Source organism: Lissotriton helveticus, chromosome 2_1, assembly GCF_964261635.1.
Source record: "Lissotriton helveticus chromosome 2_1, aLisHel1.1, whole genome shotgun sequence".
Taxonomy (NCBI): Eukaryota; Metazoa; Chordata; class Amphibia; order Caudata; family Salamandridae; genus Lissotriton; species Lissotriton helveticus.
The window spans coordinates 1,609,887,312-1,609,959,400 of record NC_136059.1 but is presented as its reverse complement, the minus strand read 5'-3'; positions in this window follow the sequence as shown (position 1 = coordinate 1,609,959,400).

Here is a 72,089-nt window from a genome sequence, read left to right as displayed (position 1 = left end):
AAGAGGGAGTATGGGATCTCAGCCTGGAGCAGCATCCGCTTGGCTGGCAGAAACTCTTTGCCGGCCGCTTGCACCAGTGGCGTGAAATCCGGATGGAAAGAAATGTTATTCCCTTTGTGCGTTATTTTCCCTTTCTCCCTTGCCAAACACAATATTAAGTCTCTATCCTGGTAGTTGAGCAGTTTCACCAGAATTGGTCTAGGTGGGGCCCCTACTGGAGGTTACTTCCCCAGTGTTCTGTGCGCTCGTTCCACCGTGAACACCGGAGACAGGCTAGGGTCAAAGATATCATGTAGACTTCCATTTTCCCCATCGCTGTGGTCTCCGGGATCCCGGTGACTCGAATATTACATCTTCGAGAGCGCGGCTCTAAATCGTCCACCTTTGCGTAGAGAGTCTCGATTTTTTTCTCCATGTTAGTAATGTGCGTTTTGGTCTCTTGCTGGAATTCACTGCACTCCGTGTGTCGGTTTTCGAAACTGTCCAGCCGAAATTCATGCGTGGCAACCTGTGAGCGCACAGTGTACAATTGGGCCCCCATGGCATCCAGTTTGGTGTCTATACTTTTGAGGCTTGAACGTACCTCAAGCAGGAGTGCGGCGACATTGATTTCTGGAGGAGCCTCCTGTGACGACCCCCCTGCAGCCATGAGTTCTTGTTCCGCTTGTTTGGATTGTCGTTTTTGTTCTAATGTGAGCTTCGGCTGGCGGGGGTCACCTTTACCCATGACGCGGCAATCAGGCCAAATCCTCAGCAAGTTCGACCACACAGTGTCGTATGGCCTAAGGATGTGGAGTGGGCACGGCGCAGTACAGGCGCCACAAGGCGGGCAGACACCTCCCTGCATTCACCGGCGGCGCCCTCTCGTGTGCTAAAGGGCACCCAACTAGGAGGTGAGCTGGATAGCGTCAGATCCCCTGGATGTCCCCACAGATCATGCAACAGTTGGGCCTTGTAGGAGGAGGATTACTGCGCATGGGAAAGCTCCGAGGCCATGGGCGCGCACCCGGTGAATTTATTGCCGCTTGCGTTAGCGAGGCTCTGGGCACCGGTCCGACTGGGTGCATGCACCGCGGCGTGGATGCCGGCGACTCCGAGTCGCACGAGGCAAGAGTCACGTGGTAGAAACAGGTATTGCCCCACTTTGCTAGGGCAGAGGTGGACGCCGTCAGTAGCTCCAACACCCAGTCACCACGACAGCCCGACCAGGTGCAACGCAAATGTCCCCCCGACCTCACACGCACGATGCGGGTCATAGGTGCCCACTGCTACCTTTTCTGCTCAGCGGCAGGACTATTCTGCTCTCGATGCAGTCTCTTAATGGTCAATAGCCGCAGCCTGGCCGCTCGTGTTTTGGCGATCGTAGCGAGACAGCCCAATTGAAGATGGCGGCTCGTCCCACTGCCGAGTTCACCGGGCCAGCCGTTTAATCTAAAAGGGGATGAAATAATGCCACATGGAGGATTGTTGCAGAGGAGGCAACCCCAGTATAAGCAGCGACCTTACCCCACCTCCTTGCGTGTGGGCCCAGGGTTGTTTCCTGTTTCTCCACCTCACAATCGGCCAGGCCTGTGCGTCCCTGATCTCAGTTGATTCTAGGCACCCGGGCGTGCCCTCCGGCGCCTCCGGACCCCAATACGTCTTTGCCTCGGTCCAGTCAGCCGGAGTCTGTAGATTCTGCAGCACTCGTGTCTGGGCTATAAAACTTGGGCCTATTGTGCCTCAGTCCATGCGGAGTTAGTAGAGATCTTAATCGGGCATGTGGCACACAAAACAGCTAGGACTATTTCAGGATTTATGAAGCAGCCGGCGGAGCTCGCAAGTTAGGTGGCCATTTCGCAGCTCGTTTGGCCATGCCCCCCGTCTAGTGCGGGAACCTTAATGACCTTCTTTATTGATTCAAGCCACTATATTGTATCTTTTTTCCTCTTTGCCTGACTAGTAAAAACAAAGACATTTATCTTTGTGAGCACTTCTTCAACTGCAAGACAAAACGTGAGAACGAAAAAATTCCACAGCACACAAGAAACAAGGGTAAGTGGTGATATTGGATGCCCTCCTCGACTGAAGCAGGCAATTGCAGACGTACCTAACAATCTCTCACTTCCATACTATCAACATACTCATACAACAAATAAGCACACGCATTCACTGTATAATCCCCTTTGGACAAATCTACATACATAAAGTGACTATGTTGTTCTATTGACCCTTTTCAGATCCTAATGTACCCTCTTTGAAAGAAGCAGTGGTGGGTGTGGATGTCCCATGTACCCCCACTCCATGTTCCTCAACCTAATGTGACTTACAATTGACTCAATGATGACTACAGGAATTACTATGATTACCCCTGCAATGAGTGTACCTATAATACATTTGTGCCTATGATTCAAATTTCCAGACTCCATTTTCAAAAGTAAAGTTTAATTACAGTTTGTAAGAGGATCAACACACAGGGTCTCTTTCCTCCACTTCTTATTCATGAGTAGCAAAGTCTCTCAAACAACTTTCGTTTGAAACCTGGGTAGACCCTTTTCACAGTCTCTTGTGCACTTTATACACAGCTTGGAAGACTTCCCCAGTCCTCCTTTTTCTTCTGGATGAAAATCTCTATATTTATTCTTCTTCCACTCCGGCCTAGGTTATCTTCTTTCAAGCAAATAATTTGCAGTTCAGAGTTCAATTTTCATCCCTTATAAGATCAAAGCCACTCTCCTCAATGACTAGTTGTAACAGTTCAGCTCTCAATGCTGCAATCTCTTTAAGAGACTGTGGTGCTCCAAAGCTTGAACATTCGATGTATTACACAATCGGAGTCTGTAAGCCACTCAACCTGGGTGGGAAATGTACAGTTAATGACAGAAGTGCATTAGCTTTGATTCCAGGAACTAATCTCAGCAAGATCTCGATAATCAGTATTGAAGTCTCAGACCTCGCTCTCTCTGTCATTGGTAGAGAGGAATATCTACGGCACAGCACACAAACTCACCTGGATCATCTCACACCTTCTGTGCTCTGTTCTGGCGCACTCAAATCAGACTCCAAAGATTCGCCTGTTGGTGCAAGCTTTCTTTCAGATGAAAGTTTCAGATTCCTCCTCCTCTGTCTTGCAGGTCATATTTCGTCTGTGGCATCCTTCTTCCTCAATTGCATGCGACCAACTATCAAACCAGTCTCTTTTGCTGAGTCATACTCTATACCACTTGCAATGTTACCATCTCCCTCAGAGTGTTTACCTGGGTCTTGTGTAGCTTGAACCCCCTCAGATCGACCTGGTGTGCTTCCAGTCTCTTCAGGTACTTCTACACCTTGGCTTCTCCCCTCCAGTGACCCCTCGCACATGGCTGGAAGGACATCTGGGAGAGGAGCTGCTTCACCAGAAGGACCTGTGACTCTTCGGGTATGAGAGGCAGTTCGGTACTCAGCCTCACTTCAGAGCAATTTTAGTCACCAGTATCACTTGGTACGGTCCCCGCCACTGAGAGTCAAGACAGTTTTTCCTCATGTGTTTTTTTAGGAGAACGCAATCCCTGGGTTCAGGTAGTGGCAAAGATCTTTTGAGGCCTTTGCAGTTGCTGCTTCAACCTGATGAGAATCAGAACAAACTAGTAGTGGAGGACCAAATCATCTGTGATATTTATTAATGCAGTATCAGGCACAACAGGCAAATGCTTTGCTCTTCCCATTAGTGTCTCATGAGGAGAAAACCCAGTTCTCCTGTCAGGAATGCTGTGCAGACTCATAAACACCAAAGGCAACACATAAGGCCATTTTAACGATGTCAAAGCACAAACTTTAGCCAACCTTGCTTTCAAAGTCCGGTTGACCTGCTCCACCATTCCAGATGCTCTGGTCTGTAACTACAATGCAGTCTTTGGTCTACAGTCAAGGCGGTGCACAGCAATTTCATGATCTCGTTCTGAAAGTGTATACCTCTATGTAGTTGGAAATCCGAATCTAGGAATGAGTTCTCTGAGCAACAACTTCGCTATTGTGAGACTATCACACCTTCTAGTCGGGCACGCTTCAACCCATCGAGAAAAGATGCACACAACTAGGATGTATCTCAATCCATTACACACAGGCATCTTGACAAAAGCCATTTGGATCCGATAAAAGGGATCTCCAGATCTGCCAATGTGACTCAAAGCAACAACAGTCTTCACAGCATTCATTTGTTGACATGTGATGCACCAATGACACACAGCATCCGCAATAACGCTAAACCTCAAATTGAACCATGTCTGTCTGAAAAATCTCACCATTACATCCATAGCTAAATGAGCAGCTCCATGAATCTGCCTTGCCGTTGGGTTTAACAAACAGTCTGGTAATAATGCCCTGCCATCAACTGACACTGAAAGATCATTTTCTCATATCTCACAACCTGGTCTGATCCAACCTGCTTGCTCCTTGTCTAAGGTCTCCATTTTCAAACGTCTCATTTCATCCCATGTGTCAGCAACAGCTAGCATTATGCTGAGTTCGGTCAGCTCCCTACTCTCGCCAGTATATTCCTAATCGAAAACACATGCATGAATAGCACAAATATGCGCAATTTAATCTGCGTACCTGTTTCCTATTGTGACAAAATCATTTACCCTTCCATGGGCTAAGTACTTAACAACAGCCACTTCCCTTTGCAATTGCAAAGCTTCCAGCAGTTGTCTTATATATATTCCCCATTCCTAACCGGGGATCCTGATGATGTTAGGAACCCTCTCTGCGACCATAGCTGTCCAAAGTCATGGACCAAACCAAAACCATTCTGGCTATTGGTATAGATGGTGACTTGGATCTCCTCTGAAACTCGACATACACTTGCACTGGTCAGGGCAATGATTTTGGCCACTTGTGTGGAGTGTACTCCCTGTAAACAATCAGCTTCCACCACTCTCGAAATGGTACAGACAGCAAACTCTGCTCTCATATTTCCTTCATCGTCTCTTAGGCATGAAGCATCAACAAAATGGACTTCATTGGAATCAGACAATGGCTCATCGACAATGTCAGGTCTTGGTTTTGTGCAGAGCTAAGTGACATCTAGACAGTAATGGTCTTCACAATCTTCTCCATCAGCATTTGGAATAGTTAACAGGGTAGCAGGATTTAACAAAGAACATCTCTTCAGGGTAACAATTTCAGCAGCGAGTAATACCTGCACATATCTTGCCAACCTGTTATTTGTCAAATGCTGTGTTTTGGTTCTCCTCATCAGGAGCTCAAATGAATGTGGTAAATATCCTGTAAGAGGATAACCCATCATAATGCTTTCACATCGTTCAATTCTGGCACTGGTTGCATTAACGGATTTGAGACATCTGGGCAACGCTGAAGCTACAGGACCTAATGTAGCTGAGAAGAAGCCCAATGGTCTACAGGTACCTCCATGTGTCTGGGGGAGTACAGATAGAGAGCAACCATCTTGTTCATGGCAAAACAATGAGAATGCTTTGCCCTAATCAAGCATTCCTAAAACTGGAGTGTGGCACAGGCACTCTCTCAACTCCAGGAAGGCAAGCAAACAGTTGATATCCCAAGGTACCAGATCACACACATCCTTGTGGGTCAGCAGTTGCAATGGCTTCGCCATGAAGGAGAAGTTAGGAATCCACTGTCAGCAGTAGCCAATCATGCCAAAGAACATTCTGACCACTTTCTGTGTATTGGGGTGATTCATATTCATAATTGCCCCCACTCTCTCCAGCGACACATTTCGCTTGCCTTTTTCAATTCAATGACCCAAATACTGCACTTCATTAAGGCAATACTGAAGCTTACTCAGCGACACTTTATGCCCATTGTCAGCTAGATGATTCAGTAAGGCGATAGTATCATCCGTGCAAGTGTCCCACATCTCAGACGCAATGAGGAGTTCATCAATGTACTAGAGTAGCACTGAATTCTGGGGCACTATCAAGCTCTCAAGGTTCTCTTTCAAGACCTGGTTAAATATGGATGGACTATCAGTATGCCCTTGTGGGATACCGCACCACGTTAAGACACGATTCTCCAGACGGAAAGCAAATAAAAATTGGCTTTGCTCATGCAATGGGATGGAGTAAAATGCCTGGCAGTGGTCAATCACTGTGAACCACTCTGCTTTATAAGGAATTTGGAACAAGATCACAGATGGAGTTGGTACCACGGGACAACATGGAATCACGATGTTATTGACCTTTCTCAGGTCCTGGGCAATGCAATATTTCCCACTCTGCTTCGCAAACCCCATGATAGAAGAATTACATTGACTTTCCATGATTTCCTTATGGATGCCCTGCACAATCATAGACTTATTACAGGTGTAATTCCTGCTACCGTTTCTGGGGTCAGGTTGTACTGAGACGTTCTCTGGATCTCTGCATTCAGCTTATCCTATATGCGAACTGGCTCGACTCCTTGAATCAGTCTGATTTCTTCCCCTGAGAAGCCCCATACCACTGGAGATACTGTGTCTCTGAGATCCAGGGACATGTTTTCCACTATCAGTAAAGTGAACAAAGTAGCAAAAAAATTCTGATTTGCCAGTTTAAAGGCACAATCCTTATTATATGCATTTATCACTTTTGTAGCATCCCTGGCATATGCCATGCAGCGCCAATCTGACAACCCGTTAGAGGTGTGCAGAATTCCTTAATTATTTCTCACAAACTTTGGAAAATTCCATGGAAGTTTCACAATATTATTCTCTTGTGGCAAAATGTGGGTTAGCAGTATCTTTGGAGACTTATTTTAAACCACTACACAATGTGAAACAGTCATGTATGATACTAGCAGGAGTCTGGTTTGAGCACAAAAAGGTCTCTAGATCTTTCTTTCTTTCCGGATATCAACGCTGATATCTGTCATGTCATTCTTCGGCAAGGTGCCCTGTGGAATTGCATGATGGGAAATGTTGGGAAATTTCGTGTAATGTGAAATTCTGTTAATTGCTGCATGTCGCTGACTTAATTAAATTTCACCCTGGCTCAATAAGTAAACAAATTACTCATGTATTCTTTATTTCTTGTTTTTTCTCCCAATGGAAAACGATTTCCAGGTAAAGAAATCCAAAAGAAATCCAAATGCCTATACACCAGAGGAACTAGGATGATTGAGGCGCTTTCCCAAAGTCTCTGAACAACTTTTGTCGCTTTCAATTAACCCGGAAACTGTGGATGTGCACTACATTGGCAATAGAATGTTCCACAAATGTTGCTACCCGCGAGCATGGCAGAGAATCTTGCATCTGGCGAATTTTGGGCAACCAAAAAGTTCTATCTGCGCCCTTTCAAAAAAGGATTTAAATATCACTGCCAAAATGCAAGACAAATATGTCTGTATCACAAAAAAGTGGTACCTTTTCACAGCAACGTTAAACAAACATTTTACTTTTGACTGGGAACGTAGCAGCACTTGTATCTAAAGTAAGCAAAATAATGTAACACACTAACATACACAAAGCAACATAAAGCTATTAAAATGTAATCAGCGTGCTTAATTTGAGCTGGTAGTTAAAGGTGGAGCCCATCAGCACCCATGTTTGGGGACAGACACATATTTTCAATAATCAGACTTTAATGCACAGCAAAAGGGAGAAAAACAAAAAAGAGGAAAGAAGGAAGAAGACGAAGAAGGAAATTAAGTGACATAGAAAGAAAGCAGAGATAAAAAGGACCTGCAAGAGTGAGATATGGGGGAAGGAAGCGTGTAGTGGTGGATGAAAGGTGTATGAGGTTGAATTAAAACTACTAAGACTTGGTATTTGGCATCTTGAACTTTTAAAGTGCTGGCCATGGGCTTGTCAGCAAAACATTGGGCCCCAGCACTTTTTCTTTCACAAATTAAGAACTGAGAACAGCACAACAATACAGTCAAAATAGAACCTAGTACAACAACCATAGTACGAGACATCACATTGCACTAATGTAATAAAGCAGCAAAAAAAACACAGGTGCTCAATAATCAACAGAACGAATCCCTACAACAACAAAATGCCACACAAGAAATTTGCACAAACATTTTTGCCACACTCTATACCTCAAGAAACCATCTTTCAATGTGAGGTAGTAAATGTTGTGCAACAAGCACTTACTACCTTTACTTACCATCAAGGACATGAAAGACCGCCAATATTTAAATAGTCTACCCCAGTGTTCTGAGGCTCGTGCAGGCACTATGTGTAGTATACAGGGCCACACCGCCTCCATATCGGAATAGCTCTTGAAGTATTATTCTTGGCACATTCATGAAACTAAAGCGCAATAGACCCAACTCAGTCTCTAATGCTGACTGTAAGTGACATGCCTGGAAGGAGGGATGGGTGGGGGGTAGTTTTGAAGGGTTAGAATTGGTTCAATGTCAGTGCCAGTACCGAACTGACCATCAACAACTCTAGCACCTAATGAGATCACTGGGTGGGGAGAGGAGCAGGGCAACCATATGTATGGGTTAGTTTGTATAATTGTGTTATCCAGGATGGCAATCTTGCTCATTTCATTGTATGTATTTTACTATGAATCTATTGCAGAATACATGTATACAGGCCTGTAAACTTCAATACATTTTGTTTTAAAAAAGAAAAAAATGAAAGACTGCCTGTAAACAATATTTTGTGATCTGACTCAAGGAACTCATATTAGGTTTATTAAACTATTCTGAATGAGTTGTTAACTATAGCAGTATATGTAAATCTTCTAGATCTATGTGTAATTATTAGATTGTGCACTCACTTGATAAGCTTTAAAATGCATTGAGATAGATGGATTGTAGCTAAAGTTATGCATGAGCAAACGCACTTCCTTCTTGACAGTTATAAAGACACTTTTGATTATTCATTATTGCTTGCAAACTTCATATTTCTCAGATTATAGATTATTCACAGTTACATATCTATTTTATTTAGTGTGTCTTCTTAAAACGGTTAATCTCCTTTACCACTCCTGAGTATGGATTTTTTATAATCTCCTCAACAATCTCCTCATAATGCGGGGTGATGGAGATAAAAAGAAAATCATGTTGATTTTAAGGCACTCGCTTTTTGAGCAAAAATGCATTTACAAGAAATTTCTGTTGATTGTTAAATTCAATCTTCTTCGCTTTTTTGATGATCTAGCTGCTACAGTTTCAAGACCTGAAGAAGTAATTAGCATGGGATAATTTAAAGTATGCAAATGCGTGTTTAGGTATTTGAAGGTAAATCACAAGCAGTAATTAGACAGTGTATAGAGCTGGAAAAAAAGCAAAGTCTGCCTTGTTTACCTTTTGCCAAAGCAACAAAAAAGCAATGCCAATTAAAGTAATTGACAAAAAGAGTGTCACTTCTAAAGGTAGAACGGCATTTACGCTTGTCTTAAATTTACGACTTTCTGAGTGGTCTAAAAAGCATTTTTGAGATTTGCCATGTGTACAGCTGCTTTTAAACCTTACACTTAGAAGAGATTCTATGTATACTCTCTCTCAATGTAAGAGTAAGCAAAGATAGTGATTTGCAGTTTATTGTTGTATCCCTTTCACAAACTCAGAAAAAGTGATTTTCTTTGTGGTGAAACCAATTCCAAAACACCCTCAAAAACATTGAGGCCCCGATTCACAAAGGTAACTTACACTTTTGAGTAAATTACACTTTTGTGTATGTTTACTACTTTTTGGCTATTCACAAAATCCGAGTGTAACTTTATTCCAAAAGTGTAACTCACATGCTTCTATCAAACTGAAGGAACTTGGGAGCTATACCCTTTTGAATAAGTTAGACTTTTGAGTAAGTTTACTACCTATTGGCTATTCAGAAAATTGTACTGTAAATTTACGCCAATAGTGAAGCTTACACTCGGATTGTTTGAACAGCTTAAATTAGTAATTGAACTCAAAAGTGTAAATTGCTCAAAAGTGAATGTTACCTTTGTGAATCCGGCTATGAGAGTGATGTCTTTCCCACCCTCTAAATATACTTAAGTCAACATTTTGATGGGTTGAAAGTACAAGTGTTTGCAAGGCAAGAAACTAACTCAAAAATCATTGGGATTTCCACTATGTTCCAACATCGAGCCCTGAGTGAATCTAAGGTAAATGGGAAATCATTGTGCCCGTTATCCATGGATCCAAGGGTCCTTGTGCTACTGTACACTTCAGGGTTATGACAATGGTCTCTTATTTAATGTTTACCTCTCATGGGGTAGCCATGCTGAGCAGAGAAGGCATACTTAGGAATCTGCTGTAGGTTTAGAATGTCAAACACACTTAAGATGCATTAACTTGAATGTCAAGTCATTGTTCATGTTTTAACAAAAATAAATTGAATGATGGCTTTATTATGGGATTTAATAGTTCATTATAAAGTGCAATTTCATAACTAAATATTTTCATCCAAAAGGGGGACGACCTGTCTCTATGTAGGAAATAACAAACCATACTTGCATGTGCATGCTCAAAGCACTGCAAAAAGGGAGTATCAACATCTGCATTTTCTACATGCAGGTCGGGGTGAGCAGGTCAAAATTGTCTGAGAGCCATCTTAGTTCGGTTTTAATTGATTGTTGGTGTGAATTTAAGCAGCACCAGAACAGATGGAGTGCCACCTGGGCAATAATTCTTACGGTTGGCTGATGTTTGGAGTCTGAGCACCTGACAACAATTTACTGCCAATGTAGCATTTATGACCCTTGATTGTGTAGCGGCATCTGTGAGTATACCACAACCTAAATTGACTTCACAAGCCAGTGGAAAGAGTCTGCACAAATACAGCATTCAGTCCAGCAAGAGTGAAAGTCTCAGATCGTGGTGCACATGATGAAATCTTTGGGGTTCAAATGGTACATCAAGGTCTAAGTAGGGGGTTATAGGGACACCTAAACAAGTGACATGGTCACAGGGACAAAATAGATCATATTAGGAAGGAGAGAGAGAGAGAGGGAGTAGACTGTGGTTTGCCCTGCACATTTCATGATCTCACCCTACTGTGCTCACACTCTTTTTTTTGTTTGCATGTCTTTTATTGCAAATTTTGTGTGAGATTACAATACAAAACAGTATTCCTACACAGGATAATTATATATTGTCCCGTTCCCTTCCATTGTACATAATAAAGAAAAGTATATGATTGTAAAAACAGGAATCATTGATGCATAAATACATATGTTCAACAACCGTTCGCCGAGATAACAGTGTCTTCCATACAATGTCTGAAAACCAAAAATTCGGTATTAGGGTACATTTTCCAGAGGAAAAAGAAGGTTCAGGAATGAGCGAGGTCCATTTGAAACCAAAGAGGATTATATCTAGCAATCCGATGGAGGTATGCACTAGTTGGTAGGCGCCACCTCAATCAGGAAGAACCGCACATCATAAAGGGGGTGGTCTGAACAGAGTGCTGCAGTACGTCCGGTCATGTGCGTCACCCGTCAATGTCCCCATTCCTAAGGTGCATCACCCCTTCCGTTCCCAGAAGTAGCGCACCCATCCCTCGGGATTGCCACATCAGTGTGTTTAAGTCTGTGCCCACAAACGCTGGGAGTGTCCCAGGAGAATTTGTATGTCATATGATATTCAATACCTTATGTGTGATGAATTGAACGTGAAACGTTAACTTTTGAAACAGGAACTGAGAACACAAGGGAAAGAAAAAAAACTTGCAAATCAAATAATAACTAAAATAGACTAGGATGGGCACGTGTGGCAGTCTTTCCTCGGTGTGAGTCGTTGTGAGTGAGGTGCACTGGCGCCGGGGGGGGGGGGAGGCAGCCGGAGAGAAGGGAAGTTCCACAAAGTTCCAGCCTCAGTGAGGGCATAGGAGGGAAGTACGCGTGCAAGGGGAGGAAGGAATGAGGGGGGTAGAGGGATGGGGAGAGTGGGAGGGGGGAGGGGCCCACTTAGGGGGGGTCAGAGGGGACAGCCATGTTCTCCGTTCTGGTGCCACAGAGGTCTAGTTCCATCAGGACACGGCCGATGCACACTCCAGGCATGCTGCGACAGCGCACCTTCTCTCTTTAAGGTGCATATGTAGGAGTTCTATTCGGGTAAGCCTCCAAAGGAGGCGTCAGTGTCAAAGTAGTAAGCAAAGGGGGAATGTGCCTACGTAATACCACCTTGCAGGCACGCTTGGTGAAAAGGGGTCAGTACGTCATCCCAGGCCCGGGCTACGGGGTACGCCCGGAGCCCCGCCGTTTCTTCCCTGTGTAAAGCTACACTCTCCGCTCGCGCCCAATTATCAAAGGAGTGACGCCAGTGTATTGCTTGAGGGGGCTTACTGTTCTTCCGTCGCTTAGTGATAAGCCTTTTCGCTGTAATTAAACCAAGATCCCAAAATCTGGCCGGAACTTAAGTCTGTTTCGTTCGTTTGTAAAGGCCCAATAGGCATGTCTCCCATGTGTGTTGTAAACCACCCCCGTCCCTGCAGCCAGGGAGGTCGTTACCGCTATCCAGTAGCCCTGTAAGTGAGAGCAAGACCAGAGCATATGTAGCAAGTCGGCATCCACCAGACCGCATCTAGGGCATGCCGTCGTCGTCAGTCCGAAATATCGGTTTATCTTGTCTGGGGAAAAGTACGCGCGGTGTGTAATATAGTATTGTATGATTTTGAAACGGGAATTACGTGGGATCTGGAGTGCTGCTGCCAATACCGCCGCCCACTCCTTGTCAGACCACTCCCGCCCCCTATCCTCTGACCACTTGTCTCGTAGACGTTGGGAGGAAAACTGCGTATGTATGTGCAAGGCTTGCGCCAGCCAATGTACCACGTGAGATCCGTTCCCCATAACATGTAAATACTGAATCAATAGATGGGTCGGCAATTCCACTGTCAGATCGCCCCAGGCTCGTGTTAGAGTGTGTATGAGCGCTGGATGTGTCAGGAACTGTCCCGCCGGCAGCCCCGCATCCGTAGCCAGCGCCTCGAACGGAAGTAAGGCACCCTCCGCAAATAGGTCCCCCAGTGTTTCCAGATCTGCCTGTGTCCAGCTGCTCAAAGACGCTTCCGCAAGCACTCCGTCCTCCCAGGGAGTCCCCAGCAATGGCAGGTTTGGAGCGTACGGTTTTGTGGAGCTCGTGAGTTTCAAACTTCTAATTTAACACTTCCGCGCCACCGCCAGGTGTAACTGCTCTGGGCAGCGGGTTTTAGCCAATGGATTAAAATGGGCATGTATCTGAGCTGTTGACATGATCGTGGTGTCCGTGGCCGTGTCCCCCAGATTTTTCCCACTTAACCAGTAGGTCACCCACTGCAGCTGCGCGGCTGAATAATAAAGTTCGTGGTTGGGGACTGCCAGTCCCCCAGCTTCTGTAGAGCGTCTTCAGCGCAACCCTGGGCCGTCCTGCGTTCCATATCAATTTTCTGATCAACGTCTCCAATTCGCGGAATATTCGGGCTGGGACGTAAACAGGAAGATTAGCGTAAAAATACAGCAGTCTGGGCAGTATTATCAATTTTGTTAGAGCGATTCGGCTTGGAACATTAAGCAGAAGTGAGTTCCAGAAGGCTACCTGCGCCCTAAGGGAGGAGATTGCCTTTACCAGGTTACCTTCTAAAACGTCAGTGGGGTTTCGGTACATGTAGATCCCGAGATAGCGGAAAGTTGCCGTATACCATACAAGCCGTTCCTCTACGACCGTAATAGCGCACTCCGGCGTGGCAGCGTCGAAGGAGTAAACCCCAGACTTCGCCCAATTTACCTTAAGTCCCGACATCTCTCCAAATGTACGGAAAATGCCCGTGAGCGCCGGGGGAAAGCAAGTCAGGTCTCTGATGTAAAGTAATAAATCATCTATGAACTATGAACGTCCTGTTTGATCTGGGGATTGTATATTTGTCCAACCTGTATTTTTAAAATATTTGTAACCTTGTTTTTGTTTTATGAATCATGTTAATATGTATTTTATATGTGTTGGCTTTATGGCAAAAATGTCGAATAAAAGCTTTACAAACAAACATAATAAATCATCAGCATATAGCAACACCGCATGAGTTCCATCGGCTAAGGGAATGCCCCAGTCGGCCCCGGAGGCTCGAAGTTGGGCTGCCAAAGGCTCCATCACGAGAGCAAAGATCAGAGGGGAGAGGGGGCACCCCTGCCTGGTTCCCCTGCACACACTAATAAGGTTGGAGAGAAGCCCACCTGTACGAACTCGGACTGTGGGTCTCTGGTACAGGAGTTCCACCATCTGGAGGAAGTCGTCGCCCAAATCATACTTCCGCAGCACCGATATCAGGTAGAGCCACTCCACAGTGTCTAACGCCTTCTCGAGATCGAGCATCAGGCATCCCGAGCAAGGCCATCGATGTGCGGCTAGTCTCTGCACCCTAAACAGCCGTCTAATGTTATACGACGTGCTGCGAGTCGGCACGAAGCCGTTTTGGTCAGCGTGAACAAGGGTGGACAACAAGGGCGCCAATCGCTGGACCAGCGCAGATGCCAAGATCTTGTAGTCAGTGTTAAGGAGAGCCAATGGTCTATACGAGCCCATATTGGTCTCGTCTCTGCCCGGCTTCAGGAGTGACACCAAGGTCGCCTCGTTTAGGGTAGGAGGGAGAGCAGAGTCAGCAATTGCCGCCCCAAACATACGCAGCAGTTCAGGTATTATTATAATAGAGTAGGTTTTATAGAACTCCGCAGGCAGCCCGTCTGGCCCTGGGGATTTACCATTGGAAAGGGAAAAGATAACCGTATGGAGTTCCTCCGACGTGAGCGGCGCTCCAAGCTCATCGCTCTGCGCGTCATTTATTTCCTGCAGGGGTAGGTTTAACAAATACACAGTTATGTCAGCCATGGGGACCCACAGGCGAGAACTGTAGAGACCCTCGTAATGTGTTGTGAAGGCTTCATGTATGGCCCTTTGTGTGTTTACAGTAGCGCCTTGAGTAGTGCAGATGGATGTCACTGGGGGGGTCTGGGTGTCACGCCTGATTAATCACGAAAGTAATTTACCTGGCTTATCCCCAAATTGGTGGGTGCGTGCCGAATGGGCAGCATAGTTTAGATTCTTCAGCCTTTCGAGCAATTGCGTGTGCCGTTCCCTAGCTGCTAATAATGCCTCATCATTTCCCTCTATCGCCTCGTGCTCCCCCTCCAGCATTTCAGATTCGACTCGCGTGAGTTCTCCCTCTATTTGCTTCCGCATGCCCGCTTGTGTGCCCAAACAGTGTCCTCTCGTGACCACTTTAAATGCGTCCCACTCTATCTGTGGAGTGGAGGCAGTATGATTGTTGTCCTCAAAGTATTGCAGAAGGCGTGTCGACAGTGCATTCTGAATGAGGCATCCAGTAGCATGTCAGGTTGGAGTCTCCATGTGGGCACAGGTGGATGTGGCCTCTCCCAGGCTAAGTCTAGGATGTGGGGGTTATGGTCGGAATGGGTACGGCCCAAATAGTGAGTGTCCGTTACATGAGGGAGCAGGTCGCTTGTCAGCATGTATCTGTCTAACCTGACATGTAACGTATGGGCGCCCGAATAATAAGAATATACCCTTGTATGTGGGTTGCGGCCGCTCCAGGCGTCATGTAAATCCCATTGTGTCGCCCAGTCCGTGAGCGCCTTCCTAGCTCCGTGTGCAGGCGCACTGGCCAGGGGGGGAATGACCGGTCCATGTCAGTGTCTAAAACACAATTGTAGTCACCTGCCAGTAACAATGGGACACCATGCCAGGGAGCCAATTCCTTTGACAGTCGTGTGAAAAAGTGGCTCTGTTTGGTATTGGGGGCGTAGAGGGAAGCAAGGACTACCAACTGCCCATTGTGAGTGCAAAGGGGACCCCTGGGCGTAACCAGATCAGTGTCCCTCGGGCATAGGCTGAAAACCCTGTAGCATACAACTACCCTCTCCATCTACGGTGTAATGTTTGCGTCTCCGGACCAGTGAAGTGGGTCTCCTGCAATAATGCTATATGTATACCGTGTCGTCTGAGATATGAATATATTTGGTAACGGTGGGATGGAGTGTGCATTCCGCGCACGTTCCATGTGCAGAATTTAATCACAGCCATGGTAAAATCAGTCTGACCTCACCCCTCCCGCCCACCTCCCACCAGCAGCCAGCACACCCTCTCGGCGAGTCAAACATCCACACTCATCTTCAAAAGATCGTCGCACACAAATGCTATATTGAAGGAGAATATAGGGGGGAAAAGATGGGTTAAACAACACTAAAAATAAAGCAAGCAAGAATACAATGCCAAAAGGACAACAGCAGAACATGTTATCGTCCAAACGCTCAAATGAGCTTAAGAAACCATACATTCAGGGGGGGTCGCTGAGTGTTTGGCTTGTCTGTAACAGGTACATTGTCCGGACAGGTGAAGGGTGCCTCCCCCACACAGGCACACCATATCGATCGGCCCCGCTGCAGCAAATGTTCTCCCAACGTGAAGTCCCAAGTCCCCCACGGTCGGCGTGTCGCAGCGTGACAGTTCCCTCTGAGAAAATCCCAGCGCGTCACTCACCTCCGGGGATCGAGCCACCCCCGTATTGCCGCACCACAGCCAGCTGGCAAAGCTGGTATTTGCGCGTTGACTGGACTCGTCCCGTGGCAGTTGCAGTGTCATGCCGGCTACACCCGGCCACCTCTCATGATCAGGGAAGTCTCACCAGCATCCCTGCGGCTCCCTGGGAGAACAGGGTCCCAGGGGAATCATAAGAGGCCACTGCAACCATCTGAGGGGGTAGTTGCGTTAGGATGACGTCAATGAATAAGGTCAGCAGTTTGTGGGGTGACATCCGGTAAGTCCATTGATACTTGCGAGTCTGGTAGGCCATATATATGGTCATCATCACTTGTGAGGCCGCGGGGACTGGCCTCCAGAGCGGGGTCCGCTTCCAAGGAGCGCGCTGATTTCTGCCACCATCCGGAGGGCTTCCTGTTGCTCAGTGTGTATGAGCGGAGCTGGAGGGCTTACGTCTGTCTCTGTGCCCTTCCATCTTGCCGGTGAGGATCTTTCCCAGCGGCGGCGCCGAGGCCCCCGAGCACGCCGCATGGTTGATGTTGATGACATCACACGGGCTTGCGTGTCAATACCCGAGTCCAACCAGGCCTCAACCCCCTCTGGAGTGTCGAAAAAATTTGTTTTGTCTCAAGCTACCACACGCAGGCGGGCCGGGTAAAGAAGGGAGTATTTCAGCGCTAGCTGGCGGAGTCGCTGCTTCACTGCCAAGCTACTGTGATCACACTCTTGATTTAACAAAATGTGAAACATTGTTTGACAAGTAAATCAAAGAGAGAGTCAGAGAAGCGATCTCAGTATTGATGCAGTTCACTCGGAATGGGCTGGTCATGGTATCAGTACTGGTTCTTGGCACAGGCTATTCTCACAGGTAGCAGGTTCTGAAGACAGCCTCACGAAGTTAGCTCTTTGCATTTCTCAAAATTAGTGCAGGTAGGCTTATCCCCAGTATTTTCTATAACTTTCTTTTATAATCAGAACAAGCTTCTTCCTTCCTCCTAGAATTTTTCTCAAGCTCAGTAGGTTGGCAGAAACAGCGGTCCGTCCCTGGTTCAATTATTTCATTATACTTGTAAAATGTGATCAGATGTTCCATCCAATACTGGCAGCTTGCATTCCAAAGAAATAGTTGTTGATTCCTCGTCATATTCAGACTCAGATCTTGAACTGTAATTAAAAAATTTGAAGGAGCCAACCAAATTCAAGTGTCACTTCACTTCTTGAAGGGCACAGATTAAACTACTGGATCTTGCTCATACAGGTGAAGTAAATGCAAACGCCCCAGCCTATTTTTTTGTAAAACCTATGATTTCAAATCAGAACACACAAACAAGAGCTAAAACATACTTTTAGGGAACACAGAGCATGAGATGAACAGTGCTGGGACTGCCAGAGGACAAAAAGGAGACATTTGCCATCAAGGTTCACTGTCTTATGCGGGTGCTCACCTTATTGGTGTAATACACACACAAACGCACACTCACACATACAAACACATGCACAAGTGCACACACACATGCACCCACGAAAAACACACATACACAGGCACATACAAATACACACAGATTGGGTACCAAGGCAGGAGTACTCCAACGCTTAATGTGGTGACAACATGCTTAGAGCATTCTGGAGGAAGTGAGGGATCATAGTCACAACAGGCTGAATTTTATCGGGAAGCCGCAATGGGCAGACTGGATACAAATAACCTGGTTTCTAGGAACTCCTCTAGGACAACACGCCTTATGCCTACGATCCCTTGCAGAAATTCCTCCACCCATGGTCTCTACTCTTGCTACCAGTATGGGGACCATAAGTGGATACCATCACAGATAGTCAAACTGGACCATTGTTCCTCCACACCCAGACTCCATCTCCCATTCTTTTCATCATCCAAAATATGATTACTGAACTATCATCAATCTACAAGTTATGAGGCCTGTGCCATGCCTGATTGCTTCTCTCACGTCCCGCTGCATACTGCAGGACATGCGTTGTACTCATCCACATGGCAGCAGTGAGATGGGTGGGCCACATCATTTCCCTATAAACATCTCCTAATATTGCCTGGCCCACCAGTGTAGTCCCGGGCAATCCTCTCCCCAGGGGCCATGCTAGGGGAACACCATAGATCTTCTCTTGTCAATCCATGAATTCTTTGGAAGTGTTAATTGGGTTTTCTGCAAACCAATCAAAGATAGCAGCCATTCCATTTATGTTCCCGGAGGCTCCCCAATTCATGAAGGCAACAATAATCCTTCCTGTACTAGTGGTATACAAGGGGTAGAAGGCTCCTCCTCATTTCAATGCAAACACTTCTTTGCTTCTGTTGGTGTATTTCCTTGCTCCAGATGGGAATCCTCACTCCTTTTAAGATTCCTAATTCTTGTTAACATTCCTCTTTCCTGTTGAGTGTTATTGCTCCTGTTGGTGGTTCTCCTTTCCTCTTTTAAGGTTCTGTACCCTGTTCTTGTGGGCATAACTTCTCTGCCAAGTCACCTTCGAGCCTTGCTGACTTTGTTGGAGTTTTTCTCCCTATGGGGGTTTTTGCCTCCTCTGGGGCTCGTTCTAGAGGGGACAATCTGCTTAGGCGCTCAGAAGTATTTGCGGCTTAGTGGCTACTAGAAATTGTCGCCCTTGCCGCTTACAGACAAAAACTGTAAACAAGCATTGGAAATGCAATAGGTCTCGCACCATTAGAGTTAGTGTTTTTAGAATTGTTTATGGGTTTTTTTTGTAAATGTTTAGCATTTTTGTTTCCTGTAGCCAATGCTAAAGTATTACAAATAAAAAAAGCCATAAACATTTCTAAAAGCTCTAACTGAAATAGTCTGAGAACTATTGCACTGTGTGAGGGTGAGGGTGAGTGAGGGTGAGGGTGAGTGAGGGTGAGTGAGGGTGAGGGTGAGTGAGGGTGAGGGGTTGAGGGTGAGTGAGGGTGAGTGAGGGTGAGTGAGGGTGAGTGAGGGTGAGGGTGAGGGGTTGAGGGTGAGGGTGAGGTGTTGAGGGTGAGTGAAGGTGAGTGAGGGTGAGGGTGAGTGAGGTGTTGAGGGTGAGTGAGGGTGAGGGTGAGTGAGGGTGAGGGGTTTTGGGTGAGTGAGGGTGAGGGGGAGTAGTTGAGGCTGAGTGAGGGTGAGTGAGAGTGAGGGTGAGTGAGGGGTTGAGGGTGAGGGTGAGGGGTTGAGGGTGAGGGGTTGAGGGTGAGGGGTTGAGGGTGAGTGAGTGAGGGTGAGGGGTTGAGGGTGAGTGAGGGTGAGGGTGAGGGGTTGAGGGTGAGTGAGGGGTTGAGGGTGAGGGGTTGAGGGTGAGTGAGGGTTTGAGGGTGAGGGGTTGAGGGTGAGGGAGGGTGAGGGTGAGGGGTTGAGGGGGAGGGGTCGAGGGTGAGTGAGGGTGAGTGAGTGAGGGTGAGGGGTTGAGGGTGAGTGAGGGTGAGGGGTTGAGGGTGGGTGAGTGAGGGTGAGGGTTTGAGGGTGAGGGGTTGAGGGTGAGTGAGTGAGGGTGAGGGGTTGAGGGTGAGTGAGTGTGAGGGGTTGAGGGTGAGTGAGGTTGAGGGTGGTTGAGTGAGGATGAGTGAGAGTGAGGGTGAGTGAGGGGGTGAGGGTGAGGGGTTGAGGGTGAGTGAGTGAGGGTGAGGGGTTGAGGGTGAGTGAGGGTGAGGGTGAGTGAGGGTGAGTGAGGGTGAGGGGTTGAGGGTGAGTGAGGATGAGTGAGAGTGAGGAAGTTAACCTGCCAATGTGAGCCCAGCATTCACTCGAAAACTGAACTCCAGTTGTCTTACAGGAAGTATGCAGCGGGCGTAGATAAATGGGTGAATAGTTGCGACAGTCAGAGAAAGTGTATCAGGCCCTGCGAAGATTATATTTCTATAAAGCGTACTGGAGCTTTACAAGGCCCCTTACTATGTCAAACTCAACCCTACTTGTTGGGCCCTCCGAAGGAGGTGAGGCTGGGTTGGAACAGAGGGAATCGAATCAGTAATTCGAAATAGTGCTCCCAGACATGTCACATTGGCGCTAGGCAGGAGTAAGTACGCCATCTCTGCAAAGAATGCTCATCAAACCAGAAGGCAAAATGAATATAGTTTCTACCCTGGGAGTCATCCATTAATTCTATTTTAAAGTGCCCCAGAAGTAAGGCAATGCAAGAACTCAGTTAAAGACGGTGCGAGATAACTGTATTCTAAACTTTTTTTTTCCAAACAAAAGGGGGCAAGAATTGTTCAGTTACAAAACAGCTGAACGAACTAAGTAGTGCAAAACATACAAAATATCAGGCAATAACTTTGGAGCCACGGTGGCTTGCACTTGAAATCTAGTAAAGCAAGCTTTGCCAAACAATGTCCACAATAATGTCACTCAATGGTCAGTTTGTGGCATTGTTTTAGAACAGTCGACGTTTCGATCCCTAGCTCCTAGATAAGGGGGATCATCATCAGGACTAATTTAAATACAATTGCCTGGTGTCTATCGTTGGAGCCTGTTGGGATAAGGAACAGGAAAAAGGGGGGAGGAAAAACAGACAACAGCGACCTGTCAGAATTACTGTAATAGTTGCATTTCAATATGTCAACAACTGGTGTAGGGATCAAGTGCCACCATATTTGTAGACAACATAAGTTAAAACAATGTTGGAGTCGGGTACTCGTGCCACCTGTGAGATGTGTGCTCCTAGATAGCACTTGTGCATGTCAGGAAAACTGCTAGCTTTGTGTTATTCGTGGCGAGGTATACTGTGCAAGTGTTTTCACAAGTGTTCAAGAAGGTGATACTTATGTTCTAATGGATTTATGGGGGTGATCGAGTGTATGCGGAGGGTCAATTAATTTAGTGGCGAGACGTGGGAAGAGAAGTTTGCAAGGCGGCAGGGTAAAGTGAACGAATGGGCGGAACTTCGTAAATGGACTGCCTTACCCTAGTTCAAGCGAAATATTGCTTGAATCCGAATGATTAAGGTGTATAGAGCGCTGCGTCATTCCTTTTGAAAGAAAGTGATGAATGTCAGGGCTGGTTGCCGGGCATATGGCGTCAGAAAAGAATGTGAATAGCCAAGGGTTGAGCATTACCTTTTCTTCGCTCAGTGCGGTCCTTGGAAGTGGTTCCATGGTTCGTATTTGCTCGGAGTGGCTGGTAGGGCAGCTTAACCTCGCTGATTAGCGGTTTCTTGCTGTTGGAGCTGGGGAGTGGGAAAGGGTGTAGGTTGTGTCAGCGGTGCCATCCTTTACCATTGAAAGGTAGAAGGCATGGGGAGCACAAGGGTGCGCTCAGCATGATGATAAGGGCTTACCTCTTAGGAGTCTCGTGGAGGTTGCAACGGTGTGCGGCTCCGGTCCTCGGCACAATGGCAGGAACCTCGATAGTCTGAACTAGGCTTCGAATAAAAAAAAATGCGACACGGCGGGCAGGGGAGGGGGCGGAGCGGGTAAAATAAACAAACGAGACGGAGGGAAGAGAGGGGAGGGGGGAGGAGAAATGCGACACGGCGGGAAGGGGAGGGGGCGGAGCGGGTTAAATTAAACAAACGAGACGGAGGGAAGAGAGGGGAGGGGGAGGAGAAATGCGACACGGCGGGAAGGGGAGGGGGCGGAGCGGGTTAAATTAAACAAACAAGACGGACGGAGGAGAGGGGAGGGGGGAGGAGAAATGGTACACAGCGGGAAGGGGAGGGGGCGGAGCGGGTAAAACAAGACGGACGTGCACGCGCTTTTAAGCTCAATGCGCATGCGCATTGAGCTTAAAAGTCACGGGCACTGCAAGGAATCGCCACGATTCCTTGCAGTGGATAAAGAGTGGATAAGCCCCCATAGTCTCGCTTGCTCGATGCGCATGCGCATCGACAGGCGAGACCTAAAAAAATGGGCTAGAAGATTCTCTCTAGTTAAAAAACAAAATTCCATATGGAACAGCAGATTCTTTACAACAAAGATAGCTTTTCAAACATCCAGTGTCATACAAATCCACCCATCATTATGATCAAATGGAACCACTCTGCTCATATTGCGAAAGTACTTATGCACAAATTGTAATACGTCAATTATAAAAAAATACATCAAGTCAAGAAAACTTCATAATAAAATAGAATATACATTTTATGACATCATACAAGAACATTTCAATAAAAACCGTTGAAAACTCTTGACTACCTCAGTGAGTACAAAGTACCTCTAATAAATACACCCCCTGGAAAGGAAACTACAGAAGACAATGATATTTGCTTTTCGGACGTTAATTTGATCTATATTATGACAAAGTCTGGCAGAGTTGAACTTCCCCTGTCTTGTTAGCTACTGTCACATATCAAATTTAACAATAATCACTGCGTCAACGCGTTTCGGTGGTCAGAAATGGATAAGGCCACCTTCTTCAGGACAATTTTTTTTCTTTCCTCCTCCTCAATTCATTTAATAGAACTAACATGAAAAAATAAAATACATTTTTTTTTATCAATTAACATTCAAAGAAAAACATCATGTTGTTCTCATTATGTATCGGTTTAGCAAGTAGAGTAACCCTACTGTAATTCCATACATCTATAAAGCAATTTATTCCATGCACATAGATCCATTTGTACTCTAGAGAAAAAACCTTTTGTCACCCACTAATTTATACATGATTGGTTCAGAAATTGATAAGTACTCACACATCCTTTGAGAGAATTCCGTAAAGAAAGAATAAATGTATTAAACCTCCACTCATACAGAACAGACATGCATTCCTCTGTTAGGAAACGTTTTACCAACACTCAGCAGTGCAACTGCACTCCGGTTGGTATAGCTCCCATTTATATGTGGAGATTAATATCAATTTTGTATTAGTCTGTCGCTGAAAGATAAACATCTAATGTTAGACAACAATATTATTTATTATTCAATACAGCAAGCTTATTGTGTGTAGCCAATACCTTTCTTCGCTTCTAAGTTGCGTTCAGAAGGCAAACATCAATTTCTTGGGTGGTTGGTATTCTGATTAAAAAACCTCCCTGTATGTATAGTAGATAGGAAATTACAAGAATCCTTAGTACAAACACTAAAGGAAAACCACGCTTAGTATTCATAAGTCACCATATAGTGTCTTTAGACCTCACCTCGAGTTGGTTACAAGTATGCAAAGGTGCCTGTCTATTGCAATGTACGGGGCTGGATTTGGGGCTTTGAAGCAGCAAATTCATTTTTGATAGTTTAAAACAACTTCCTAAGAGGCTATTTACAGTCCCCAAGGAGTGTTCTACTTTTATTTGTCATAGTGAGATAGGCTTATTCTATCTTGAGGACTATATAAAAATCTCCCCTCTTTTACTGTGGGTTTCTGTGTGGCGAAAGCCCAATCTGAGTCTTACTCAACCGATTATAAAAGATACAATCTGGATTGAGTCTTCTCCATACCCTGGCTAATGTATATTAAAAAAACACTTTGCAGTATTTAGGGGTCCCAGAGCTTTTTAGTGATGCAGAAAAGCTGCATTGATAAGCAAGATAGTAGTGAAGCAAATGTATGCTGGTATACTTGAGGTTCGTAGACTAGTTCAGAAAGCAAGTAAACTGCTAGTGCAGTATCGTGTGGATGTATTGCTGGAGAGCGGATAAACAGTTTATCTTTGAGGATTAATATCCCACAGTATAGATTATACCTATTGCGCTTCAGTTTAAATACTGTACACTTTCTGGTTGCGTTTCCCAAAGGTGCCACCTCGTTTGAGAATCTGCCCGTATGTCCCTTGGATCAAAGTACCACCCAGAGCACCTTAAACTTTCCTATTTTTTGTAAATATTTACACGTTGCCTAGGAAACAATACATTCTGCCTACACTGGTGACCTGAAGATACTAAGAGCTAGACAAGCATTACTGGTACTACAGGAACTAGCTTCTGTAAAGATTTGCTTTGCTATAACTCGTTTTTTAGATTGTGTCTTGAGATTATGGAACCAACTTGGTCAATCTGTTTACATTTTTATTGTCTTGCTGTGTACAGAAAGCTGAGGGTAATGTGTGTTTTGTAAGTCTTCAAGTCGTTTATGATTGTTTTCTTTTTAATAAATATGGAGGTTGTTTTTTTATTAGGCTTATTGTCATTGTAATTGTATGCCTAAAATTAATTGTGTGCCATATTTTTAAGAAATTGTCCTGTGGTACTTTCAATTTGGCTTAATATATTAAACAGTTTTATGATGTTTTTTATGATGTTTTTGTTTTTCTTTTAGCTATTTGAATATGTTTTTGTTAGGTTGTGTCTGTTAAATAATCTTAATGTAATCATGTTTTTCTGTTTCTGCTTTTATGGCTGTTTTTTTGTCCAAATAAAGATATTTGACCTGAACAACCTCCCAACTCATAATGGGGACTATTAGAACAAACATTTTATTTCATATACCTAAGCTTGCTCCGCAGATCTCCAGCCCATTCTGGCCCAACCACATGCTCATTTATTTGTTTGTGACTGTCAGTGTCAACATGAAGGTTCCAGCCCTACAACTGTATGGAACAGTCTCCTGGGATGGAAGTTTTGTATAACTATAAGCTAATGACTTCCTCCCTGCCTGTCATTATACAAATGCATTTGCACCACAAGACCCAAGAGGTTTTCCTAAACATCTGTACTATGCCACTTATGAAAAGGAATCTTATTGTTTCAAAATGCTTAAAATACAATGGACCAGTTTCCTATTGTTTCACGCAACACAGCAATGCACCTTGTTGCTCTACATTGCATGAGAGGGAGAGAGCAGAAATTTACATTTTCTACTAAGATAAGATGCATTTCTGCTCTCTCCCTGTGCTGGGGCGCTGCGCACTATATATGAAGAGCACTATCTCTGTTTGCACCACAGTGCACCTTTCAAAAGGTGTGCCTGGTGCAGGACGGGACAGTGCACACTATCAAGATCAATGCACTGCCCCTAGAGCAGCAGCAAACTGATGCTTTCCCGAAGGCAGTGCATTCCATGAAAGATGGAGCAACTGATGACAAGCTGCTCCTTAATTTTCTTTGCATGGTGCAAGCCACCTGCACTTTTAAGAGGAGTGAGAGCTCTGCAAGCCACCTGCACTTTTAAGAGGAGCGAGAGCTGCAAGCCACCTGCACTTTTAAGAGGAGCGAGAGCTCACCCTGCAAGCGAATGCAATGAGTTTCTGCACCCGTCTGCAGGGGAATGTCTGGCGTGGTCTAAGGGACCCTCGTTCACCTTTACTGAGGGCTGCCTAGTGTGCCACTTTTTTGTTGGGCACTGTAAATGTACCCCTTAAGGGCATCACAGCCTCTGCGCCAGCTTCCATAGTATGGTGCAGGTGCAAAGGCAAAGTGATGCCCTCATTTGGACGGAGGCAGGCCCCCATGCAAATGAGAGAACACCCTATGAGGAAAGTGCTGGTGCTATATGTGATCCAGCACTATTAGTATTACAGAAGCGGCTGCATAAGCGTCTGTGGCCCCTTCAGTATTACCATTGTGCCCCAGTGAGGCAAAAACCTAGCCCAGGCGCGCGTTTAACCCCGGTTCACTTTGTTTATTAAGGCTCCTGATGTTTGTTTTTCAGCAACTTTATTGCCTTGCTCTGGGAAAAGGTTTCTCATATCACTACTCCTCAACAGACCCTTAATGCCCACAATGCCAAACTGAACCATCCTAAACAGCTTGCTCTTCAGTCTCAGAGGATACTGTCCTCAATGTCATCAACAGCCTTAAATTCGCTCTGACTCTAGATTCCTATAATGCTAAAATGATTAAACTATGTCGTGGACTATCACCAACTTCATGTGAAGGTTAGTTAAAAGTTCTCTCATCTCAAGTCGAGTGCCTTAAAACTAACATATCATCATAACCCTGCTACTAAAAATTGTCTGTGATCCAGATATCCTGGCACATTATAGGCCAATCTTCAGCCACTTAGCACGCTTCAAAATCTCTTATTGATTAATTGATTGACCCACCATTTAAGCTCAAAACATATTCCAACAGGTATTAGCAGGTCTGGCGCCGGGCAACAGGTTCTCCTGTGTTGACATAGGGCACTGTGTGGTGATCTTGTAACATGATATTGTGCTGTGTGTGTAACCTTAGCGGTCGACAGTTGGAAGGTGACAGCTCTGCTAGGAACAGCTCACTGCAACATGTCATGAATAAAGGATACTTTGACTTACCTGAAGCCTACGTCTTCTCTGGATCACTACACACTGCTCTAAAGCATCACCACAGTACTCTGAGTCAGGTTCCTTTCATAGCCACATGCATTAATGCCACCTTGAAAGTTGTCTTGTTTATTTTTCCTACTGATTTACAGTGGTAGAGCTCATTCTTTTTCAGATCACGGTTTACATTTCGTAGTAGCAGATAGGGCATTTGGTAAATAACTGTGCTGTTTCCTTAGGAACCAGAATTGGGGGCATCTGTGGAAGAAGTAGAAGCAGAAAATTAATTTGGGAAGCACCAACAAAAACATCTGTCTATTGCAATATATTGTTAGAGAAATTAAGGAGAAATGAAAATAAAAAAGAGGTAAAAATGAAGAGAGAGAAAGAGATATAGGTAGAAAAGAGATGGTAAAAGCAGTAGCAGCTGCCACAGGGTGGGGGTAGAGGGGTGGCGGGGGTGGGAGGTAGGGGATGAAAATAAATTTACCTGGAGCAGCCGGCCGCTGCCTCTCCTCCATCCACATCCTCTTCCTGTCTTCCGTCTGGCCGGCAGCAAGAAGCACCAGGCACACAGGCTCCCCTGAGCCAATCACAATGCTGCAATGCAGCATTGTGATTGGTCTGCGTGCCATGGTTCAGCACTCAGACGGGAACAGGGAGCCCGTGCATGTTCCCATCAGGCTGTGTAAATCAGCCTGGTGGGGAACAAGCAAAGTGCCCAAGACTGGTTGACCGACCCAAGAGGGCCAGCCAAACAATTATGAGCAAAAAGGGAGTGCAAACCACTCCTCCACCTGCACTGGCCAGAGCTGCCCCACCACTGACTGCAATAGGAAAAATAAAATGATTATAGACTTACATTATTATCATTTTATTTTTTCTTTAGAGTAGTGGAGCAATGCTCCTCCCCCTTAGTGGAGGAGCACCTACTGGGGAAAAGGCAGAAAGAGAATCAGAGGGAGAGAACAAATGAGAGACATACTGAAAGAGACACAGAGACAAAGAGAGAGAGAGAGATAGCATGATGGAGCAGTAGTGAACAAGCAAGAGAAAGAATGACAACAAGAGAGCGAGCAAAACAGGACAAAGAGAAAATTGTTAGAATGAAAGAGAGCGAAAGAGAAATTAGAAAGAGAGAGATTCAAGTTGGAGACCTGAAAGACAGATGTCCGTATTCCTTATGTATTGTCCCAGAATGTCTGCCACAAGTATGAACGCCATAAGCACAAGAATAAAGGATCACTAGTATCAACAAACCAGATGTATATCATTGTTATAAGGCATCCTCATTTTTTTATGAAAGGAAGGAATTAGCTCATTTGCCAAAATCAGCTGCTTTTTAGATAGTGCTTGGTGCCACAGTTTTGCTTCATCATAGCACTATATCTCAAACCAATAGCAGCATTTTATTGAGCTCAGAATAATGAAAAGCAGGGTTGGCTCCTCCGAGAATTAACCTGTGAATGACAAAATGCTGACAGAATTTTACATTACATTTTGAGCTAGGTATTTGTTAGAAAGTACAATAGGGAGTATCAGAGCAAACCTTCCCCCCCCCCAACACACTTTCTGACATGGTTTCCATGTCGGACGGACCGGCATGGAAACCATGTTGGAAACCATGTTGGAAACCATGATCGTAATCTCAAGGGTTGAAAAAGCCACCCTGGATATTACAAGCTGGCTTACGACTGGCTGACAGGCTCTCCGAGCCCATCGGAAGCCGGCCGTAATGACCAGCCGGTCTCCTTTCTGACCACCTCCATCATAATAAGACGGTCAGAAAGGAGACCGACCGGCCCTACCGAAGGTCGGAGCCTTTATGGGCCATATCGTACTCTGCCCCAAGGTGTTTGTAAAAGAACGCACACTCACCTACCTAGAAGGTGACATACTTCATCATCGGGTTCTCACCCTGGTCGTCCAGTGCGTCCGGGGTGTTCTGTGATGCTTCATTACAGCAGAGCTGTTTTTTGTGATGCAGTGATCTTGTGGCTGCGTGTTTGTCAGTGTGAGGTGAAAATGAAATTGTCTCTAGACTCCTTTCCACAAGTTGTGATTTTGTTTTCAGGTCTCTCGGTCAATATTAACAACCGAGGCTGATAGTTGTGGAATATTTAAATTGCTCTCACCTATCCTTAACGTGGTTGAAATGGTGGCCTTGACCCTGTCTTCAGGTCAGGTTGACCCCACGCTGCACGACACCTCCTGTGTGCCGTGACTCTGCCCCACTGCTGCCGCTGACGGGAGCTCGCCGCTGGTGTGGCCCGCGGTCTGGTGACTGCTCTCTCTGTACTGTGCTGATAAATCATTTTTTGGCACCTCTATTCTGAACTTGTATTCTGTTTTCTTGGCATTTGTGTTCTGTTTCCTTTTTAGTCTCGCATTTTTTCACGCTCCTTGCCCTCTGTGCCCCCCTCGCTCCCCGCTTCCCGCCGCTGCTCCCCTGCGGCCCGCCCCCTTTTCCTTCTGTGTCCCATCCCCTTGCCCATTGGCCACCCCGCTCCCGCCTCCCAGCTGCTCCTCCCTCCCACTTGGCCTCTTATGGAAGACGCCGCGCGGCAGTGAGTGTGGCCTTGACCCTGTCTTCAGGTCAGGTCACCCCCCACGCTGCACGGCTCCTCCTGTGCGTCGTGACTCTGCCCCACTGCTGCTGCTGACGGGAGATCGCCACTGGTGTGCCCTGCAGTCTGGTGACTGCTCTCTCTGTAGTGTGGTGATAATTCGTTTTTGGCACCTGTATTCGGAACTTGTATTCTGTTTTCTTGGCATGTGTGTTCTGTTTCCTTTTTAGTCTCGCATTGTTTCGCGCCCCTTGTCCTCTGTGCCCCCCCTGCTACCCGCTCCCCGCCGCTGCTCCCCTGCGGCCTCACCCCCTTTTTCTTCTGTGTCCCGTCCCCTCGCCCATTGGCCACCCCGCTCCCACCTCCCAGCTGCTCCTCCCTCCCACTTCGCCTCTTATGGAGGACGCTGCGCAGAAGCACAGCGGAAGCGCGCAGCGGGCGCGCCGCTGGTGCCAAGCCCGTCTGCACCCATCCGCGCCTGGACCGCGCCCAGCGCCAGGACCCCTGGAACCCGCGCCCCCGCAACGCCAGATTGCACTACGACTACAGCACCCTCCACGCACTCAACACCAGACGAGACCTCCCCTGCTACTGGGCCAGCCCGAAGCACACCCAAGGACCTTTCGCCTGCCGAAACTGCAGATTCACAAGCATCCAGCCCACCAAACCACCAACAAGAGAACCCAACCACCTCCGATGCATCCTCCTCAACACCCGCTCTGCTCGCAAGCACGCCATCGAACTATGGGACCTCCTAGACTCTACCGCCCCCGACATCGCCTTCCTGACAGAGACCTGGCTGAACGCCACCTCAGCACCAGACATCGCCATAGCCATCCCACAGGGCTACAAGATCTCCCGCAGAGACCGCACCAACTAAGTTGAAGGGGGAATCGCCATCATCCACAAGAACACCCTCAGAGTCTCGACCAACACCGACGACACCCTCACCACTGCCGAACACATGCACTTCCAGATCCACACCGACCCCAACACGACCCTCAGAGGAACACTCGTCTACAAACCACCCGGACCACGGACACAGTTCAACGACACCATCGCCGACCTCATCAGCACCCACGCCCTCGACTCCACGGACTACATCCTCCTCGGGGACCTGAACTTCCACCTCGAGAACAACAACGACGCCAACTCCACCACCCTGATCAACTATCTCACCAACCGCAGACTCAAACAGCTCGTGACGACCCCCACCCACACTGCCGGACACACGCTGGACCCCATATGCTCCGCAAGCCCCCATGTCTCCTTCAACCACACCACCGAACCCCACTGGACCAACCACAGATGCATCCACTTCACCTTCAAGAAACCCACCACACACCACCGCACCCAACAGTTGCCACGCCGCTACTGGGGCAAGGTCACCAAGGACCAACTGACAACCACCCTCGCCCAGAGTCCACCCGCCAACCCCATCGACCCCGACACCACCACTACCAACCTCAAACAGTGGATCAACGACTGCGCCAACGCCCTCGCCCCTCTCAAGATCTCCACAACCAACCACACCAACAAGAAAGCCGCCTGGTTCACCGAAGACCTCCGGACATCCAAGCGCACCTGCTGGAAGCTGGAGAAGAAATGGCTCCACGACCGAACACCAGACAGCCACACAGCCCACAAGAACGCCACCCGCAGACACCACCAACTCATCAGGACCACCAAGAGGACCACCTTCAAGGACCACCTAGACAACAACGCACACAACACGAAAGAGCTCTTCAGCATCATGAATGAACTCTCTAACCCCAGCTCCAACACCAACAGCATTCCACCATCACAGGACCTGTGCGACTCCCTGGCCACCTTCTTTCATCGCAAGATCACCGACATCCATGACAGCTTCAACTCCGACACCCCCGCACCCACCACTGAGACCACCACCCCCTGCGACTTCTACCCGCACCAGCCGCCTGACCGCCTGGTCCACCGTCAGCGACGAAGACACCATCAAAACCATGTACTCCATCCACTCCGGATCCCCATCTGACCCCTGCCCTCACCACGTTTTCAACAAAGCCAGCACAACCATCGCGCCCCACCTCCTGAAAGTAATCAACATCTCCGTCGAGACAGCAACCTTCCCGGAAAGCTGGAAGCAGGCCGAGATCAACACCCTACTGAAGAAACCCAAGGCGGACCCCAAGGACCTCAAAAACTTCCGGCCCATCTCCCTGCTCCCGCCAAAAGTGACAGAGAAGATTGTCAACAAACAGCTAACCCGCTACCTCGAAGACAGCAACATCCTGGACCCCTCCCAATCCGACTTTCGCAGCAACCACAGCACCGAGACCGCCCTCATCGCCGCCACCGACGGTGTCACAGAGTCAGGGAGATTGACTAACCTTAAGCATCAGGTACACCAGGAGCGATGTAGTTGCTAGTTTCTCTCCTCCCTAGGAACGGCACCTCAAGGAAGTCGTATACATAAACACTCCCCTATGAGGACCTCACCCAGGAAAGGGGAAAAGTGGAGAAATAAAACATAAAGGACTGGCAGCCAGAAACCATCTACAGGGCGCGACGACAGGAGAGACACCATCCGTTAAATCTGTGTTCTGGTTCCTGCATAGAGACACAAGGACACAAATAAATGCACTCCTCCTCGGACTACTATATCAGTTATACATAATTGAGTGGGACTTCACTTACTTAATAAAGCTGCCACATTCATCTAAGTAGAAAAAGGGCAAAAATGGAAAAATAAAGCAAATGCAAACAAAACAGGAGCTGCCCAAGAACCACTGTTCTGGAAAGCTAAAGGTTCTTGGTAATGGTACACAGTCATATATATGAAAAGCTACTTAGCTTCATGAATGTAGTCTCTTCCTGCTCAGCTGCGTAAAACACGAAAGGCAATGATTCTTGCTTCCGTTAATTTCCAAAGTACAAATCCGAGCTTCTCACCAGCTCTGAGGTAAGCCAAAATGTTCAGCAGAATGCCGTGCCCCCAAAAAAGAAGTAAAAATAAACATAAGATAAAAGCGCCGAGGGCATGCACTACATGCAAGCGCTCCGTTATCATATGTCCGCTACTTCAGCGAGTAATCGCGGTAAAGTTACCAAGTTCAAGGTGAGTACGTCCGCGGTAGCAGAGAGCCTCTCACTCGGCTCTCACAGCGTGGCTCCCAGATGGGGTTAGAGGTCACCAAACACCGCGGAAACAAAAAACGAAGACTCAATTCTCTATCGCTGCTTCACAGCACGGATCCAAGTGATTAAGTAACATCCCAAAGAAGAGAAAAAACAGAACTCCGGTAACAAGTTTCCAGGTCAGATCAGCACTAGCGAAGGGCAACACCACAGGTGACAAGCACCGAGGGCTTACTGAAAGAGGCAGATATAGAAAGCAGGAGCAGGAGTCAGAAGGAAAGAGAGGACAGACTACACAGCAGGCATTCTGGGAGATGTAGTCCATAGCTGAGCTCCTAAAACGTGACAGACGGCATCAGGATCCTGATGGACAAAGGAGAAACAGCCGCCCTCATCCTCCTGGACCTATCAGCAGCCTTCGACACGGTCTGCCACCGCACCTTATCAGCACACCTCCATGACGCCGGAATCCAAGAGAAGGCCCTGTCCTGGACCACATCCTTCCTCTCCGGCGGAACCCAGAGCGTCCGCCTACCACCCTTCGGCTCAAAAACCACCGAGATCATCTGCGGCGTCCCTCAGGGATCCTCCCTCAGTCCGACACTGTTAAATATCTACATGGCACCGCTCGCCCATGTCGCATGACAACATAACCTCATCTCCTATGCTGATGACACCCAGCTGATCATATCCCACACCGCCAAAGCCAATCTCCACAGAGGAATGAAGGCCGTCGCCGACTGGATGAAGGACAGCAGACTGAAGCTGAATTCAGACAAGATGGAGGTCCTCATCCTCGGACCCACCCCATCGGCCTGGGACGACCCCTGGTGGCCCACATCGCTAGGCTCAGCCCCGAACCCACCGACCACACACCCAACCTGGGGGTCATCCTCGACTCCGCCCTCTCCATGGCCAAGCAAGTCAACGCCTTCTCCGCGTCTTGCTTCAACACCCTCCGAATGCTCGGCAGGATCTTCTAATGGATCCCTCCCCACACGAGAAAAACCGTCACCCAGGCCCTCGTCACCAGCAGACTCGACTACGGGAACGCCCTCCACTCAGGAACAACAACCAAGCTCCTGAGATGACTACAACGAATCCAGAACGCCTCAGCATGACTGATCCTCGACGTCCCCCGACGCAGCCACATCACACCCCATCTGAGAGGCCTACACTGGCTCCTCGTCAACGAGAGGATCACCTTCAAACTCCTCATCCACGCACACAAAGTGCTACACAACACCGGACCTACATACCTCAACGACCGACTTAGCTTCCACACCCCCACCCGCAGCCTCCGCTCTGCCAGACTCGCCCTCGCCTCAGTTCCTCGTATTGGGAAAACCACCGCCGGCGGCAGATCCTTCTCCTACCTCGCCGCCAAGAACTGGAACGCTCTACCTACCAGCCTACGACAGACCCAGGACCTGCTGGCCTTCAGAAGACTCCTCAAGACCTGGCTCTTCGATCAGTAGCAGCCCCCCCCAGCACTTTGAGACCCTCACGGGTATGTAGCGCGCTTTAGAAATGCAGTGATTGATTGATTGATTGATTGATTGATTGAAATGTTTCAGCCATATTTTTTGCCTCTCAGGGTCTGATTGGCTTTCTTCAGGACCAAAGAATATGTTAGACTCGCATACGTACTAAAACATGCAAGTGCGGGTGTTGTGCAGTCCGTACTTACAGATCCCCGATTCTAGTGCACAGTATTTCTTGAATCCTGTCCCGTAAAATAAAATGTTATGGAGAGAGCAGCAATTGAAAGACATTTTAGGTAAATACTTTTCCTAGAGCTCCTCGATATCCGGAACCTTCTTGCCTTTGAAGCTGCTTATAATTTTTAATTTTTGTGGTATCAGTGCATGCGATACCTTTAATATTCGCAATGTAGGTGAGCATTCTATATGTTTTGGTATCAGATCACATAGGTTTTGCGATAGGTCAACAGTTAAAAGAGAACAATTCTAGTAGACAGTTCGGTCACATGTACTCTTAATGTTTTGTGCTCACAATGAGTGTTGCCCATCGGGCACATTAGTCCTGCATCTATTGCAGTGGTGATACGCCGCAGGTATTTATGTAACATGTGAGCATACCTTCATTTTGAAACTATTATGGCGGCGGATTTACAAGAAAGTGACTCATCTGTAAAGATGCGTCACTTTCCCTGCGTCACCATGCAAAACCCTTGCATCACCATGGATGCGCCCTATTGTAAATACGGCGCACCAAGGCACAAGGATTGACAGATGCGTCAGAAATTCTGTTGCATCTGTTGACGGAAAAGTCACCCATTGCTGGAGTCGTGTCACAAGCATGACGCAACTCCAGCAATGCGAGTTGCGGCCTATCCCCAATACACTGCGTCACTCCTTACACCTGCTTCAAGCAGGCATAAGGTTTTGACTCAGTGGTGTCCTAAAGGTCACGCAGTGAAATCTTGTAGATTTCACAGTGACACTTTTACCAGGCTTTCCTGCAAGGGAACACCTACCCTGTAAACAATATATCTGACGCAGGTATAATGTAACCCAGGGCTTTACAACGTGACGCATCTCCCTAGATGCGTCACGTTGTAAATGGGCTGCAACTTTTACGCTGCTGCTGCAACACAAAAGTGACACAACTATGGCACAAAAGTGGCGCAAGGGTCTTGTACATCTGCCCCTATGTATTCAGGAATGCTGATCATATGTGCAGATAGTCGTATTGTCTATGTGTACTCGGTGGTTGTCGTGACATTCTCTCCTCGGACAGGCATATCGTGGAGGGAAGGGAATTACTTTTGATCATATTCGTGCAGACTAAACAGAGGGCGTTATACCCTAGTTCATACGCATTATTTTCTGTTTGTGTATGCTATAGTTACGCTATTAATGTTTTAAGGATGGGATCATTGTATCCACACTTTAATGTAATCATTAAAAAAAAGTAGAATTTACTGACTTAATTAGAGGTAGCTCGTTGCTCCTTGGAATACTGTGGGGACGTGAGCCCTGTAGTCAAACCCTGAAATGGGTTAAAAGTAAGATTTATGCAGTGCACTTTAACCTCCATTTTAATAAAATCCAAGACTCGATCGTTCAGAATCTGCTGGCGGATCTGGCTGCCCTACAGCTCGAACAACTTATACTAGAGGCTACTCATATTGCCGGACATATACTCGACCCGGTTTTTTCCAATATACCGGCTGTGAGTTTAACTCCGCCTAAGCCCATGGGATGGACAGACCATTATTTAATTGAATTTAAATTTGACACCATTGAGCCTTTTAGGCCAGGTAGGGAGAACCTGGTCCTTAAGAGACCCTGGCACAAATTGAAATTAGAAGATCTTGGTCCTGGGCGCCTTCCCCTTACGTAATTTGGCTGATCCGGAGTTGGCATATAGTGCCTTTTGTAAATGGATTTTAGGAGGACTGGACACTCTCATACCAGCCAAATGGTCAAAGGGGCGTATGTCTAATTCTAGCACATGGTATAGTGAGTCATTGAGAGCTATGAGGAAGGAATGTAAGAGGGCAGAGCGGATATGGAGACGGGAGTACAATGGCGAAGACAAAATTAAATACTTGATTAAAATAAAGCAGTATCATAAAGCCATTTGCTCTGCACGTGCTGCATTTTATGCGGAAGAGATTAAAAACAGCTCGAACCCCACTAAATGTATTTTTAAAATTGTATATGACCTTAAGAGTGACAGAGTCACTTCTTCTACTATTACATCTGCTCAGCAATGCGAGGAACTTGCTACCTTTTTCATTGAAAAAGTACAAAAAATGTATCAATCTTTCCCGCAGTATCATCAATCTTCATTTGCCCCTGCTAGGGAAAAGGCTGAGGGCCGTACTCTGGCTCTAATACCAGAGATGTCCAGTAAAGACCTCACTAGGCTATGCGGCAAAATCAAATCTGGGTCCCCGCTAGATCCTATGAAACCAGCACAATTTCTCGAATCACTAGTGCTTTTCCAACAGCCGCTAGGCGAGATAATTAACCTGTCCTTCTCCATGGCCGTTGTTCCGGAGACCTGGAAGCAGGCCTGGATCTCTCCTATCATTAAGAAACCCATGCTGGACCCCTCAAAACCAGAGAATTTTAGACCTATTTCTCTCCTCCCGTGGGTGGCGAAGATTGCTGAGGCCCATGTAAATAATGTATTATCTCAATACATGAGCCTCCATAATATTCTGGATCCACCTCAGAATGGCTTTAGACCTGGCCATAGTACAGAATCCGCCCTATTAGCCACACCTGAACATCTGCGATTGATTTTGGATGCCGGTCAGAGTGCAGCGCTGATCCTGTTGGATCTTAGCGCTGCCTTTGATACGGTATCACATGCCATTCTCTTACATCGCCTAGAGGCAATTGGGATCACCGGATCTGCATTGGAATGGTTCAGGTCATTTCTGAGGGACAGATCCTTTCGGGTATCGGCTCCGCCATTTCTCTCTCAAATACATCCCATAGGCCAGGGGGTTCCGCAAGGCTCAGCGCTAAGCCTGTCTCTGTTCAATCTGTATGTCCAGCCACTGTCGGCTGTGGCAAAGAACTGGGACCTAACGATGGTATCATATGCCGACGATACCCAGCTTGTGATCTCTCTAGCTGAGGGACCATCTACATCGGCCACTAGGTTCAAAGACGGGCTGACAGCTGTGGCCCAATGGATGGCAGATAACTGCCTTCAGTTTAATGCGACCGAGGTCCTGCTGTTGGGTAAAACACCGCCCTCTGGAATGCGCATTGGTGGCCGGACTCCTTAGGGATTATGCCTATACCTAAGACCTTAGTTAAGAACTTAGGAGTTGGATGGACTCCTCGCTTAGCTTTCAAATCCACACTAAGCGAGTGGCTGCCACTTGTATGGGCTTTTAAGAGGCCTTAATCCTCTTTTGAAGTTCTTTGAACCAGCAGTGCGACAGCTTATTGTTCAATCTACTATCTTGTCTCGATTGGACTACGCTAGTGTGCTACTCCTAGGGGCCAATAAAGCTGAGATTTAACGACTCTGAGTCCAAAATCTGGCAGCAAGGATTTTGGTGGGACTTCCCCGCCGATGTTCGGTCAGATCTACCACCAGGGGATTACATTGGCTTCCAATTTCTGCCCGGATTCAGTTTAAAGCTCTATGTCTGGTGTTTAAGATCGTCAAACTTGAGAGCCCAGAACTTCTATGTACCCTTCTGACCTCATATGTCCCTCACCGTAACCTTCGCTCACTAGGACAACACCTGGTGATGGTACCACGGATTAAACTCTGCCGCATCGGTGGTCGTTCATTCAGATACATGGCGGCCAAGTTATGGAACTCCTTGCCGGCTCATATCCGGGGAATGGAGGATGTGTTAGACTTCAGGAAAGCAATTAAAACCCTGCTCTTCCCTTCAACATAGCCTTTGGATGTTGTTTGGTGAGCTCTCAGGGGATTCTGTTCCAGTTAGATTTGTCAGCGCCGGGACGCCTCTTTGCTGGGGCAGCTGTGCGCTTTAAATAAACATGTAACATAACATAACATAACTTGTGTGGGCTATTTACTCTGAAATCAGGCTCCCCGTTCTAATTACTTCCTCAAGGTGCCTCACCCGCATGCAAACCTACTGCATCCGCGACAGTCCTGTAAATTAAGGACTGTGATCGGGTAGCTCCTTTTTAAAAGGCACGCATCCACCTTTTTCTAGTGCCATGAGAGGCGCGATAACCGGTGTTTGACCTCACGTAGGACGAAACTACGTCCTGGCGTGCTAGATTTGTAAAGATGTTCCATTACGTGTGTTGCTGTAGTTCTGCTGGACCCACTCTGTCTATCATTGGATTCTTGTGTTATGTAATGATACATGAAGGTTTTTATTTACCCAAAAGCCTATTTATATTTAATAGGTATGATATTGTCTAGAGGAATACCCATATGTGTATATGCGCTGCGATGACAACGTATGTTGTTATCCTTCATTTGTATGGAATTCATTTGTTGTTGCTAATCGTATGTATTTATGATGGTTCCTGCATATTAAAACATTCATCTTGGAGGAGCAGGACACTCAGGGTTAAAAAAAAAAAAATTAGAATAAAAAATTTAAATTTGCGGTTTGCTCGTGTTAAAAACTACTCACTGAAGTTGTCATATAGTGTCACGCAGAACACCCACGGGTTTGTGCACTTTGATGGTAAGGTGCACATTTTAATTTCCACGAGTATTTCATCTGTATGATGTCGAATTGTGTGTATTTTTATGATGCCTCCTAGAGTTGGAAACAATGGGGCATATTACCAACAAGGAGCAATATTTATCGCTAAGTAGGCTTAGCGGCTATTTTTTTATCGCCGCGCATCACTGTATTTTATTGCTGAGATAACGTGCTATTAGCAACGTTTATCTCAAAAGCGATAAAATTCCCAGCGATAGCGTCAAAATGCGTGAATATTGCTGAGAATACAGCGATATTCACGCATTATCGCTAATAGGGTCTTAGCCATTATATCCACCTCCCATTGGATATAATGGCTAAGAACTGGCCTGAGCAGGTGTTAGTTATTGGGGATATTCGCGCTTAGCGCGAATATTTCCATCGCTACGCCTGTGTTGGTAATAGGCGATAGCGATGTTAGCGACTGTTTCAGGCGCTAACAGGTTGGGTATGCCCACTTTGCATGTAATTAGCGATAAATATCGCTGACATGCAAAGCGGGCCCAAACCGCTCGCTATCATCTACAAGCTGTCGCTAACTGCTGTTAGCGACAGCCTGCTAATAGGGCAATAGAATTATCGCCGTTTAGTGGCCGAAAACGGCGCTAAAGCGGCGATAATTCCCTATTGCCCCCCTTGATATTATGCCCCAATCTTCTTTAACGAACGGGATACTCGAGGCTCCCAAATTGAAATGTGAGCAGTTGCTCATCTTAAAAAATGTCCATCCGAAGTTGGGATAGAATGTTCATAATGATGATAAGGAGCGGTCTTCATTTATGTTGTTTGTTTCTTTTGTGCCTGTTTAATTCATAGGACATTGCTCCAAGGTATATTGTCATTCAGGCCTGTCTTATGACTTGACATTAGGTTAAATACAATGTTGTTCTTTTTCAAAGTGGTGGCTTTCTATCCTTCCTGAAGAGTTATCCAATTGTTCTATAATTACCCAAGTCATGTCATTGGGAGTGTGTCCCTGTTGGATGAAGTGTTCAGTCATTTTTGTTGTGTTTCTGTTACTCCTCTGTTCATTTATTTGTGTCTTGATTATTTTGGTGATCATGCCCACGTATTATAAGTCACACGTGCATGTGATCAAATAGGTTACGTTTGTGGAATTGCAATTTGTGTGTTTTTGAAATGTGCAGGTTTTCCCTGTTTCAATGGGAAGGGTGTTTGTTTTATTTGCTAGGTATCAGACACTGCAGTTTCCACAGGCATGGTGTCCAGTCACCTTCGGGAGGCCCCATAAGCCTCTAACGGTGCTTCTTACACCAGTGGTTCCAGGGTTTTAGGGTCTTGTTCTTACCAGACTGTCTTTTAAGCTCTTTTCTTTTTTGAAAGTGAAGAGCGTTTTTTTCCCATTTTAGGTTTCCAGACTGGATAATACGGCAGTTCGTGTTTACAATTTTTCTGATATCATTCAAGACGGTATTATACATAGTTACACATGTTAGCGGGATCGTATTTTCATTTCTGACTGGAGGATCAAAAAGGGCCTCCCTGTTTTGAATAGTTGTTCTTTTGAAAGATTTTCTAATGATCTTTTCTGGTAAATTGTAGTCTCACAACTTTCCTTTGAGTTCTTTGGCTTGGATGATGAAATCGTTTTCTTTGCGCAGTTCCTCCTTCGTCTGGGAAATTGCCCATGGGGAAGGTTTCTTCAGGAGGTCCTCGGTGGAAGCTGTCAAATTTGAGCAGGTTGGCTATGAATCTATACTTCTCCCTCTCCCTTTGATTCATTGATAATTATTAAAAACGTTCATGTGAACATTAGCCAATGCAACGTTAAAGAAAAATCCACACTTGCTTATGCACTAGCTTTGCAACTCTAAGGTTTATATTTTAGTGAAAATTACATCAGTGCATGAGATGACCAATTTGGAAATAAGTGCCCCTCTCAATATGAAATGATCAGCTCAGTCCTCAGTTCACAAAGAGGTTACTGCACCATACTCCTATAGTACTCCATGAATAAATCAAAAGTACTGCTGGTTCACTTTTGGAATTCAGATGTAAAAATCAAAAAAGTGCAACAAAAGTAAATTACACCAACACACAATGACGTATTTGTGACTAAGGCACAAAGTGTGTAGGGTTCACTTACATGGTACAAAGATATTGTAAAGTGAAGGGTAGATCCCAGTGCATTTAGGTCTATCTCTAAATAAATTAGGAATGATCACATGCAACCAACACAAATGTGGTAAAGGAAACTGTATTTACCTTAAGTGTGAAAACACATCTTGTTTTTACAACTTTAGGTTCTTGTAAGTTCTTCCATCATAGTGTTTGGAGATATATGATTAATGAACCAGATGCAATTGAAAAGTGATCTTGCTTATGTTCTCCTAAACTAATATTAAAAAGTACACAAATTGCTTTGGTCACAAATGTAATTCATTCTTGCATGCAATAAAGCAGACAGACTCTATGTTTGCATTTCTCTGTGTAGTGATCTTCAAAGATATCCTTAAAACTATTATTATGTATGGAAGCCTTGAGCCCAGACAACCATATACAATTCTGAATTTTTACTGCTAGTGACAAAAGAGCAAAACAAAAGTTGTTTCACACTGTTGTAACTTCACCAGGTGAAGTGCTTGCTTCCTACATCAGCTCTCCTGGGTCATATGAGACCTGAGCAAATTGGTAAAACGGTGACTGTCAGGCTCACCTGCCTTCTACTATCTCCCCTGAGTATCTAAGACCCTAGGGAGGAGAGTAAGTGTCAGTATCAACTTCCACATTTCCTTGCCGGTGAAGGTATCATAGAAACACTGTCAGTGCTGTAACAACTCTCTGTAGTCTTAATTTGAGAGCTTAGAGTGGGTCTTTTAGCAGGAACAGGGGGGTACCACCTAAGATGGTGAGAGCTGATAGCAGCATACTGATTATTTAAAAACAAAATTGGGATAGCTGTGTAAATGTGGAGGGTACTTGTTGAGGACATTAGGGGTGGGTGCCAGGAGGCCCGGTATTTTTCTTACATATTTAAGCAGGGCGAAGGTAAATACAGAGTGCAGTGGTCGTAGGTGGCAAGAGGCCAGGTATTTTCTTTTGTTACCGTTGGCCTGGATGGAATCAATGTTAAGTCTTACTGACCTATTAATCCTCTGCCCCAATGTAAATGTTGAAAGCAGAAATAGATTATTTGCGAGGTTAAACATAACTTAAAGTTATAGAAGATTAATAAGCCAATAAGAGGATGCTTTTCACTTTGGGGTTCTGAATGACATCATAGACAACTAAAGATTTGCTCTTATGTTTATTTGCTGTCACTCAGTGTTGCGCCTATCTTATGGTGGTCTTCCCCCAAACATTTCTGTGTCCAGCCTTCATTATATGCTGAAATAAATTTTTTGTTTGTTCTAGGACTCTGTGCACTTTACCACTGCTAACCAATGCTAATGTGTTTGTGCTCTCTCTCTTTTAAACATAGTAGAATTAGCTTGCACCTGATTGCTAAATTTACTTTTACTTATAAGCCCCTTGTAGAGTGGTATATTATATACCCAGGGCTGGTAAACTAATCGCTACTAGTGTTCTTGCAGCACGTATTTTGCCACCCACTTACGTAGCCCCTTAAAACATGTCTTCGGTCTGCCATTACAGCATAAATGCAGTTTTAAACTGTCAATTCAACTTGCAATAAAACCCCTTGCCAAGCCATAGACTCCCCTTTTTTTGCAAACCATATGTCAACCGTAAGGTAGGCCTTAGCTAGGGCACAGGGCAGGGTTCATTGTAATTGAAAGGTTGAGCATATACTTTTTATTTTACATGTCCATGTAGCGAAAAACTCCTAAACTCGTTTTTCACTACTGGGAGGCCTACCTCTCCCATAAGATAACATTTGGTTGCATTATTACTAACTTTTCATTGAGGACAGGTCAACATTCCATGTTTGATGTCTGAGAAGTTGTAATTAAAAATCCTCTTAAATTGTAAAGTAAGAATTCAAGTTCCAATTTCAAAAATGTCACTTTTAGAAAGTTTAAAAAGAACAATTGATGGACAGAATGCAGGAGAATGTCATGCATTCACCCCAGTACAGAGATCTGGGCCTAAATCCATCGTTTTTTGCTCACCATGCCATTCCAGTTTGAACCCAGCCATATGAATCAGTCTTGACCCTGCACCTAAAGGGAACAGTCCAGCCGAACTGCCAAGCCAGGTCCTCCCTGGACTGGAAACAAGCATCATAGGACTGGTTTCGGGCTTTCAGCCCTCATCAGCCAGGATAGCTTGACTCCAGTGGCATGGAGAGCATGGACCCACATCTGGGCATACCCGACCCACTCGGGGAGACAAATGCAAAAAGCACAATTGATGGACAGAATGCAGGACAATGTCATACATTCACCCCAGTACAGAGATCTAGGCCTAAATCCATAATTTTTTTGCTCACCATGCCATTCCAGTTTGGACCCAGCCATATGCAAATCAGTCTTGACCCTGCACCCAAAGGGAACAGTCCAGCCCGAACTGCCAGGCCAGGTCCTCCCTGGACTGGAAACAACCATCCTAGTACTGGTTTCAGGTTTTCAGCCCTCATCAGCCAGGATAGCTTGACTCCAATGGCATGGAGAGCACTGGACCCACGTTTGGACATACCCGTCCCACTCGGGGTGACAAATGCAAAAAGCACAATTGATGGACAGAATGCAGGACAATGTCATACATTCACCCCAGTACAGAGATATGGACCTAAATCCATCGTTGTTTTGCTCACCATGCCATTCCAGTATGGACCCAGACATTTGCAAATCAGTATTGACCCTGCTCCCAAAGGAACCAGTCCAGTCCGAACTGGTAGGCCAGGTCCTCCCTGGACTGGAAACAAGCATCCTAGGACTGGTTTCGGGCGTTTCAGCCCTCATCAGCCAGGTTAGCTTGACTCCATGAGGAACAGGGTCAGACTGATTTGCATGAGCCATGCCTGAACTGGAGTGGCGGAGTAAGCTAGAGAATGATGATGAATTAAGCCCAGATCAGTTGACTGGGGGTGAGTGCTTGCAATGCTCAACACTCCGTCCATCATCCTCTTTGGTATTGCTTTGTTTGCCATACGTTGGCAGGGTATGCCCAGAGGGGGGTCCCTTGCTCACTTTGCCACTGGATTCAAGCTAGCCTGGCTGATGACGGCTGATTATCCAGATACCGGTCCTTGGATGTTTGTTTCCGGTCCAGGGAAGACATGGCTTGGCAGTTTGGGCCTGACTGTTCCCATGAGGCGCAGGGTCAGACTGATTTGCATATGGCCATGTTTGAACTGGGGTGGCGGGGTGAGCTAAAGAATGATGATGGATTAAACCCAGGTCTGTTGACTGGGGGTGAGTGCTTGCAATGTTCAACACTCCGTCCATCATCTCCTTTGGTTTTATTTTTAGAAAGTTGCCATTTTCCTGCCCTATCTGGTGCCTGCAGCATGTTACTGGGTCAAAAGACTGGATGTAGTTCCCAGATGGACTCTATTTATTCCTCCCAGAGAGCCACACAATAGAGGGATCAGATGTGGCTGTATGGGCTAACAAGTGGCAGCATGAGGGGCGGAGTTGGGCACAGCCAAACTTGCAACTGAATACACTTCATGCTCTGCCTTCACAAAAAGGTCTTGTCACCCCTGCATTGTTCATGCATATCGCCAGGTCAGTGAAAAAAGGAAACTTCAAGCACTTCAAAGGGAATTCCATAGAAATATCTCCTATTTCTAAGACGGCACAAGGTACCACTCTTCAGTTCACTTTCTGGACCTGTGGAAGGACTTTCAGAGGGCTGCCTGCTGCTGTAGCCTGCTGTGTACTCCACAAGACTGCTTTTCTGCAGCTGGAAGGACTGCTTTACTACCTGGAGCCGGCCTTTAACCATCAGATGCCTGCCCTGCTACTTGAGCCTTGTTTCATCACTTGAATGCAGTGACTCCAAGGTCTAGTTGGATGGCCTCCTGACATAGTCTCAGAGACAGAAAAGGCTCCAAACATATGGAAACCACACCTGGACCCAGCTTGAGTGAGGAGTCCTAACCCCCCAAGTGGTGCCAGACCTGGACCCTTGATGATGCTACTAAAGGTGCCCAGATAACCATGGATCTTTTAGACACTAGTTTTTACTTTAAACTTTATAAATTCATACCCTGGTTCTGCTAATTAGATTGCTCTCAAATCATTTATGAAAATGTAATATTCTAAAGTGGTGTGGGATTTTTCTTGTTTAGTGTCTTCACTTTATTACTGTTATTGTGCTGCATAAATATGTTACATATTGCCTTTGAATTAAGCCTGACAGCTTTTGTGCCTAGCTACCAGAGGATTAAGTACAGGTTGAATTAGTAACTATAATGGTACACCCTGGCAGGGATTATGGTTGTTGCTTCAGCAGTGTTCACCCCTATTGAACCAACTACCCTCAGAAAATCGCAGTAATTCTATATGCTGTTTTACTTACAAAGTCCTTGTATTAAAAAAAAGTCTATCAGTGAGCAGTGCAGATCTGTACATCTAATTACACAGAACTGCATTTCTCATTTTCAATGAGATCATGCAATAAGGTGTGATTTATTTTAAGCACAATTTCCCCGATGACCACCTCGTGACCTAATATCCATCATTCATGACCTGCCTACTACTCAGAAAGGTAGAGTTAACACATTCAATAAATCAATCAGCCAACAGCCCATGCTGAGTCTTCCAGGAAAGTCAGCGGCACTGTCAGAAAATCATTTAAAACTTCAGTTCATCTTTAATGCTTCAATCCATGAATGGGTGGAAAATATTCACAAAAAAACAGGATTGTTTAAGAGTTTTGTTCAATAATTCAATGATCACAAATAAATCACAAGCACACCTATTACTCAAGACTGTTAAAAAGCCATTTATGCGCACACATGCCCACACATACACACATTCATGTTCAACAGGCATTCACACACACACAAACATAACGTGAATTTCTGTCACTTTTTCAGTGGCTACACCTTAGAACATGGGAATGATTAACTGATTATTAGAAAATACACAAAATGAAAACATTAACATCAGATTTATAAGCAATAAGGCACTAGGAATGTACCTGCTGGAAACCAGCATGTGGACAAATTGCCTTATAACCTATTGGCATGCAATTTAGCTCAGGTAGCTGTGACAGGACCCCTGCTAGTGCTTACAAAATACAGGCAATTTTGCACACTGTCTCTGGCATTACAAGATAGCAAATGTGAGGTATCCGTTATGTAGGCATGCCCTGCGCCAATTTATTCTGCAATTACATTAAAATTCAGACCCACTGTTGTTCTTTTGCCATTGAGTGAACTTATGTCAGGCTGCTATTACTGTAATGTGGAATATCCTCATTGTTTATTGAGATACTGTGCATGGGAAAGCACTGTTATTGACCTTTCTAAAACAATTCAATACATACACATTGTCTAGCAACGACATGTTTCAGAAAATGCTCAGGTTGCTGGAGAGGCGAAATAATTACGCTCTTGCAATGTTTTTGTAGCGATGAACCAGGTGAAATGTGTCTCATACACCAGGAATTTCAACCACAGATAAGTACAAATTAAGGGGCATATTTATTTAAAAAAACACGCAGCGCAGCAACCCATTTTGCTGCACTGCGTCATTGGGAAAGGGCAGGAATGCACTGTAGTTAACATTACATGGTGCACTTCTGTCCTTTCCCAGTGCTGGCCCCCAATGAGCTGCCTAGCGCCAATGCAGATACACTTGCACTATCGTGCAATGGTGCCTGCATTATAATCAGGATTGTTTTTTAGTACAAAAACAATCCCCTGAGGCATTTTCCTCTTTCTATGTGTGCTGAGGAAAAGACAAGGAGATATTTCTCCTCATTGCGTCTCCCCTTGGGAAGCGTAGTATTTTGATGCATTCCAAGATCTACCACTAATGGTGAATCTGGAGATGTGCTAAAATCCACCCATGGACTGCTTACCTCTGGCAGAGCAATGCAACACAGTCATTTGTGCTTTGTTGCATCACTCTAGATTTATCATGGTACGCAAGGTGGCCTTGCATGGCTTGATAAATCTAACTTAAGAGTTGTTTCACTCTTGTACCCCGATGCGTGGTGCAAGGGCAACACATCTCTTTAATCAATATGCCCCTAAGTTCACAAAATTTGTGAAACGTTTGAGCCTTTCTAAAAATTTGCAGTTTCTGCTCCAGTTTCCAACATTATTGATAGCTCTTCCTTTCACGTTAATGGAGTGTATTTGTTTTTAAGTGAGCAGTATCCCTGTCTCTAAAAATGGCTACTGCTCATGGTAACAGTACCCATTTTCCCAATCAGAAAGAAATGTTGCAGTCCATGTTACAGCTCCTTCTCCTCTCATCCTACCAGTGCTCGGTTTTCTGCTGAGAACAGGTTTGTTCTTTCCTTTCCCACGTATGAGGCAATGAACTACACACAGTTATCATGAAGTGTGAAACTCTGTTAATTTCTATAGCTATATATAAGGATTTTCGTTTTTGGATCTCCTTTCCCACAGGCATGAATACATTTCTAACCTTTTAATAAAATAAATAGTATGTTAGCTAAATGATGAATGTGTGTAAAATTGAAACATCAACTGCAATGAGAAATATTTAGCACTGCATTTTTCATTATATCATACGGGAGAAAACATTTAACATAACATACATAGCACGTGTATTTGTAAAGCGCAAGTTCACCCAGAAGGATATTTTGGCCCTAAATAACAGATGTTTATTGTTACCCAACTCAGTGGCACTCATTTAAAAGTTCAAAATCTCTATATAAATATTACTTTATTATGTGATTATTTTCAAATTTCATCTAACTATAACATTTCTCAGCAGTCATTTCAAAGTGTTAGTATTATTAATCAGACACATTTTGCTAAATTAAGTGTAGCTTTTCATTAAAGGCATAGTCATGAAAAGGTCAACTTTTAAACATGTTATGTTTGTTTCAGCACATCTTAGTAAAGCTACTTGCAGAGCAAACCTGCTTTAGACTTTTTTTTAGGCCTAGTGCGAATAAGTATAACTATTTAGAACAAATTGCATAGTATTAAACATATTTTCAGTTCAATATAAGTTGCATGTTACTACCACACATATGATTTTAACAATATTATTGTTCTTTTTAATAAAACTCCTTATCAATTGACAGTGATGATATATTGGCACACACCATGTCCCAGGGATAACATCATTTGAAACTGCCAGATGACCTCAACAGGATCAAGTAAAATGTGCTAACTTTACAATACAACAAATTCAAAGTTGGAACCAGAGTTCTTCAGATACCACATTACAGATGCTTGTGTTGCATTTGATATTATGGAGGTTTGTAATATTAAAACTGCTCCATCTACCCATACTGTTTTAGAGATCTAAAGATTTCTTGACGGTAAAATGTATTGTGGATGCTTTAGTCAGAACTTGATATCTCTCATCAAACCTGTAATAGAGTGATACAAGAAGATAAAAAATCGATGTCCTCTGACAAACAAGAATATGCTCTACAAAAACTAAAGCTTAATTGTCAGAAGAAACTACAACAAACTTCTATGACCTCTCAAGGCCAAGAAACCTGCTGAGGAATTCCAGCCTCCCTAGTATGTGTGCATACTTCTCTTGCAGCAAGAGTATGATAGGTGACCATCTGTTTGCCATGTACATTTTTCACTGACTGTGAAAGAACAACAATATTATTATTTTGAAATAAAGACTATTGCAAATTTATTGGAAGTATTGTAATTTCCATTTATATCGGGCCCATTCACAAACTGCATTTTGTAGTACATACTGCAGTACTGCAAAATATTCTACATAGAACTATTCCTAAACTTAGATGAGGAGTGTATGCCTCCACCTCTCCTATACCTATATGTAGAGACCACCGCCACGATTGTGAAGCGTCTACGTGCAGACGTATACGTTTTAGTAGTAAATGTGAGAGAGACACAGGAGAGTTGCTGGAAAATGGTGAATCCTTATGAATTAAGAAGGGGGTCAAAAGAGGGTAGTGGTGTAGCAAGGGACATCAACCCACAAAAAACAACCCCTATGACAATTCCACAACTGCAAGTCTATAGTTACTACAGCTAAAAAGAGTGCCAAAACAGTGGTTAAATACTCCAGCTTAGAGCTGAAGTAAGTTGACCACCACACATGGCCAACCTCTGCTAGTGCAACACTCTCCAATAGAAATATTGGCGATAGCAACTTAAAGTAAAATCCCATAGGAAGACATGTTTTTAAAGAGTTAAAAAAGTAAATAAATATAATTTAATATAAACAAATGTTGTGAACAAGTGCTAATTTTGAATTTAATTACAAATTATTTTAATAACTATATTTGCATTAAAAAATTAATGTAACAATAGTTTAACATATAATTCTATTCATTTTAATACATTCTATAGATCACATTTTTAAATTAGTAGGTCATTTTGAAAAAAATATTTTGCTTGAGGTGAGAATTACATTTTTTATTTAAACATTTCAAAATTAATTTAAATTATTATAGTTACATAAATTAAATGTTATATTCAAAATTAAGGGAATATTGTAGCATTTTTATGTAGGTCTATGTTTGAAATAAATATATACAATTAATATACATTTATATTTATCATCAAAACAGATTTAATATTTTATTGAGTTTAACAGCTTTTTTACGCTATATTTTACCAGACAGAGGATTGGGCGGGGTAGCTCCAGGAGAACATCCCCATCAGCGAAGAAGCTAAGGTCGCTATTGAGCAGCAACCACACACTGAAATGCAGGGTTTTGTTTTTGTTTTGTTAAGAAAGCAGCCTTTTTCCAATGAAGGAATAAAGCTGCATTGAAAAAAGTGAAAACCAGAGACATGCATTTAGGTAACAAGCTGTGCCGATCGGACCCTGTCTTCTTCCCTGCTCACAGAGACAGCTTTCATTTTGTGAATAGATACCTCTTGATTTTACAGTTCAGTATCTGATCAAAGGCTTGCAACCACAGTTACAATCACATACCATTCTTAAATTCCATACATAATCATAAACTAGAAGGACTCACTCTTAACACGTCACCTTTAATTTTCAATTCTGTATCATTGTAAAGTGCACATTGCAAGCAGGAAAGGCTTATATGACTTTTAATGTCACATTTGCACACTGCGACAAACTTTTTTGGCCTAACAAATCCAGTGGTTTTTTAAATCACAGACTATGAGACTGCAAAATAGTACACTGGGCACTTCATTCACATAGAATACAGCCTAAAGGCCAATTGTAATGTTCCTACTGGCATGGATTGAGATTGTAAAGCCAGTAAGCAATGTTATTTCTACAGCTGTGGATTTTTCTTCATAAATGTGAATGTGAAGCATTTTCTACATTAACTGATAATGTGATGCATCATGTGTGTGTTTTAAAAAAGAAAGCGCTTCTTGCACAAATTGATCAAATGGTTTTTGGCACACATACAGCACAAAGGATGTCTCTTTGAAATGTTAGCACGATTCAGCTCTAGGTTCACAGTAGTTCTTTCATTGTGTAAACCCAAATGAGGGTGCAGGGAAGAGCTTTTGACTACAGCAAGTGACAAAAACCTAAAGCTCTTAAATGCAGTTCAAACAGCGTAGAACTAGTAATTGCTTTTTTATCATGAAAATCTTTTTTTTCATGCAGCTCACACAGGTAATACAGATGGCACGCAGGTCCTTATCTAGAGTTTGGTGGATGGTTGTGCACACCTCTTTTTTTTCCTCCTTTCTAAGTTGTAATTCCATATCATAGAAGTCAAAAGAGCCTGGACAGTGGGACTCTTTAGACCTCAGCACCTAACTTGCTATCCCTAATGTGAGCGTATATACTTTGGGACTACCCAGAAACGTATGTGCACACTGACAAACACCCACTGTCACAGTGTGATTCCAATACAGGAATATAACAATTTTACCACAACAGCACAGGTGCGCCACACAGCAATTTAGACTAAGAATTGTATAAAATCCATGTCAACAAATAATCTTCCAAGTTTCTTCCTTTATTTTCAATGGAGTCTTTTAAAAACATGTTCAAGGTGATTGAGACACTACCGACGCATTTCGTCCTTTTCAAAAGGACTTCTTCAGGGCTGTTAATTCAACAGACTAAATACATACATAAATATATATACATAGACATAGGACCGAACGTTTAAAACATCACAAACTGTATACAACCATATTTAAAAAAAATGCAGATTAGTTCAATTATACTATTTGTCTCATTTATATCTTTAAGCTGTTAATTTCAGCATCTTCATGTTCATTATAAATGCCTAACGGATTCGTGCGAAAAAAAGAAAGGTTAAAAACAGATGATGAAAGACGGGGGGTCAATAGTGAGAAGAAGAATGCAAAGATCATGCAACTCCAGGTGAGGAAAGACACCCCAGGGTTGTGAAGTATCAAAAGGTAAAGTTCTAAAAAACACATGAATAGTGATGGTAACCATTTCAGTTTGACTGCATGCTATATGTCAAGCAATACCCACCTAATTGATCTTTAGTGTTGCTTCCTTTACGGGAATGGGCCACCTAGTTGGTCAAATATAGACTACTAAGATGCCTCCGGCCTAGGGAACATGCGCCTCCCCCAATAATATCAAGAGAAGCCAGAAGTTTAACTGCATTAGGGCAGAGGACGACCGTTGACATCCACTGTATTACTTTTTAACAGTGCAGTGGACTTGACTCAGTCATTCAAAGTACTGTAAAGGAAGTATTTCTAGTAAGAAAACACAGAAACACTTCTAAAATCAACGTTTGAATGCATGGGAAATGCTTTCCATGAGTCCCAAGTTTAATTAATTTTTTTTGCAGTATTGAGCGGCACGCTGTGTGGACTGACATTACAGAGCAAAACAAAAGTGAAAGCAGACCATGCTGATTGAATTTGCAAGGATCCACAAATATCCTACCTCACAGTGTTCCTACACTTCTTCCAATATCAATAGTATCCCACTTGTGTGACTGAGCTATCTCCTGTGAATGGAACAGCTCCATAAGCTCTCTAAGACACAAGGAAAAATTAAAATTTTGCCTTGCAAATTGACCAGTTCTTGCAATATTGGTAGCTGAAGTATTCAGGCCATGGATCGGTCAGCACCTAGGTAAACCTGCAAGGCCGAGTCATTTCTGAAAACAAGGTACCTGGGGAAGTCTGGGGTGGTGTAGCTTGGGTGGATCCCAATATCATTCTTACCAAGAATGTCTGTAAAGATCAAACCTTGGCTACATCACAGCTTTTCCTCATATTTCTGTGAAGGAAAATGCTAGAATCCGTCAGGACCCATAAAATTCCTGCAACCCAGCTTGTCCACACTTCTCCCATTAAACATGCGATCCAAATGTTCACCAAATATTATGTATTTAGTACAAACATTACTTAGCACCTCATAACACTTTATTTGCTATAACCATAAATTAGGTAAAGCAGAATTTCGAAGGAGTCAATTCATTTAAAAAACAGATTCATACTACACAGATCTTACATTAAAATATTAAAAAATCATAAAATATTAGTTGATGTTGTGTGAAGATGTCTAGAGACCTCAAATATATTAGAAATGCTTTCAGCCTCACATGTCCTGGTTATGGTTTACACAATATTTGTTTCAATGAATTAAATCCTCAGTGTGTTGACCCTGGCAGGATTATCTAGTAATAAAACCCTTTCTGAAAGGTCGTCTGCTATAGCAGCTCTTTTTGACATGGCACAGTATACTGGGTCATTTCAGATTTCCACTACTACTAGTCACAGTATTTTCATCCATCTGTAGCAGGCATATTAACCTAACAAACCATTTGGCACCTGCAAACACAATAACAATCTGTCGAACAGATACATTATCTCACCAGGCCATATTTTACAACAGGCAAGTATAGGCTGGAAAAATGGCAGTCAAATGTAAGTCCTAGCTGACTTGTGATGACTCTGCCCCAGCATAATTGTCTAATCAAAGCTCCATGCCATATTGGAATTTGGAGTTTTCTGATTGAACATTGCTTCTGAATGACTGGTAGGTTTGAGTATTGACAGCCACTTATTTATCAGTAATAGGAAATGTTATGAAAGTTGTTGGCTTAAACACAGCATGACTCAATGTCCTGTACAGTTGTGTAATCTCTTCACATCTCAAATTCTTGTTTGACATACCGTATGTGAAAGGTGAGAAGGGAATTGAGCTAATGCCCAAGGATTTCTTGGCCTCTAATCTGTGACAGTGAACTTGTGTTGGCACCACATTTGATACCAGCTACTCAAACACAACACTGTGGTATTCCACAGGAGTCTATCATATCCCCTCTATTATTCAACATCTACCTAACTCTCTTAACCTGATTAAATCATTCAACCTCTCCCATTAAAGCTATGTAAATGAAACCATATATTATTTTTAAATGGAAGTCCAGGAAGACCTCTGCAGTTTATACGTTGATGACTGCATTCAGGCCATAACCACGTGGATGATGAAAAACCATCTAAAGGTAAATGTCCACAAAGGCAGAGTTTGTGACCTGCGGACAATGAAAAAAATACCAACCCACTACCAGATAGCCTAGGAAACATGCGGCTCCCCAATAATATCAAGAGAAGGCAGATTCCTTGGGTTAACCATGCATTCAGACCTATATGTGATACCACGTGTTAACAACTTACAACTGATTGCCTATTTCACAATGAAAACACTATGTTGCATCTTTTCAAACCTTTGATACCATCAGAAACTGTAAACCATCCTCACACTCGCAATCTCCAAGCTTGGCTATGCATACAGCCTATATTATGGCAGGCATACCCATACTCATTATATGTAAAATACAACTCATCTAACATGCTGATGCAAGCATTCTCTGCTTTCACCCAAGAGAACACACCACTCCAGTCTTGCAATTACCCCACTGGCTAACTATAGCAAGATGGGTAATATTTAAGGCACTTTGCATTGTTCAGAGAGCCTCGAAGGAAAAGCACCACTATACCTACAAGCTTAATTAAAGCAATACACACAAATCAGGACACTGCGCTCCAGGATTGCACTACTTATCATCATACCACCTTAGCATAAGAATTCTGTAGAAGCCCCTAAGCTATGAAACACACTACCAGCTAGCATTCAAAGCATCCAGGAGCATATACACTTCAGAAGGAAGAAAACATGGCTATTTCCAAGACAACTACACCACCACAAATCCCAGCAACAGAACCTGAAAAGACAGTCGCACCCTCAAGCTCAATCTTTAGGTTACAATCCACTGAATGGAAACATCCCACCAGCAAACTACTTTTAATGAGCAGATATGATAAGAGAGATGATCTGTGTTTTGCAGGGTTATTACATAATTATGTAAGAACATTCATACCATTTCTTATACAATAACAATCAGCAGTCCGCAGCCAACAGTCATTTATACATCTTACATTCCATTAAGGCATATATGCTGTAACGGTTGTCCATCACCAGTATTGTGAAGCCAATAAGCAAGGAATCAGTAAATGAACAGGCATGGAATAACTGAAGAGGTCTGTCACATGCTTCAGGTCAATTGGAGGATTTAAATCGCGTCCATAGCTGCGGGTCCCAAATATCAAAATACTATGGCGGCTTTTTCTCATCTCACAATGGCTTCCGGATATGAAATGATAGCAACAATGAACTTTCCAGCAGATCTCTTCACCTCTTTCTCTCCCCAATAATGCCAGCTCTGGCCCAGAACTGTGCACTAGGGGACAGATTTACTAAGATTTTGGATAAGTGTTGTCACACTTTTGTGGCTCAGTCTAACACAAAATCATTTTTGGTATTTACTAAGCCATGCAAAGCCACTTTGTGTGACTATGCATAGTTTAGTAAATACAAAGTTATGCAAGGCGTTGCACTGGGAAGGCGTTCCATGGGTGGATCATGGGAGTTCCCATGCATCCCCCTTGGATTCTGGCACATTCACAGATTTTCTAAAGATAGTAAACATCGGAATGCACCAAAATGCTACTCCTTCCCCAGTGAGGAGTAACTAGGAGAAATATTTGTATATCTCCTTGTTAATTCCTCATTCTGTGTGTTGCATTCTAGGCACACATAGAAAGAGGAATATGCCTCTAAAGATTGTTTTCATACAGGAAGGTGTCCCTTCTTGCTCAAAAACATTACTGCCTGTAACGTAGGCACTTTTGCACCGTGGTGCAAGGGTGCTTGCATTGGCACTAGGCAGCACACAGTGTGCCAGTACTATGTAACAGCTGGAATTGCACCATATGTTTGTAAATAGGGGGGATTTCTGCTGTCTGCCTTTCACAGAATGCTTTACAACAAGGGGTGGTGATGGACAGAGTCTCTGAATTAAGCAGAGTACTCTCACCCAGTCAAGAGATCAGGGCTAGATCCAACACCGTTTTTTAGCTCATTGCACCATCCCAGTTTCAGAACCTGGCTGTATGCAAATTAGTCTGTCCCTGGCCCAGTGGATCATGGGAACAGGGCAGACCAGACTACAAAAGCCAATTCTTACACTGGGAAGGAAACAAGCTTCCGGGGACCGGTTTCTGCCATTTCAGGCGTCTTCGGCCTGGCTTGCTTGAATCCTGATGGTGCAATGAGCAAGGGACTCACATCTGAGTATACCCTTCCACGCTTAGGGTGGACAAAATTATTTACAACAAGGGGTGGTGATGGACAGAGTCTCTGAATTAAGCAGAGTACTCTCACCCAGTCAAGAGATCAGGGCTAGATCCAACACCGTTTTTTAGCTCATTGCACCATCCCAGTTTCAGAACCTGGCTGTATGCAAATTAGTCTGTCCCTGGCCCAGTGGATCATGGGAACAGGGCAGACCAGACTACAAAAGCCAATTCTTACACTGGGAAGGAAACAAGCTTCCGGGGACCGGTTTCTGCCATTTCAGGCGTCTTCGGCCCGGCTTGCTTGAATCCTGATGGTGCAATGAGCAAGGGACTCACATCTGAGACCCTTTTCTGTATCGTTTTTGGCCACTATAGGTGTGGCAGGGTATACTCAGACATGAGTCCCTTTCTCACTGCTCCATCAGGATTCAAGCAAGCCGGGCCGAAGAGGCTGAAATGCCAGAAACCGGTCCCCGGTAGCTTGTCTCCTTTCTGGTGAAGAATTGGCTTGGTAGTTTGGTCTGCCCTGTTCCCATGATGCACTGGGCCAGGGACAGACTAATTTGCATATAGCCAGGTTCTGAGCTGGGATGGGGCAGTGAGATAAAGAACGGTGATGGATCAAGCCCTGATCTTTGGACTGGGTAAGAGTGGTCTGCTTAATTCAGACACTCTGTTCATCACCACCCCCTTTTCTGTATCGTTTTTGGCCACTATAGGTGTGGCAGGGTATACTCAGACATGAGTCCCTTTCTCACTGCTCCATCAGGATTCAAGCAAGCCGGGCCGAAGAGGCTGAAATGCCAGAAACCGGTCCCCGGTAGCTTGTCTCCTTTCTGGTGAAGAATTGGCTTGGTAGTTTGGTCTGCCCTGTTCCCATGATGCACTGGGCCAGGGACAGACTAATTTGCATATAGCCAGGTTCTGAGCTGGGATGGGGCAGTGAGATAAAGAACGGTGATGGATCAAGCTCTGATCTTTGGACTGGGTAAGAGTGGTCTGCTTAATTCAGACACTCTGTTCATCACCACCCCCTTTTCTGTATCGTTTTTGGCCACTATAGGTGTGGCAGGGTATACTCAGACATGAGTCCCTTTCTCACTGCTCCATCAGGATTCAAGCAAGCCGGGCCGAAGAGGCTGAAATGCCAGAAACCGGTCCCCGGTAGCTTGTCTCCTTTCTGGTGAAGAATTGGCTTGGTAGTTTGGTCTGCCCTGTTCCCATGATGCACTGGGCCAGGGACAGACTAATTTGCATATAGCCAGGTTCTGAGCTGAGATGGGGCAGTGAGATAAAGAACGGTGATGGATCAAGCCCTGATCTTTGGACTGGGTAAGAGTGGTCTGCTTAATTCAGACACTCTGTTCATCACCACCCCCTTTTCTGTATCGTTTCACAGAATGCAGCACAGAAAGTTGCTTTGCTGCGTTTGAGAAATGTGAGTAAATCTGCCCTAAATTTCTGATTGAACAGCCCAGTGCAGTATCAAGCCAAACAGGCTGTAATCATAAGAAATACCATAAAGGGACCTGTAGAGCTGTTTAATGCTGCCAGCATACTTAAAAAACATAACTTACGCATCTGTGTCTCTATCACTTCATCATCCACCACGCTGCTTTATGCTGCATTGCATGACACTGTAACCTCACTGCAGTGGTCATCACACACGACATGGAAATACTTCCCACATAGGATCACAAAACAAGGAAAACACCCTTCCAACCAACCCGACCCTTCATGGCGTAGCTTGCTGCCCACGTAGGAAAGCACTTCAGTGTCACACATAGGACCAGAAAGCATATACGAGTGTGCAATTCAACACAATAGAATAGTTATATTTCGTGTATCATCAAGATTTGTGCTGATCCAATTAAAATCCTTGTTTCCATCACACTTGAGAATTATAAAACAAAATGTGATTCATTTGGGCTTTGATAACTGCTGGGATATGTTGAAATATGTGTACAGTTCAATTACAGGTAGTTAGATTTTGTTGAGCTAAAAACAAATGGCATCCTACAGTTTTTCTTTTTGCCCTTCCTGCATGTGAGACCACTGAAATAATGTGATTCTGTGGTGCTTTCTACATAACTAATAATCTGCCACATAATCCATGATCTGCTGCATAATCTGCAGATTTTAACGAAAAAACACATTTTGCTTCTACTTCACACTGGTCATACATTACTAGAAATGCCGCAACATGTGCTGCTGTGCAGTAAAAGGTCCTTTGCAAAGGTTGACTGCTCATCTTTCAGTTACTTACAGCTGTATTTAGATGTGTAACTGGTACTAATTAAGTGAAACCTTTGCTCAGATAGTGCTAACATGTAAAAGCAAGCATTTGCAATGCAATCGGTCTTCTAGTTGGGACCTTATATGTATTTAGCTATGCAGCACATTAGCCTGGGTGCTGAAACATCTACTGTCCTTTAACATGGAGAGAAAATAAGCACCATACTGCGTGACACGTCAGGTATGGGAACACATGGGGAGAAATATTGCCTTTCAGCGGGAAATGGTTTAGTCCAAAGCTTCATTTTCAATATAAAATACAAGATTTGAAAAAAATATTGTCTACGGGTGCTCATGGAAGATATTTTCTATGGGATGGAATCTAGAGAATGCTAAAGTGATTCTGGTAATTTACTGACCTCTCCTGGTCGTTTTCTATTAAGAAAGATGAATAGATGCAGTTGCCAGAAAAAATAAAAAAATAAATTCCCTAAGCCGAAAGCAATTCTGGTATTTTAATGACCTCTGCTGGTCGTTTTCTATCAAGACAATTAAATATAGGCAGTTGAACAGAAAAAAATTCCCTAAGCGGAAGCAGACAAGTTCTAGGGCTGATGTCCAGAGCCCACAAAGTGCATTCACTTATAAGTATGTAAGTAAGTAAAAATCTTTATTCGGCTTCAATTTTCCATGAAAAACCATAAAAGCATTTATACATTTCATTTACAAGTGTTTTAACAATACTAATGCATATTCAATTCATTTAAAATTTGTGGCGATGTTACTCAATCAGGACAATTTAGTAGTTGTTATTTTAAAGATTAAGCCTGTGTTTAAAAATACATTTTAAATGGCGAAGATGGCGGCGTCAGGCTAGACGCCGGTTGCTGCTCTGAATGGGACAGCAGGACATGCCATAAACTAACCCAGAGTTTCATACCTGATAATGAGGAAATGAACTGAAAAACACTGCGATGAATGTGCCAATAGCCCCGAGAGATATGGATATCAACATGCGATCTATGCAGCCGAATGAGTTTGAGGCTGTACCTGTCACGGCTTCACTTTTCACAAGGACGCCGCTTTCGCTGCTTTCCTCCGCGATTGGATTTGCTGTCCTCCGCCTGTTGATCGGCAATCACCGATCTGTGTGTGCACTACGCTCCTTGTGCTGGCTCTTCCGGTCAGACTCTGCGGATTCCCTCAACTTAGCGAGCCCCGTGACCGACACGGAACGCCTGAATCCTGTTACCGGCAGCAGCTCACTAACCCCATCAGCATCAATGGCCCCGAAGAATGCGGCTGCGGTGGCGGCCAAGACAAGGGCTGCACGTCAGGCACTGATGCGAGATCAGGAGACAAGCAAGACGAGTAAGCAGCAGCGTGGTGCTACAAGTGGGGGAGTGCAAGGAGTGCAAGGATCAGGAATGCGCGCTGAGATAGCTGACACAGCAGTGGTGGCAGAGAAGACGGTGGAAAAAACGCCAGCCCGAAGGGAAAGCTTTTCAACTAAAACACCACTAGCATCCCTATCAGCAAAAAGTGCTACAATAAGTACTTCAACAGTGGCAACATTGTTTCGCGCCGCTAATCAAAGAACAGTGGCAAAGGAGGCACAACAGATCACCGAGAAGCAACTAGTGACTGCCCCTATGGAGGAGGGCGGTATGTCTATATGCCTCGCAGTTTCAGGCCAGGCTGAGGGGGATGCTATACCAGGCCGGATGGGGGCAGAGAATGCTTCAGCAATGCTATCGGTGCAAAGTTATGAGACAGAGACTGTGTCCAGCAGTGCACCCGAAAGATCCGGTAGTATTAGTGGGCAGGTAAGCCATCTTACCCCTTCTACCCCTTCTATCTCCGCGCCTCCCAAACTCGGTACTAACGTTCATCTGGGCACTGATAACGAGGGCATGCATAACAAAGACTCAGTGGATGAAAGTATCCTAGCTAACCAAGCTAACCAAGAGGGGGGCAGTAATAACATTCGCAATGTCACTATTTAACCTGCACTAAAGACTATTAGTATACATGGTGATCAGCGGGAGGTTACAATTTTCCCCACTCTACACCCTGAGAGCAGCCCGATCAACGGGGTTGAGCGGGCTAACCAAGGCCCTGCCGCAGACCCTCAAAGTACCACGGGGATGCAAGCAGATCTCTTGCCTGAGAGTTTAATAGTCGATGCTCAACTAAACTCATTCGCCGACTTAAATCACAAGTCACAAGCTGGGATCAGCAACCCCCCCGAGAGAGGGGCAGGGAGCGAGAACTTACAAACCTCAGAGGCACTCCACCCTGATATGGTAGCACCACAATCTAGCACCAGAATAGATGTACCCCCCGGTGATGCTATCGAGGCTCTCGAGACCGATAAGGACATAACTGATTTTTACTCTTTATCCGAGGACATCAGCTGGTCAGGTGATACGGATGAACTGGAGGATGTGCAAGATCCAGAGAATGATTCAGGTTCTAACTCAAGCTCGGATGCTGAACTCAATCTACCGAAGGAACAACGCGACAAAAAAAGAACTATATTAAAAAAGAAAAAAACTGGGCATCACGGCGCAAATGATTTATCATGGGACTACACTCCAACAGCCCTAGCATTAAATCAGAGCCATACTCTTGATCCAAGATCTCAAAGATCGTCCACGGAACAAAATCTAAACAAGGAAACTCTCGAGGCTTCAGGAACCACATTAACACAAGTAATGGAGACAGTCCTGCAGGCCATAGCATCACACCGAGAGGAAACTTCTAAAGACAGTTGCAAAGACCGAGCAGGCCTACAAAAGGTCCAAGGAGTGGTTCGCAAACTTTCTAAAACCATGGGCGCATTTACAGAGAGGCTAAACGACATTGAGGATCGCATTGTGGTTAATGAGACAGAAGCCACAGCTACAAACGAACGACTTGAAACCACCGAAGCACAGGTTCATGACATCAGATGGAAGCTAGAAGATTACGAAAATAGATTGCGCAGGAACAATCTTCGAGTGCTGGGAATTCCAGAAAAAATGGAAGGTGAGGACTGCCGCAACTTTATAGTACAACTATTTCGTGATACCCTTCCTGAACTAAACACCTGGGACTGGGGGTATGAGGTACAGAGAGCTCATAGGGTACCTTTAACGTTAAAATCCACGGCACCTACAGGTAAATACCCACGCGCAGTCCTAGTCTACTTTGGAAACTTCCTGCTTCGTCAGGCCATTGCGGAGAAAGTCACTCCTGAGAAACATCGTAAAAAGGATTTAATATCGTATTTCGTGCGTCCCGATTTCTGCCACTGGACTGTTGAAAGGAGGTGGCGACTCAGGCAACTCATCAAACCCTTCCAAGAGAAGAAAGCTGTAGTATACTTGAACAATCCTGCAAAACTAAAAGTAACATATATGGGACAGACTAAATTTTTTACATCTGAGGTCAAGGCTAAGGAATACTTAGACAGTTTATGAGAAAACAACTGCTCGCACCTGAGAGTAGGGTGGGGAGCTATTTGACGTAGGCACGAGATAGAAACAGAATTAGGCAACTAGTTACCGGTCTCACAAGTAGCCTGATACATTAGAATACAATTGTGTAGCTGATAGTAAGAAAACAAGAATTAAGAATTAAGAATTAAGAGATCGAACAGATGTCACCCAGAATTTTCAATATTTGATCGTTTCACTCTCCTACACTTATTTTTTCCTCTATTCTTCTATTCTTTGACCCTTATCTTTTCTATTATATTATGTTGTGCAAAGTGTGTTTTCTCTATTCATAACTTTCTTCCCGTTTTAGATAATTGTCATTTCCTGTACACTTTAAATGCATGCCACGCTAGTCCTGAACAGAGCAGGCTAATCCATCACCGCAGACTCCGATGGAGTCTCATTGCCATGTTCGGGAAGGCAAGGGGTGGGGAGGGTGGAGTGGAGAAGGGAGGGCGGAGGGTGGGGATCTGGGTGCACCGGGTGCACTTGGGCTAGGGGGGGGGGCACGACAAAAAAATTTAAAATGAGCAAACTGATACTTATGACAGAATGTTGGCTAATGAACCTCGATGTAAAAATAATACAATTAAATGGGTAGATTAAACATAGGATGTTGGAATGTGGCAGGTTTAAACGACAGAGGAAAGAGGGCCCAATTTTCTCAAATAATGGCTTATAGCTCTTGTGATATCATTTGCATACAGGAAACCCATATACCAATAGGGGAGATTAACAAACTAAAAATACCTGGTTACCATATATTAATTACAACAACCCAAACTTCAAGAACTAGGGGAGTTACTCTGCTTGCAAAAACAAGATTTGGTAGCCCGCTACGTAAAAAAGCTGACGACCATGGACGATGGGCCATTGTCCAACTAGATGTGGGTATTACAATATGCTCTGTGTATGGCCCTAATCTTGACGACCCCACATTATTTGTTGAACTGGAATCAGAACTGGCATCATGACCAAGTACCTTGATCGTGTGTGGCGATTTTAATTTAACGTTTAACCAGACCCAGGCCCTTCAGAACCATTATACATACTCCGGACGGAAGCCCAGGGTGTTCAGAGCAGTTCTAAATCTAATTCAGACCCATAATCTTCAGGATTTATGGTTGTTAAAAAAGGGTAAAGACCCAGGTTACACCTTCTTCTCTTATCCACATCGGAAGTATGTTCGCATAGACTATTTCTTTGCAACACCTGATATTGCTCTGAATGCCCTGATCTTTAAAGATCCAAAGACAATTTCTGACCATAATTTGATTTTCATTACAGTGGAAATATCTGGGTACAATCGAGTCCACACACAGTGGTCATTCGATAGGAAACTACTAGCCAACCAAGAGTACATAACTCATATAACCCAATGGACGAAAGAATTTTTTGACGCAAACCGATATAGTGCCTCACGATTTATCGTTTGGGACAGCTATAAGGCCGCATTAAGGGGGGAAACTGCCACATTTGTTGCCACTCGCAAGAAAGAACGGATGAAAATTCATAACCAACTGATAAACGATTTGACACAACTAGAATATAAACATGCAATCCAAACACAACGTGGCGAACAGGCAGAGGATACCCTAAGAAAGATCTTAGTGCTTAAGGCAGAATTAAATAATGAGTTAGCTGTTAAAGCCGCCGAAACTGTCCAAGCTTATCGAAATAAATCATACGAGGTAGGCAAAAATGTCGGGAAACACCTAGCCTTAAAAACACGTCAGACTCAATCCTATAACACAATACAAAGTATTGAACATTGTGGACATAAATATACCACCCAGAAAGAAATCGCTAATTGCTTCAAGGAATATTATCAAAAGTTATACCAGAATGAAGATGAACACACGGCCAATGAGATTAAGGAGTTTTTAGCTAATTGGCATAGCGAAACTAATATGTTACAACCCGTTGACGATAACGTAAGGAATGAATTAGAGAAAGAGATCACTAGAACAGAGGTGGAGTTGGCAATAGCAGAACTAGCCGCAGGGAAGGCTGCTGGGCCCGATAGGATACCCCTAGACCTATATAAGATACTAGGTAATATAATAATTCCACTCCTTCAAGACTTATTCTTAGGTATCCAATGGCATGGAAAATCCCCAGAGTCATGGAAACAAACAAACATATCAGTTTTCAGGAAAAAGGATAAACCACCTGAGTTAACAGCATCATACAGACCAATCTCTTTGATTAATTCAGATTCTAAAACCTACGCGAAGATTTTAGCTAACCGACTTGGTAAACACATAGAACAACTAGTGTCTCCTTGGCAACATGGGTTCATACCCGGCAAAAGCACCACCGATCACATACGCCGAGTATTAACACTGTTTGACATAATGAAGATAGAGAAAGGTCAAATGTCCCTGGTCCTATTAGACGCCGAAAAGGCATTTGACCGGGTCTCCTGGCAGTATTTATGGGAGCTCCTAGCCCTTAACAACATAGGCCTGGGGTTTATAAAATCAGTAAAAGCCCTATACGCAGAACCTAAAGCTAAAATCCTGACCGGAGGCTGTGAGTCCGAAAGTATAAATATCCAGAGAGGGACAAGACAAGGGTGTCCGTGTTCTCCACTCTTATTTTCATTATACATCAACCCACTAATTATTAAACTTCTAACATCACCGGCAATAATTCCAGTAAAAACAAGTATATATAACACCAAAATACTCGCCTACGCTGATGACATAGCGATTCTAACCACCAACCCTATCGAGGCCATAGATGAAATAGAAGTAGTCACTCGAATATTCGGTCTGTATTCAGGCTACTCATTAAATCAAGACAAAACGATGGTAGTCTGTACTGATAACACTCCATACACAGGCCAATATAAAGTAGCAAATGCGAAGTACTTAGGGGTTACCATCTCACCTAATACTAATGACATCATTATATTAAACTATGACCCCTTAGTTGCTAAAATTAAAAAAGATCTCCTTAGAGTAAACAACCTTCATTTATCCATAATCGGTAGAACCAACTATATCAAAATGAAAATTTTTCCAAAACTACTATATCTATTTCGAGCAATCCCTTTTTTAATCGACAATACCTATATAAAGAAGATAGATCAAACAATAACATCATTTATTTGGAACTATGGGAAGACAAGAAGGGCAATAACCAAATTGGTGTTGCCAACAGCCTGTGGCGGATTAGCAGTGCCAAATCTAACCTATTACATGTGGGCTGCCATCTTACAACAGATGGCCTTTTTAACCACATCTAAAAAATCAGACCACAACAGATCTTTGCATAATATCCCTTCTATTTACGAACTCACATTAGGTAATACAGCACGAGGATTACTGTTAAGGCAAATCGAGCCGTCATACTATAAAAAGATTAAATTTAAGATAATCACAGACGCATATAAAATCTGGACCAGAGCTACAAAAATACTTTCAATACCCAAACACACCAATTATACACCCTTATGGCATAGCTTTATAGTCCCTCAGTATCTCAATGATAGCATTACTAAGCGATGGGAAAATTTAGGTATTGTCACTATTGGCGATTTCCTAAACTCAGATGGTAGTACAACATTTGACGAATTGCGTCTTAAATATCAGATTCGCCCCGCAGACTACCTTAAATTTATTCAAATTTATACATCATTAAGACAATATATTACAAATACCGAGCTACAGTCGCCACCGCTACTAAACCTGATGCAAAAATTTTCAGTTAGAATTAGCAATATATATGGGATCCTTATAAATAACCATCCGGACGATCTCGATAGAATAGAAGATAGCTGGGCAAACAAATTAAACAATCCTAACGTGGACATAGATATGGTGCTACGACTATCCTCTAAGGTCATACTTGCGAGTAATCTAAAAGCCCAAATCTATAAAACGGTATGCAATTTATATTACACACCATTTAAATTATTTTCATGGGGTAAGGCTAGTCACGATAAATGCCCTAGATGTGCACTTGGCCCTGCAAATTTAATACACATGTTCTACGACTGTCCGAAACTAAAACAACTAAAAGAAAGTATAGGTAAATACTGGACCGAGATTTTTGGTCGGGAGATTCAAACTTCATCAACCCTGTTTATATTAGGCTTTGATAGTTCCCTGGAATTCAACAACTCAGAAATCTATACGATCTTTCTTTCTACCGCTATATATAGAATTATCTTAGCAGCCCGTTGGAAGGATACAGAGGCCCCCACATTTCAGGGATGGATAAATAGACTCCTGGCTATATACAAACAAGAAATGGCGATATACAAAACCAGAGGGAAAAAATCAAGAGCTAAAGGGGACTTGATCTGGGCCTCCGTAGCTAACTGGTATGAACAACAAAGGGTCTGACTACAAAGCTATTTAAACTAGCTAGAAATATCTTTCACCTCTATTAAGAGGCGTAGAGTTGGAAAATGAGGTTATATCAGATGTGTTTTGCTATTTTGTTTTAGGTTTACCTTTTATGTATCTGTCACATATCTACTACATCCAAAATTGTAATGCTCGTTAACAATTGTTTTTGTATTTAACGTTTTACGTTCAGCCTTGCCTCTCTTTATCATTGTTGTATATCTAAAGAAAGCTCAATAAAAAATTTACAAAAAAAAAAATAAATAAATAAAAATACATTTTAAAAAAGTACTAACGATTTTACTTACGTATTCTGAGCTTAAAAATTGTAGCCACAGCATAGCGGGACGGCATTTTCTAAGGCCTAAAGTTCTCAACAGGGGGGTTAGCCAAAGCCTGCGGTGAGCGGAGTAATATTTACAAAACAATACAGTGTGGATTGTGGACTGTTCGGATAGTTCATCACATGGACAAGGCATTAAGCTCTCTTCCCAACTATTTCTATTTGGGAATGCTACAACCCTGTGAAAAATATTCAACCTGAATCTCGCTAATAAGAATCGTTCAAACTGCGAGTCAACATAGGTTAAGTATGGTTCCATTTCCAGAGTCGTCATGACCGCTAGGGAGTGCTGTACAGATGGTTTCTTAATCTCCACAGTAATACGTAACTCTTCGAGATGACTCAACGCCTTTGCCTTGAGCTCTTTCTTTGGAATTCCAACAATTGTTTCCGGGCTGTGGTAATACTCGGCCATTCCTAGATCAGTGAGAAGGTTTTTTACGTATGTTAGCCAATCTATTTTATCTACACGATCTAGGGTCATACAATCCGCAACAATATCTTTGGTGAGAGTATTCTTTGTTGATACCCATATTCTGCGCCAAAGAAGTACAGGTTCGATTTTGGCCAGGTCCTCGATATGCGGTAGTCCCAATTCTGCCTGAGAAGCAAAAGTGGATACTCTTTTAGGAACTGACAGTACAAATCTTATAAAAGTATTCTCCGCAACCTGAAGAGCTTTTGTGTGTTTGTGGCCCCATAGACCCGCCCCATAGAGTGCGATGGAATGGCACTTGGCTCTATAGATTTGGAGTAGTTCAACGGGGGGCTTTTTCCCTAGTTTTTGGGCGAATTTCATAAGAGCAGCGATGGAGCGCAAAAGTTGGTGCTTACGTGCCTCTATGGCCGCTCTCCAGTTGAGCTTCTCGTCTATCATAATTCCTAAATAGGGATATTGAGAGGTAGATTCTAGTTTTTCATTATTTAGGAAGATGCTTTTTCCGTATTTCCTGGCCCGGCCTACTACCATAACATAAGTTTTCTTGATGTTTATATGAAGGTCTAGGTCGCTCATAAATTTTGCATAACTATTCAAGGATTTTTGTAGCTCACGTGGGGTGGGTGCTAGGATCACCGCGTCATCTGCGTACAAGAGCGCGGGCACCAGTCGATCTTTTACACGGGGTCCAATCCCCCCTCAACATCTCTACCTCAAGGCCGTTGGTATAGAGGGAGAAGAGGAAGGGGGCAAGAACACATCCCTGCCTGACGTCGCGCTCTACAGAAAAAGATTCTGACAGTTCACCCCGTACTCCAAAACGCACCCTAGAGGAGGCGTTGGAGTAAAGTTCTCTAAGAAAGGTCACAAGAACCTTGTCCATTCCCATGTTGGTCAATACTGACCACAGTTTTGCATGGCTGACGCAGTCAAATACGGCAGAGAGGTCGACATATACCATGTACAAATCTCGCGCTTTGCCGAGACGTACTTTCCCATCAGTAAGGCCAGGTTCAGGGCTTGTTCCGTTGTTCCGTGGCCCTCTCGGAAGCCATACTGGATATCCGAGAGGGTCCCGGTATCGTCCGCCCATTCCTGTAAACGCTGGAGAACCACTCTGCCCAGTACTTTCCCCAGTGAGTCCAGGAGGGAGATTGGGCGATAGCAGGTCACCTCCTCTCGATTTCCCTTCTTAAAGATGGGGACCAGAATTGATTGGGTCCAGGATGTGAGTAATCCACACTCCATTGCTGCATCGAACACCCTTTTTATAATCGGGGCCCAAAGATCTAATCTAAATTTAAAAAAATCAACTGGTACCCCATCCGGACCTGGGGCTTTTCCGCTTTTACTGGCATTAACTGCGTCTATTACCTCGTATAGTTTGACTGCCAGTGGGATTGGGAATGGATTATCCTGATTTGTGCTGTTATTTCTTTCTCTGGGAGCTACTGCTGGTGATTTGCCAAAGATCTTTGCAAAGTGATTTACCCAGGTTTGTCCCTCGATAGCTACTTCTAGACTTGGCTGGTCTTTTAAATCCGTCAGGAAAGGTGCTTTTACCACTTTCCAGAATAGTTCGCTATTTTTATTTAGTGAGCTTTCATGCAGCTGGTCCCATAATGCCCTTTTTAGCTCTTCTTTTCTCGCTTTACACGCCAACTTATACACTATTCTCAGATTCCTGACCTCCTCTTTGTCTCTTATTGTTTGTGTTAGTGCTCTCTTTAGCTTTTTATGAGCTACTGAGCAATCATAATTAAACCATCCTTTTCTTTTTTCCATGGTCCCTTTCTGCTTCACAGTGAGATGTTCATTTACTTTATCAATGATTATAAGTATGTACTAAAGTATATACAAGAAGTCGTGAATGCTTGACCTAAAAAGGCAAAATCACTGCCTACGCAAGACCTAAAAACATGGGTGATAAGGTGGCTGCTGATGCCGATGATAGCTGTCCATAAATATATCTTTAAGTTGCTTTTGCTGGACTAATCATCATATCAATGTATCACCCTATCCTTCCTGGGGGAGTAGGTTAGGTTTTGTTTTGTGTGGTTCTCTTTTACATTTATATAAAGCAAAGACATCACTGGGACAACTATCCCAGTTACATGTAATGACTCTTGGACTGTGCGGAGTGGTTTGGAGCACTGCCATGTCTGCAGTGGTTTCCTGGAGGCTGGCAGAAGGGATGGTTTGCCTAGTTCTTCAGTCAGATAGTCTCATATGGCTGGGGCCTCCTCATATACCACTGAAGCAAGAGGATCTGAGTATCGTGCTCTGATGCATTGATAATCAATAAAAAGGAGTTCAAACCAAATCATAAACCATGGTCTTGCCTGTCATAATCCAAATGCAATTAATTGCATCAGGTATGAAGAAGCGCAGGAGGACTTTTGGTACATCACATCTTGGACGCACATGCTGTTTACCTTACTAAATGAAACACTGCCTGTCATTGAGAAGCGGTTTCATTATGATTGCAGTGACCCTTGTACAATGGGTTTAAAAGGAAACAACTTGATTCATTTGAGGATAGGTGGGACAACTTCTTACCCCATCTTCTGTGTTTCCCAGTATGCAGACTGTTAAAGGTAAATACTGGCGTTTCCTGTGGTTAACAGTGCCTTTCCCAAAGGCCATTAGTGATGAGTCAGTTTGCAGATGAGTGATCTCCTAAACACTCCCCGTGCTGCAGGCCTTAAAAACACGCCCTGACATCCTCCCACAAACATGTAATAATAACTTGCCTCATATATGGCAGACTGTAGAGATCCACAAGGATAAAAGGCTGAAATGCACTGTCCCTTAGGCAGACAACACAAGCAGAGTCTAAGCATCAACTTGGAAGTGTACAACAGACTCCTGATCACAAATGCATAGAACGAGAACTCACTATGTATGGCAGACTGGAAACCCCCCCCCCCTAGAAAAGATGGACATATTTATGTTTGTTGTCTGCCGGGGAAAATACGTGAATTGCCCAACATCACCGGATGTTATGCGATCACCCATCATCAGCTCTTGTCGGTAAGCCACGTCCTCTGCGGGAAACAAGAACATCTTCATGTTTTTTATATGCCTGGGGAATTAAGTGAGCCTATGAGGGGACTCGAACCTGGTTTCCCATCCCACAATCGGCAGATCAAGTTGTTATGCCCCATCTTGTTAACATAATTAGGTACTGTGCACCCATGAGGGCATGTCACAGACACCTGCCCACACACCCACGATGACAACTTGCTTTATCTGGCAATGTGCACAGACCCTTGAAGGATGAAAGGCTGAGCTGCACTGCTTTCCCAGGAATAATAAAGCTTTTCTATCCAGTGAACTGTATGATGAAAGGCGGGGTTGCAATGCCCACATTCGAGGGAAACACAGGCCGGTGCTGTTCAAATGTCATGGGTGCAACAGACACCTGCTTGCACATTCCTAAAATGCTGTCTTATCCAGCTGAGTGTACAGGCTCTGCAGGATGAAAGGCCAGCCTGCACTGCCAACCTCCGTGGGCAACACAGGCCAGGCAAATATTTAATACCGCCAGCATACTTTCCTGGAGGACTACGCCGAGGCTCATAGCCGGGTCTCCAGGACCAAAGTCAGCAGCTTTGTTTCTTATGCCAAACCCCTCCTAAAGGCTGAGTGGAGTCAAAGGGGTTCAACCTTTGACCATGTCATTAAATACATATTCCTAGAGTGAATGCTTTATTCCCCAGAACAACCAGCGCAGACTAACGTGTGAGCATTGAACAGCCAATTTCGGTTTTATCTGAGTTCCTAAAAAAAGAAAACCTTCAAAAACATAAGCAGAAACAGCGGTATTTAAACAGATCATTCCGACATTGATTAGCTTGAAATAGGCACTCTAGATATTTGTGCCTTTTTTGTAAATGGTGAAAAGAATAATAGGAAAAAACAGTAGTGAGTGAACTATGGATTATTTTCAAGAAGCTACTTGAGATTTTGCCCACTTACAGTCCCGGCTGTGCCCTGTAGGCTCTACGTACCCTATTCAAATAAAAAAGGAACATGTTATGTAGAGCCCTCACCTACGGCTACTTGCAGATCCAATGAACCCGATTGAATAGAAAACCCAGTGACTGTTGCTACTGAATCACTGGGTCAGATGACTGCGTGCACATTTATCTATGCTTTAATTGCACTATGGGGTTGGTAGGACATTTATTTCGTGAGTGAGTCAGTCTGAAAATCAGCATAACTTTCTATCATCATGCGCCCTAAGTAACGGCCACACTCGGATTACTCTCTATGGGGCCCCAGTGTGTCCGATTGTTCCCATCCTTCGTCTCCTATTGCTGTATAGGAACCCCATACACACGTACCTGTGTTCTTTTCAGGTGAAGCATAGACCTGTTAGGCAAGCTTTAGAAAGCTCTCGGCCCCTCGAAAGCGGCGCAGTATCCCATGATTATGTTGTAGACTGCAAGCAGGAACTCAATAACTGGCAGGATACAATCCTTTGATGGGTGCCCCTCAGCAAAACCACCCACCTGCAACCGCAGATACAATTGCATCAGAATGAATTAACCCTGGGCGTAGTTGGCGAAGTAGCGCTACACGTAGCTACGTGAAGTGCACTTTGCACTACGCGAGCTACTCGTAACACTACGCGAACTGCGTAGTACCCTGTTCGCACTGTGCAAGATGCCGTTTTCAATGATTGCACTGATACTGCACTGATACTGCAATCATGCCTGTACAACTTTAATTATAAGGGGGTCCAATGAATTCTGAAAACTCTTCCATCTCTTGGCCACAGTTGCAGTCATATCTGCAAAGAATTTGAGGGAAAACTCCTGGGAGCAAAACGACCTCTGTTGTATTGCCATGGAGATTCTCTGTTCCTTGTGATTGTGAGATCTGCAGTGTAACTGGACAGCATATTTTTGGGTATCAGTCACTTAATTAGCAGTATCATCCCGCCTGGACTTTCTGCATTTTTCAGGAATCCCAATAAATCTTAAATTAGAGCGTTTGGTATGGCTTTTCAGTTCCTCTTGTTTTTCATTTGGATCATTAATCTCATTTTAATAGCACTCCACACGTGTCTGATGTAAGGCTTGTGGTCCCCAGGTGAGATATTCTCCGTTTGGCCTCATTAATGGCCTTTTTACATGTTTGGCAATAAAGTGGACCACTGTACCAGCGGTGGCCATCTGATTGTGGAGAGCTCAGCAGTCCAACCACTGTATTACGAGTTGGGTGGATAGACTTTTCAAAGACCGTGGCGGAAGTGCTGAGACTGCCAGCAGATCGCTGAACTCTGGGTTTTCAGTTGGGAAAAGGGGAGCTGCACCGGCGTCCATATTAAGAGTTGCCCTTTCCACGAGCTGACCATGGTAGTCCAGCCACCTGCTGCAATGGCATTGACAATGGATTTGGGGTAGGTACTCATCCCTTACTTGTTCTTCCAGGAAAATGTCAATGTGGATCCCTTTCTTAAGGGCTCACCTTCACAGCAGTATCTTCACAACTGAAGATTACGACCCTGTTTGTGATGATCTACAGGTGAGTCCTTTCCATACTATATACCTATTGCCAGGAAGCCCACATGTGTTATAGATGGTATTTTTTCCACATGTATCTTGCACATGTTTGCATCCAAAAAAGATGCAGTCGAAATGCACACACAGGCATCAATATATTTGGAAAAGGTACTCACCACTGCTGCAAGATCTCTGCAGCCACACCGCTGGCACCATTGTCAACTTGTAATATGGTGGTCATTGGACCACCAGCACTGTGGTCTCGTGGTTGGTGTGGATGCAGTTCTCAGGCAGTAGGACCACCAAACCTGTAATCCAGCCTTAAGTCTTTGTGTCATGAGTGCAAGCTTTCTTTCAATGACAGACACCTGATTTTGCAAGAATAAAATAATTTGGTCATGAGAGGTATATAATTCCCAAGTTTCCTGCTAGATTGTCAAAAATATGTGAAGATGGGGCGTGGGGATACCAAGTTTTTTTTTTAGAATCCAAGGGGCCGATTCACAGAACTAATCTGAGATAACATCCTAAACGTACTACTTTTAGTATTCACAGAAGGCACTTAGTAGTAGTAAAGTTAGGACTCCTAACTTTACTACTACTAAACTGAGACAAAATCCTAACTTTCCGACTTTTGGTATTCACAAAAGCATTTAGTAGTAGTTAAGTTAGGA